The following is a 60,948-nucleotide window of genomic DNA, read 5'->3' on the forward strand; positions in this document are numbered from 1 at the left end:
ATACTTCCTAAGGCAGCCATGTGACTTAGGTTATTCAATATATGTAAAGCTTTTTCTAGACAATTGCAAACACGTAACCATGTTTGCCTTTCTTGTCTAACAGATACATCATGTGCAACACTGAGTAGCCAAATGAAGGAGGTCATGTGCGCAGGGTGAGAATGCCTTTTTCCACCACATGGTTGAGAAGAAGATGACAGATATAAGGTTGTCAAGCTTTCAAGTGTTATTGAGCTGAGAAGGAATTCCTTCAGAAAATGTCATTTCCTTCTCAAACAGAAAACTAATATATCTAAGCCAGCCAAGAACAGGGGCTGGAGACCAGAAACTCAATTTTAGAATTTTTTACTGTCCCAAGAACTAGGACAATTAACAATATCTGCAACAAAGGAACAAATCCCTTCATAGGAAGAGGTTGCAGAATAGGTTAAAACACACCTACATGAGCAAGATGTGTGGCTCATGGCTGTGACACAATATTCTTTGATGTGTTTCAAGAAGATGTCTGAGTCAGAACTGGGAGCTGTGAGGAGTAACAATGCAACAGCTAGAAAAGGTCATGAGAAAGGGTAATAAATACATTCCTGGCCCTGGTAAAGTATTAATTCACTTTCCCACTACAGACAGACTCTACCTGCCTGTTCCTGGGGGTCTTTCACCCCAGCACAAACCTCTTTAAGTCAACTAGTCAGTTACATCCTGAGTATCATTTTCTTCTAATAGCACTGGTATATACTGAGAAGATGGGGTGAGCTGCTCATAACACCCAAACCTCTGTTTCTTTCTGCAGTAAAATTGAGCACTGCTGTGGATGGTTTTCCTGGTGTGGCAGTTGCACCAACCCCTGATGAGATCGAGCCTTCAGTGGGGCAGTTGATGGCTCTTTAGCACCTTTTGCGCCCCACGGTGCTTGTCCCCACATACACACCTAGGGTGCTGCTGACAGTCACATCCTCTCCACACTGGGGGCAGGGTGACTTCACCTCCACCCAGCTCTGGGGCAGGAAGTGTGGGACCCTCGGTGAATTGACAGGGTTCTCAACAAAGGAGTTGCCCAGAGAAGCTGAGAATCTTCTGGACCCTGTTGTAATGACCACAGGCAGATCTGACCAGGCTATAAAAGGGGTCCCCGCCAAAGGCCCCCTTTGAGTGGTCCTTCTCGGAGCAGTGGGTCTTTGAACTGGAGCTCTCCCCTTAGACTGGGACGCCATCTAAGGAGACTTCCTGGGATTCAGTGTGCCTCACCTCCTCATCTGGTGAGTGGTTATCTTTCTCTACTGGATATATCCTCGAGTGAGCCCTTGCCTAACCCAGGCAAATGATTATTTCTTCTGGGTACCCTTCAATGAGAGGACTGTAGTTTTGTTTCTTGTGAGAGAATGCATGAACATTGTGGATCATCATTCTTCTTATGCCGTCGTACCCCAATAATGTCCTCAACTGATATTCAAATCCATATTTTATGTTGTCACAGTGCTAAATAATTGGATAAACCCTGTTTCTAGTCCATTTATTGGCTACAATTTTCCAGCTATAACAAAGTCTGTTTTGGAACTTGTCCACCCAAAGTTGACTTTTGAGGTGCCTCCATGACACCTGGATATAAATGTCAATGAAGTGTATCTCGCAGCATGAGTTACAAAAATAGTCTCATGGACAAGACTCTGGGTTGTCTGCTTTTTCAGTGAATTAGTACAGTAAAGAGGGGTGGAGAGGAAAAGGAATATAAGAGGGAAGAAATGCTCTCATTAAAAAAAAAAAAATAAAAAGCATGAGACTATTCGTTGGTAAATCAGACAGAGAAAGCAAAGAGGGCTATTTCCTGCAGAGCAGCAGGGCAACGATATTTTCCTTTATTATGTGCTTGAGGAGATCACAGCCAACAGCATGTTCCAGATTGATGGATTGTCCACATACAAGTTAAGTGCTTCTGTTAACACGGTGCAGCAGAATAACTGGTGTATTATGTGTTCATCACAGAGTTTAAAAAAAGAAAAGAAATCAGAGAGGTTGAATGGAAAATCACAGTTTACTCTTTTTAAAAGTGTTATATGAAATGTTAAAGCTTTTTTGTTTTGTTTTGCTTAAGAAAAAAAACAATCTTGCTCAGTTCCATGGTAATGTACCTTATCTTTAAACCAGGGCAAAATCAGAGACTGATGGATCAATAAAAATCAGATGTTCTTACAAATCATTTCTGTTTCTGGAGAAAAATCAGTCATAACACACCTTTTGAAGACAGTATTGCTTCTTTGCAAAAGCAGAATACAAATGCAGACACAGTTTTACATCTTATCAGCTTCCTGAGATCTACTTTCTTCTACCTACAGCTTATTTATGGAGATGTCCAAGAGTGCAGATAGGGTATTTGTATGAAAATGCAATAGTTTAGTCCCAGATTATGATGCAGCTCAGAGATGATTCCCCTGAAACAGTTTGTTCACAATAACCATTTTGCTTCTTTAGGCAAAATCATTCTGACAAAGTTACCAGTGGTAACTTACTATCCCGTCATTTGACTCAGCAACTATCACCAGGAACTTGTTAGGGTTATTTATACGCATATCTTCTCCATCAGCTCCAGAAAAGGAATGGAAGAGTGGCAGGGTGAGGGAGATGGTTTTGCAAACCTAGACAAACTTATGGAATACCACAAGGACTCCTATTTAAGCTGGCTGAAATTCTGGTCTGATGATATTCAAGCATAATCACCTGCAGCCATGAAGAATTTCAGGTGTTTTACAGAAAAACTGAACAGATGCTATTAAAATTTCTGTAGCCCATGCACTGAAGTTTCTAGATTATGAGCTAGATTTTCTTGTCTGTAGGCAATCAGAGCCTTTTATCTTCCTCTGCCTCTATCAATCAATCATTCCTCTTCTCCTTGCTCATTTTGGTTAAGCGCTGTTCTACCATTACTTCCTAGTCAGTTCTCATTCCTCTCTCTTCTCCTTCTGTGGATCAATTAACCTTCCTAGTATTTCCTCAGATGAAACACAGCGTCTCAACAGATTTGGGAGACCCAGGGCCACCTGCTACAATGACACTTAATATTTTGTAGCACCTCTGTTAGGGAAACTCATAAATCACCTGACCACAGGAGCCACAAGCAAACCAACTGAGACTTTACCACTAGGATTGAAGTCCCTTTGTGGAGGGTGGACCCAGTGATTCAACGGGCACCTCACGTAGGCTCCTTTCTCACCACACACACACATTTCCCTTTAGTTCAGCTCTAGGATTCTCAAAGCAATGAGTTTGGCATGCTGTTTCTCTAAGTAGCGCTTTTTATTAATTGGTACAGCAATCAATTACAGCTCGAGCTACATACTTCTGGAGATGGACCCTGAAAAAAGAGATCTCTGGGCAATTACACCCTTACAATCTAAGTTCCCCACCCTTTGTGTGCCAACTCGAGCCAATTGTAATATGGTCTGGAATCTCCCCGTTCCTCATTGTGTTCCTCCATTGAAATGGCAGACTGTTTCTTGTCTCTGGATGTGCTGTTCCTTTTCTTACCTCTAAGGATGCATCTTCTGATTGTAGTTCCCTTATCTTCTGACTTGAACCACCTCTGGGGGCCCTCTTTTTCTTCACCAGGCAAAAGTTCCACATATCTGGGTGAAAGTTCACAGCTTGTGGCCTAAGGCTACAACAAATTTAGTTCCTAATGCTAAGAGAGTTATGCTAAGCAAGTTCTGTGTAAGTTTCTAAGCAAGTTCTCTATAAGCAGTATACCAACTCACAAAATACTGCTGCTCTGCCATGCTTATACAAGCCTCTTCATTGTACAAGCACAACAGTTGAATAAGATAAGGCCTGGACATGGGCTTAGTCAGTCAATATTTCCTAACATCTTTCACGCTTCACAACTCAAATTAAGGTGCAAATTGTACATGTGCATATATGAATGGGAATATGTACCTCTATCTATATAGGTGGATAAATTATATATAATAATGATGCATGATATGTGGGGTTGGAATACAGGGAATGTGGTAGCTAACTGAAGCATTGCACAGAAATAAGGCAAAATTATGTTACTGTGTCATTTACTATTTGTCAGTCCCTAGTGTTCAGTATACCTGCCCAAATAAAACCTACACTATAGCTATAACTGGCCCTGAAACATACTCTGTGCCTGTGATGGTTTTGTCTAAATTTGCTGGTCCTCAGGCAACAAAACCAAATAAGTAAAACACTACCTTGTTTTCCTTATAAACCTGGGGGAGAAAATGCATCTGCAAAAAGTAAAATACCAGCTTCAGAAGCTATAGATTGGGGCTCTCTGGTTTATGATATTGGCAATGAGCAGAAGTGAATAGGAATTCTGATCCTATCAGTGCAAGACTGTGCCCAGTGTGACAAATCATGATGCAGCACAGCAGATGTTCTTCACTGGATTTGAATGCTACCTTTGATCAAGCAGTGTGGGTATCATCAGAAAGAGAATAAGCCTTCTAGGAGGAACAATTTCATGTGTAACATCAGAGCCAGAAGTTAAAAGAACAATTTTATTCTTGCCTCTACTCTACAGCAAACTTATTTCTCTTAATGGTTATCACTGTTGTGATGAATCTTAATTACAGGGTAAGCAGATCGCGACATTGCTAAAGGAACACATATGGCTGATTAATTTCTCCATATCAAAGTTAATAGCTTACTCACTGCACAATTTATTTTAGGGTAGCTGAATACATCGATTCAAATATTTGCAGGAACGAGGGCCAGGCTGCTACCACCCATGGGATGATTTTGATTTGCAATCATTGTGAAAACAGCTATTTGAGGGACAGTTTGTGAATCCTCAGCAACTTCAGACAATCTGCATAAATGCTCTGAACTACAAATAGGTCTCTGCTCTTATGTTCAAATACCAGGAACTACTGATAGCAGAATATTTGTAGTCTCGCCCTCTGCTTGGAGATAGAGCGGGGAGTGCTCCCTTGCCTCTTGCCAGTACCGCCAGGCCTTGGGAGCAAAACGAGACCCCCATTGCAATGCCAAATTGAGAGAGGGAGAAAGGGACTGAGATATATGTGATACATGTGATACACACATGTATCAATCAGTGAACACACACATTGGATTTATTTGCCTCTAAAACAGTCTTAAATGACTTAGTATTTCCTAGTTACATACACTTATCCTGGACTTGTGTAACTGAAACTGACTCCTGCCAGAAGGACAGAATCAGGCCAGCATGAAAGCGTGTTCCTAGTGCTGTTATGCTTATTGACACACACAGTGTCTACTATTGTTCCCATGGCGTGTTGGGACCTGTTTTGTATTAGAGTGCATGTTGCTATGTATGGGCAAAGTGTCTGTGTACTTGGTCATAGCTACAGCACCCTGGTCCTGGCTTGGAGCTTAATTGTTTGTAAGTAATGTGTGATAAAATTAGTCACATAACCCAAGAGAACAAATATCACTAGGCAGTTTCTAAACAACCTGGGGGTGGGAATTCATACAAATGATTCAGTATGAAATATTTGACAAAAGTAAAAAGTCCTTATGTGTTACTAACTATAGGCAAAGCTGTCCATGCTAAACTTAAACAAAACTCTGTTTTGTGTGAAAAGGCTTTATTTCTAATTGCTTGAAACTTTTCTAAATGTTAGCAGTTTTAAATGAAAGTTTTCTATTCTACCTATTAACTGGATTGTACTTCCCACACGCCCCAGCATTTCTGTCTGAATCACAGAATCATAGAATGTTGGGGACCGGAAGGGACCATTTTTGAGAAAAAAAAAACAAACTGCAGTTCACTCTCAAATGAAAATATATCAATACTATTCAGATTTTTTCAGTTTGAAAGGGAACATCATGCTCTTTTCCATTATCAAAAACACAAATCAAGACAGTTCTACTAAGAAATAGAAATACTTTGATGAAACCTATGTGCAGCATGAATATTCTTTGAATGTGTTTGTTCAAGATGTATTATTACTGTTAGAGAATTTAACCAGGAAAAATAAGTAATTTATCTCCTGGTTATTGACAAAACAAGTACATATACCTTGCAGACTATCAAAAATTAGAAGGATCCAAAGCATGTTGTTAGAGCTGGTATGTTAGTGATTTGTATGTTAGTGACTACAGTGTATGTTAACACAGTCTTGTAATATACAAAGAATGATCCTTCTTTTTGCCTTTTCCACAGAAGTAATTTCATATTCACAAACTGTTGGAAAATGTGGGCAAATCGATTTGTCTAAAGAAAAGAGTAGTCAAGCTCTATCCTGGTGAAGCTAGCATAACTGCTTACCTAAAAGTATAGTACAATTATGAAAAAAGATCAATATACTAATCTTCAGGTCTCGTGTTCAAAATTAAAGGCATTTCCATTCCTGAGGAAGGCTTTGCTGTATATTTCCTTAGAAACTAAGAAACTAGCAGCAATCAATGGATTTTACAAATTGCTATTGATGAACCTCGATATTTTGTTTCTTGTAGCTCCTTCCCAATCAAATCTATGATTAAAAGACATCATATTGTCAGCCCCTCATCATATCTGACTCCTCAGTAGCACACAATACTCAGAGGGCTGAATGTAAAGTCTGAGGCCATACCTGTACCAGTAAATAAAATAAAGTGCAAGCACACCATGGCTTGCATCCAAATGGCTGAATTATTTTTTCCTTCCCATACCCTGTGCTGTTGCTTTCCATGCCTGAGCAGAGAGCATTTTGTCATGGATATGGATTAAAGCTGTCCCTTAGAGAATGCTAACAATTTATGAGAATACACATTTCTGGGTAGTACATAGCCCAAGCATGGTTCATGCTGAGTGTGCTGATGGACAGGTTGTCCCAAAGTTTAAATTCAGTTCCCTTTCCTGTCCTGAGCACAAGCATAGCCCAAACCAGAGATCACGTTGTGCTGGCTTCACTGGAAACAAGTTAATTTTCATTCAAACAGTTAGAAACCTTTATTTTTTGTAGCTAGCATGGTCATTGTTTGGACTTAGTTTGAGAGCAAGAATACAACACCCTAGAATAGAATTAATGGTTTTAATTGTTCTGGTCTGAGAGCCAAGGCCTCTGCCCACAGGTGTGAGACATCAAGGAAGAGGGGCATAGGTGGGGAGACCTTGGCTGACATCCAGACTGATCAATAAGAATATTCCATCCCATTAGCGTCATGCTTCATATTTAAGGAGAGCTGGGATCTTCCGGTTTGGTTTTCTCAGAGCCAGCATGGAGACCTGTTCAGGAGAGTTCTGTTCGGGACTTTCTTTAGTTTGATCTTTTGCGATCCTGCTGTTTTGCAGGGGCCTCTGGGCCTTTCTGCTTTTTTCCTCTTTTCTCTTTCCAGGATCAGCTACTTGGGACCAGGTGCTGCTTCCTGGGACTGGCTGCTCTGTGTGGATGGAGTTCATAAAGAATTGCATTGCGTGTCTTTTATTTTACATTCTATTTCCATTTTATATATATTATTAGTGGTAGTATATTAGTGTTATTGTGTTATTTTATAAAACAGTGTTTACTTCAATCCACAAGTTTCTCCCTTCCGTTTTGATTCTCTCCCCTATTTGGGGTGGGAGGGGGTGGGGTAAGCAAGTAGATCTCTAAACCATGACAGCCTCTGGTGAACAGTTTCTGACCTGCACCACATTTCTCTGCAGGGTTGTGTACAACATTTCTTCCACACATTTTCAGTGACTTGTCTTGCATCCAACATTTTAGTTTATTTACAAGTCTCAACCTAGCAAAGATTATTACCTTTATTAGAGTAAGATGTGTCTTCACTCCTAACATTTGTACAATTATGATAAAGTTGTCACAGAAACTGACTTTCTTCCTGAAGACAACTGAACCTGGAAGTAAGAAGCCTTTATGATTTAAACAGGACTGGCAAAAGAAAGATACTAGAGTAGGATATATACACTACTGCAGTGTATATATATATATATCTATATATAGTGTATATATATATGCTTATATATCTTTTATGTCTTAAGGTTATTTGCAATAAGATTCTAATTGCTTCTGAAAAAAAAATCCTGATTCTGATCTTACTGAACATACAGGTTCACGCATTGCAATGACATAAATACAAAGATTATAATTTCTAAAGTTTCTGTAAGATAATTTCTAGAAATGCTAATGAAAACGGTAAGTGTAAGAGAATTGTAGAACTTAAGTTAGCATTCCAAGAAGAACTGCAGAATATACACAAAGAAAACTGAATTCTGTATTACATTTTTCACATGAATGAGGAATGATAATAATCAGCAGAGTTCCAGATAATAGGTTTCTAGACACATTATTCTTCATGCAAAATACCATGAACAATTCAACTTATATCCTCTGTCATTCTGGAGAGATGAAACAGTAGAGTTTGTTTGTTTTTATGTATGTTTGTTGTTGTACAATTTACTGTTGAAAGTTTGAGAGAGATACATCAAGTCTGTTTTCAAGGTACAACAGAGCTGGATCAACATCTAACAGTACGTTAAAGTCAAACTGCAGCATAGAAGGTCATCAGGGGTTGCATAGCCCCAAAGGGGACTTCACGTGAAATCTCAGTGCCTCACATCCTCTCTAAATCTAGACCCAGGAACAATTCTATCAATCTTCTACAGTCTGCATTTTTATGGGCATGAGTCATCAGTGTTTGGAGGACTAAGTAGAAGTGTCATAACTGAACTAAATGCTAGCAAAAAAGATACAAAACATAAATGGCACAGAACTGACAGAAAAGTAATTCTTCAGAGAAGACAGGCCACAGGAAAAACAGAATATACTCTTTATTTCTTAACCTAGTAATTCCTGATCAACAGGTTGTATCACAGAAAACAATTACAAAGGCAGTGAGGCTTCACAGATTTTACTACATTTCCTTCAGTAAAGACAGATTCCTTCCTTCTCTAGTTGCCAAATCACTGTAGACTTTGTAGTTAAAGTATTAGCTGGCAAACATTCAGAATACACACATACAAATACATATCTCCGTAAAACTATCTTTCTATTTTATATTCTGATATTGGTAGAAAAAAAAAATTAGGCCATTTTCAGATTATCTTTTTAGGGCTTTTTTGCTGTCTTTTCTTCTACTACTAAGAAGTTCCGAAGAAAAGCAAAAAAAAAAAAAAACAACAAACTCTGTATGCAACAGATAGGTGTTTGGGTTTAAAAAATACCAGGGAATTTTTAATGTTTTATGCTGTTAATACTAAATTATAATATTATGAACTTCCCACATAATACTCAGTGCTATGATAGAAAAGATACTGTGTCATTGGAGAGGTCTATTATTATCATAAAAAAGAGCACATACTATGATATGCAGCAGTTCTGAACACCACAATTTATTGGCCTTGATTCAGGATAAGACTGAAGCACATACTCACCAGGATGAAGCTTGAATGCTTTGCTGATTGACATTTCATTAAAGTTGTGGAAAAAAGTAGCCTGTTCTTTTTTTTTTTTTTTTTTTTTTTAATTCAAGAACTGTGCTGTGAAAATTATTTTGTTTTCCTTTAGCTGAAGGGAGAAAAAAAAAACAGGTAGAAGCTTGGATTTTCCTAGCTCATATAAACCATACATAAAAATATAGGTGTAATTTACACTACATAATGTATTCTCAAACATACAAAGAAAAACATCTATGAGCATGTTCTCCCTTGTTTTCCACTCCCTTTTGCTTCCAAACACAAAGATTCAGTTAGAAGTTCTTTAAAAAATACCAGAAGAAATCCTTTAGAGCTGGTGATGGTTTGGCAATGCCCTTAGTTCCCCACTTGGTGCAATCTTTTTTCCCTATCTCACAGCAGAATCACTAAGGTAATTTTCAATGCCAGACCAATGCTCCCTGAGTGCATATGTGACTAAATGATACATCTTGCAGTGCAAATTCCAAACTGTGAGAACTAAGGGGATTTAATAGAATTTATTGCCTATTTAGAGTCCTCCTCTTCTGTTTGTTCCCTCTCTCTAACTTTCCTTTCAATCCATAAACCTATGTAGAATTGATGGATTGCACAATTTTGCTCAGGAGTACATCCATTGTTTTAGGAAAGGGTTATTTTTCAAAGCACTTGTCCACAAACTTGGCTGAGAGAGGCCTGATCACAATGCTACTCTATTTCCCTTAGGACACTTCCCTTTTGTTCTAGAAAAGACACTGGGAAATATTTAATTAAAAAAAAAAAAAAAACCACGCAAAAAACAACCAATCAACCAACCCAAAAAAAAACCCCACCCTACATATGGCAAAGTAAAACAAATAGCCATCAGAATATTTTGCTTTTGTGAATAATTATGTTCCTGAATTGGGTACGAGAAGTATGTTAAAGAGAGGAATTGGATGCTTGACTAGCTCTGGATGTCCTGAATTCATGTCTTATTTCCATTCAGGAGTGTAGTTCTGAGATGAATGATCTGATCATCGCCGCTTACTAGTTAGATTCACATGAGGAGGAGGAGGCTCTGAATGCTCAGCCTCAATTCCTTTCAGATTAAAACAAACCAGAAGCTGTGCTCCCAAAGCATGCATCTACAACCTCTAAAATATTTAGTCCACAACCTGTAAATCTGTAAAGTTCCCCTAAAATGTATATGGTCTGAGGTCTATAAATAGGTTTCTGCCATGACAGAACAGTGAAGTGTTGATCACTGTTCGAGAGCCAGAGCTGCAAAACAGAACAGAGAGTATGGTGTTGACTATAACCAGGGGGCTACTTTACAATGGGAGAAATATGGCTTAATATGACTGGCTTCTCAGTTCTTTTGCAGAAGCATACATTGAAATTATTTCAGACAACCTATAAAAAATTAAGAAAGATCGGAACTGTGAAGTATACTGTTAAGTATTCTTTAATTATCTTGCTTCAGACATTTCAAACTCTTGACAAAGACTACTCTGAGAAAAGTCCTACATTAATGTATTGTTCTGACAAGCACTATAGGCTGAAGTGAGAGATTAAGTTAAATTAATCTATGTTAGTGTCCTTGGAATATTGTTGCCTTTGTCCCCGGTGACACCACTGTATAGAAGCTGATCAAAGTAAAGAATAAACACAGGATGAATAATCAAACGCTTGTGATTTCAGTGTCAGATTGGAACATGCTTCTAGTGGCAGACACAATATAAGAAACACTGTTATATGCAATTATTTTATCAAGATGGAGAAGATTCCAAAGACTCCAAAGGAGTCCTCAAAGTTCTTCAAATAAGAAAAAAAAAATTATCTTTTCAGACATATCATTGTATGTTCAGATTTGTCTTTTTTATTACACTCTAAGGTTCATTTGTTGTAGGTAGGTCCTATATTTAGCCCAGTTGTCTGTAAAATCAATTATACCAGAATCCTGTCAGAACCTTAGGCATCAGAAAGCAGATCAAGTCTGCTCTCTTAGGCGCCTTTGTCCTTCATCCTTTCAATTTATTTTGGCATTATTTACAGGGAAGTCTGTGATACGGAGTATGGCATTTTATTGAAATGGTATTTAATAGATTAAAATTACTAAATGACATTTTGGGGAAGATGGCTTGGGCTGGAATTCATATTTGGTGACTGATCAGGATCAGGGTTTGGGAACAGAACTGGTGAAATGACACCATCAAAACTGCTCCAAGGTGACTGGGATTATTAATTAAGGACTCACATTAAATTCAGATTTCTCTGATACTGAAAGGCATCAATCTTAATGGAGCTTTTTGTTTGTTTGTTTGTTTGTTTACTGAGCTTGCAGCTTTTTCTTTGCAACACTGTTTTGGTTTTAGATTAAATACTTGCACTACAAAACCTTAGGTTTATAATGGCATTCTAGAAGGAGAGCTGACAGAAAAGCTAGGGACACTTGTTGGTTCAGTGACATTTCCTGTTGAAAAGTCTTTTAGGAGTCTGTGGAAAACAATATCCCTTGTACCTGTTCTGCTAAGACCACAACTGTCTGTGTCCCAGAACATGGTGCTTGGTCCTTCAAGGTTCCAGCATGGTAAGTCCTGGTGATGCATTGCCTCTTAAAACATGGCAATAATCCAACGGTGGAGAAAAAAACCCACCACTTTTTCAAAGTCATACTTAGAGATAAGTAGGATTTTTCAGAAATGCTGTGGAAGACCTAAGTATTAAATCAAATTAATGATAATACTACATATTACTGATTAGCTCAGAAGAAAAAGTATAGACTACTTCAATGTTTTAGCAATGCTTGCTTAGTACCATGTTTCACTGTGTGATGTTTCACATTAACAAAACGTTTATCACAGATTCGCCAGTATTGATTCCATATTGGTGATACATGCTTTTACGTGAGACTAATTGTTGCCATCACACTTTTCATAAATACATGTAGATTTAACACTTCATGAGAGAATTTTTCAGGTGATGTTTCAATTGGCCATGCAATTATACTATTGCCATAATGTCTTTGCAAAGGCAGTCATTCTAAATGCTCTCTTCTGGAATGTCACTCTGAGCAGGGTCCACAGTTTGGATTATTTAGTTCAAGTAATAATAATAATAATAATTTAAAAAAAAAATCATCACTTTGGATTTGTTCCATGTAGAACAATTTTTGCTCATAAGGTCAGAGTGGAAGGACAACTGTGGTGGATCGTAGGGGGATGGCTCTGTGCACTGTGATACGGCAGCCCTGCCGGTGGGGTGCAGAGGCAGGGTGGACACCCCTGCTAAAATGGTGCACACAGCTGAAGAACCAGCATCAGAGGCTTTGCAGATGGAGTATCAGAGATTGCGGCATTGGCCACAGGAGTACTGCAAGAGGTGACTACAAAACAGCTCCTCTACAATGACCTCCACAAGGCTATTTTATCCTACTTGGGGGAAAAAAAAAATCAGTTTATATTGAATAAGATGGAGCCTTTTCATTTCTGATTTTCCAGATTTTCTATGTTAATTGTTTAACATTGGTCACCCAGCACCAGCATATTTATAAAAACTGATTAATCACAGCAATCTAGCAGTTGGCTTGTTCGTGAGGTTTGTTTGTGATTTACAAGACAGGAAATTAAACTTGGCATAGTGAGTAAAATTTGATTGTCACTATTCCAATCATTAATTGTACTTCACTTGTAATTTTCATACTGCCAACAATATATTCCAGTTTGTAATTAGTTGAATGGCTTTTATTTATTCCATCATATCAAGTTTCCTCTTAATTTTAAATAATGTTAAGGTTTCCTAATCTGAAGACTATCATTTCATGATAGAATTCTGATTACAATGATGATAATTCTTTCCAATAAAGTGTTTAATTAGATAGGGTGGATTGAACTAAGTGTTCTAGAAGAAAAACTGAGAACAGATAATACGGTATCACATACTTGTTATTTTGGCATCAATCTGGACTTCAGTTACTTATTCTGACCTGTATTCTCAAAGTCATACAGATGCAAAACATGGCTGATCACGTACAGCCTGAATATTCTATGCACAGAAAGAGGAATTTAAATGTATAACCAGTTCCACACACGTACACTTCCTAGGTACATCTGCAGTTACTTATCTCTAAACACATCGGTCTAAATCTACTTAGAAAATTACTTACCTTCTCACATTGCCTGCACAAGCATAGGAAAATGAAACTATAAATGTACCTTACCCCAGTAATCTGGACACAAGATATGCACTTCCTGTCTATTATTCCATAATTTTTTTCCACAATTTTTTTCCACCTCAATTTGAAGTACAACTCTGTTATTATACTTTAAGAGACAATATATTTTTCATACAAATACAATGCAAAAGCAAAATCTTGAGGATATTTTATGAAGTCACATCTTAAAAATGCAAGTGAAATTGGACACATTATAAAAAACATAAGTGAAATTACTGAAAAACATTTCAGTCTGTACAATATTAAAATTAACGCAGCGTAGCAGAATAAATTAGGATAATTTTGGGTCTCTCAGCTTGGGTCTATTTATCTATAGCTCACTCAACTCATGAGCAAAATGTGTTTTCTGCAGCAGCACAAAACAGCCATAAGGACTAGTTAATGTTTTGGTTTTTTTTACAGAGTGCTTGAGATATTGAGAAGCAGGGAAAAGCTATTTAGGTAGTTGCTATTGCTCATTGTATGTAAACACCTAGAAACTTGGCAAAAGGTATTAAATACGACTTTTGAAATTATAATCTGAAACTGTTAGCAAACAGTTTTGCAGGAAAGAAACATTACAGAGAGAAGAAAATGTAGCTATTACTGATATTTTAGCAGCTATTCCTTGTTTTGCTGTGACTGCACAAAGTGGCTAATTGCAGCCATCAAAGCAAAATTGCTGAAAGCATTATACTTTATAAACATTATATGATAGGCTTGTTCAAAGTCTCAATAAGAGCTGAGCATTGCAACTGGATTGAGATAGGACATCACAGAATGCACTTGTACAAGTAATTTAAAACAACTGGGTGTTTATAACTGCCCATCCCAAGCTATAGCTACTGAAGAAACACTGGACAGATTCTCCAAAGCCTTTTACGTCCTATTTTTGTTACTGACTTCGCATACAATGTTTGTCAAGTTTTCTCTGCTTTGCATCCTCCCTCTGCAAAGCAGAGCTAATCATACCTGTAACACGCTGCAAAGCACGCAAGCAAATGATGGAACTGCTCACATTCTTCGTGCCAGATGTGGACAAACTGGCTTTCCTGAGGAGAGAAATGATACAGAGATGCAACCTGGAATTCTAGGGGTCAGCACATGGTAAGTCACTTCCATGCCCTCATCTTGTGAGAGAACTCTTTCCTAAGCCCAAATGGCACAATTGCCTCAAAGTTTCATGCAAATATGTGGACTTACTATTTTTGTGTAATGTATTAGTCAAAAAGCATTATGTTAAAGATGTCCTTTGCTTCTGTGCTAGCCTTGGTGCATTGGAGTTCTGGTCTGGTTTTCCAACAAAGACTTAAATCACATCAGTGTTCTTGGTGGTTGTAGGGATTGTTTGTGTATCTTTCTAGTTTAGGCTGGTACACAGTTGTTGGCTACAGAAGCAGAATGAACACAAGCACGTGAAGAGGTAGTCTCTTCTGGTCCTGTCAGCACATGAGGAAAAGTATGTAATTCCTATATGAAAGGTAAACCTGTCTTCCTAAAACTGAGAGCTACAAAATTAAATTGAGATGTTTCTGTAGATCTTAAGGCTGACTTGGAGGAAAAAAAAAAAAATAAGGCATTTCAAAAGCTAATCAGAACATCAGAAAATTCTAAAATACTTCTAATATCCACAGAATTAATGTTACCATCAATTAACTTTTGCAGTATACAGTGATAAATTATTCAGTCACATAATGGCATTTAAACTTAAGTGCAATCGTATAGGTCCCTAGATTGTAGTTAGAGTTGTTTTAGAATGAAGAGTCTGAAATGCAATCAAGTGGAGTACTGAATGGCAATGAAATCTGAAAGACTAAAACCATGCAAGGTGACCTGTGGGTAGGCTGGGAGCATGTGAGTAAAACAATGCTCTACTTCCACACTTCCAGGCAAGATGCTAGCTGTTTACAGAATGGCTTCCCAGCTCCTTTTAACTCTAGGAAGAGTAATGAACTCTTCTACAAACAGAATTCATACCCAAGAGTAGACACAGAGCTATGGAAGGACTATACTATTTTGGCTACCTCTAAAAAAATCTAGTGCTTCAACAGTACAAATTAAAAAAATGGTGTGGCCTGAAGATAAAAAACATATTATATATATGTATAGTGCAAAAGTGTGTTGAAATCATTTATTTCACGTGAGTGAACACACTGCCTTGGAATTCAATGTCCTGATCATGCTACCCCTCACACCCTGGAAGGGTACGGCCACAACATAACAGAGTGGAGCTCAGTCATCCTTTTCCTGTATATTTTCTCTGATACAAACACTCTACAAATTGAAGTCTCTATTTGCTTTGCAGTTTAATGCTAGAATAGCAGATCCCAACTGAGACTCCTATATTTATATACTATAATTATATTTGATTCAGCCACTTTTGTCTGTTTTTACAAATAATTTGTAAAATCTAATGTTAGTCATGCTACTCAAGATGGAATGGTTCAGATACATAATTTGGCAAACCAAACTATGACACTTGTGAATGGAAAGCTAGTCTCTTAGGAATGTGTTGTTTGTCATTTGGCTAAATGAGACCCAGACAATGTAAGTATCACCAGCTGGCAAGTATTACTATAATAAAAATAAATAAATAAATAAATGTAAATAACTCCAGAGAAATATATTTGAGTATGTACTGGCCTATATCACAACTTATACTCAAATGAAACCTGTGGAACTTAATATCTATACAGGGTCATCCTGAAATTTGCAAGAGCATGGAGAAGCCTTCACTGAAGGAGCTCAGTTTCTTTTGAAAGACAGCGTGGAAAACTCCAGCCAAGTTTATAATGGCTGGGTGAAACAGTCACAGTAATTGAATCTTTCTCCAGCATAAAAACTAGATGGCTTGTAATTCAGTATTACTGCATCAGGCCATATGTGCTGGACCATTAAAGGTGGTTAAATTAAACAGATAAGCAGGAAATCCAGACTGGCTTTAGAAATCTAAAGTGCAATCAGCTGCTTCCACAAAGATCATGTAAGTGACCCAGAGCTCAGCAATCTGAACTATGAAAAATGTTTATGCATTTTACTCATAAGTTGTCCTTCACAGAATGCTTGGAACATGGGAATAAAATGTTTTGCTTGTAGGTTTGTGACTTTGCGAGAATAAATATTCTTACTCTATAATAAAGATATATTTTCAAGTCTGTCCTTTAAAAAGTCAAATACATTAACAAGGAAACAGTGGTCATTACTGAAACAAATAGGGCAGTATGGACATGCAACACTAAAAACAATGGCAAAAGTATTGACTTGGGTGAGGTGAAAACTGAACTCCCACTTGTATGGATCTAAAATTCTTGTAAGGAGATAATGCAAAGAGAGTGGTCTACAGTTTGAACCTGCTACAGCTGGGAAGAGCCAGAGTTTCGACAGCAGAGGAAGAAGGTCCTCACCACATCTGAGTCCTCAGGCAGTCAGGAGATCTCTAAGGCGTCAAATGCTGATCCTGAAAATGTTCCTTAAAAGAGTTGATGCACAGAACAGCCTTTACAGGATGATCCTGGGAACCAGCCACAGAGATCAACCTGAAAAGCTGAAGTTAGAGCTCAGTGAAAAAAAATGAAAAGTTTACAAAAAAAAAACCAAAACAAAACCCAATTGTTTGTATCAACTTTAAATTTTGAAGCTACTTCTTGGTGGAATAATCTCCTCTCAAATTCATGTCATGCCTCCTTCTCTTTCTCCATACAACTCTGGAAGGAATTTCCTGCTTTTTTCCTCTGCAACCACCAAAAAAATCCTCTGAACCTGTAATACCATTCTTATTTTGGGTCATATCTGCAGTGACAGCCCATAAAGATCTTTTACCAAATGGCTAAGCAGAGGCTTTTATTACAGCATAGGGTATTAATGGAAATAAAGGAATATCAGTACTCTATTTTTCAGTTATATTTTTAAGGATATTAATGGAAGAAAAATATTTTTCCTATTATTACCTAATTTAAGGTGCCTTCAGCCATCTAACATATCAAGGTGACAGTTGTCCAGAATGCACAGTCTCATTCAAATGAATATGGTCTTCTGGAAGCAGAACAAAACCTCTAAATATGAGCCAAAAATACACATTCTGACGAAGAAACAGAAACAAAGCTGATTATTTAAAAGGCAAATGTTATATGTTGGTATTTTTAACTGATCATTATTTATTTTGCCTGGAAGCAAGCTTGCCATTTTCATACAGGTTGTGGGGTTTTTAACAGTTTTGTGCCACCAGGTAGTATCTACTGATGAACTGCAGTCAGAAGAGCTGTTTGTGTAATTGCACTTTCAGTGAAGCAGTTAAATCCTCTCCTTCAGCACTCACTTGCTCTCACACCCACATACTCTTATTCGTATGCAGTGTCTTATCTCTTGCTGTCTGGCCTGTGAATTATGTGTCTGCTTTTACATTTTCTGCAAGTGTTTGCTCATCACTGGTTGGTCATTTTTCACCTCCTGAGATACACAGTCATCACAGTTACCAGTTGTACTTCTATGGCAGAAAATAAAAAGTATGTCCCTTCACTGCAATAGTTAACCCTGTTTGTGCTAAAAGAGGCTGAGGACTACTCTGGTCACAACGTGCTTTTTTATTCTAATTGAGATCTGAACCTGGAAATTTAGTTAATGTTTCTATCCTGTTTTTTATGAGAGTCAGCAGCAGTCTTGGCCACTGTCCACAAAATACTGGGTCATAACAGATCACTGTGGGGTTAAATCTGCTCTCCATATCATGGTATAATACATAGCTGGCTGAGTGGGGGAGATAGAAATTAAAGGAGATGCACACAAGTGTGTGTGAATCAGAGAACACTGCAGGGCAGCAAATGGTTTCCTAAAAGGAGCAAGAGGCACTTAATCAGAGGGACCATGTGAGCAGCAGGAATTACTTACTCCTTAAGCCGGAAGATGCTGGAGTGTCTGGCTTCAGCACTGTCATTAAGTCACCGTAACTCCCTTTGCATGCAGTGCAAAGGATCGGATACTGGTGGAGTGACTGTCTTCCTGGTATTGCTGCCTAAAATACTTCAAGGGCATGTGCAAATGAAGGAAAAAAGCCAACAGGTTGCTTTTCAGACTGAATTACTGGCACAAAGATAACATGCATTTTAATGCAAATTCCGTTCACAGAACAGAGTGTTCCAGAAATTTAAATGCCTATGAGATTTTCAGTATCATATCTTAAGGGGATTCCCCTTTTTTATCATGACTTTTATTAAGAAATTTATTGCTGACAAATTTATCACACGTCCTGTGTACAGATCTTCAATCATCTTTGTCTCTGTGGTTCTTCATAGCGCTTTGTTCTTGACAATATCAAAAAAGTCTCTAGGGGTGCCAATAATAGTAATGCTTATGCAAATTGCTTGGCCCCAACTAGATGTCAACAGAAGAAGGACAAGTTAACACTTTGCTAGTAAAATGCCAGTATTACTCACAAAGGAAAAAACAGACTTAAATAATTATTCATCTATGAGATGCTGAATCATGACCCTAGATATGCCAGAAACCTTGCCAGGATATGTTTCCCATCTTGTTTGGGTTTTTTTCAGCAGGCTTTAAGGGACTGATAGAAATGAGTACTTTCTCCAAATCACTGACTCTTTGACAGCAGTAATTAGAAAAAGATTTATCACACAATAACAAACCCATCTCCACTTAGGAAATTACAGTTTGCCAGCCTTCTCCCCGCAGAAAACCCCCCGTCCCTCTGCGGTCTGACACAGGTAGGACTCCAGCTTCAGAAGCACAAGGATGTCTGACCCAGACTGTGTCCGGACTAAAATGAGAGGGGGTGGGTATCTGAGCGGAGAGGGGATGCTCACCAACACCAACAGTACTGGTCATGGCTTCAGCACAGTATCAGTAATGCTGCAACACAGCCAGATCCCAGGAGCAGCAACCCCGGCAGAAGGTAGTCTTGGGGAAAGACCCCCTCCCTGCCCAGCCAGGGCACGAGCAGCCTGCTAGCACAGGCATAGCTGAGCTGATCAGAGGCACTGTTACATGGTCAAGTAGCACGATGAAGCTGCCCACTCCTCAGAGAGCTACAGGTTTTAGTAGAGCATAGCCTGGACATTGTTGCTCCTTGTTTCTAGCAGGCACTGAAGGAAGAACAGCACCTGCAGCAAAGATGGGGGAATGCCGGACAGGACACCACTTCTGAAACACCTCCAGTTAAAGTTTACTTTTACGGCACAAAAGGAAAGAAGTAAAAAGTTGCTTTTCTGCGAAATCACAAATAACTAGGCAGTTGTTTTCCCAGGAGGGCTCCAGGAACAATCAGTGCATTTGCTGCTGAAAAGTATAAAAGGCAACATTTCCCAACTGTGGTTACAGTGCCTGAAATGGCTGTGCTGTCAGCAGTGGTCTATGACCTCTGTATATTCAGTGTTTAAAGTGCCCTTTCTTTCATTAGAGCCAGAATTAGTGTGAGAATGTTAAGGCAAAGGCTGTCTGGTATGAATTAAAGTCATATGCAAACAACATTGTACAAAAGAATATGCAAAAATTCATGTTCTTGTCTTCTGCGGTCTGCAGCAGTTTAAGTGTACATCTCCGAGGTATAAGCCTGACATTTTACTGGAAGCTCAATTGAGTAAAACAACTGTTGTAGAGCATGTGACAGTACCTTGTACCACTTCAAAATATATTTGTGCGGCTAAACAGTGCTGCCAGTGACAGTCTGTTTTACTAGAACCAGAACAAAAGTCTGGGAGCAACCTCTGGACAAGACACCTCAGGTTTTGCCCAGCTGACCTCTGCTGCCAACACTCTTCTGGCCAGAGACTAATTTTTAACTGTACAGAGAGAAGAGCGTGCTAAACAAGGCATGCTCACAGCAAGCAGACCTACCTTAAAACCTAGCAATCTTGGGGCCTACAAAGCAAAAGTCTAGAAAAAGCTGGGAATTTTAATATGGTTTGAAAATCTCAGAGGAGACACATATATGCTTTCTCTACTATTCAGGACTTAAGGGCATCTCCCATAGTCACAGCAAAAGGCCTTATTTTTTCACCTTATAGCTTTTTGGAATAGGCCAGTTTTTTAAACTATTTCTATTTTGTGATGCTCTGATAAAACAATACATTCCATTCTGGTCATCTTTCTCAAATACTTGAGAAGAGCATCCTAAAATTTGAAAAGATCTCCTCATATGACATGTGACAGGGCTGAAAGATTTTTAGCATGTCTTTTAAAAGAGTACTCCATAGCCAACTATTGTCTTCTGCCATGTGCAATTTTGGAGGATGTGATTGAGCTCCACTGACCCTGAAGAAAATAAAAAGAAAACAAAACAAAACAAACAAACAAAAAAACCCAAACCAAACCAAAACACACACACAAAAATAAAAATAAAACCAAACCAACCAACCAAACGCCCAACTAAACAAAAACAAACCAACCAACTTGGTTTTTCTCTGGCTCTGGAGACTAGAACTACTGAAATTACATGATTCTCTAATGCAAGAGCCATTTCCTATAATGAACATCTGAAAAAAGAAAAAAAAAAAGAGCAAAAAAACAAGCAAAACCCCACATTTCATCACTTCGAATATATTCTAGAATAAGCAGGCCTGGCTTATTTCACACTAGTTATTTTGACTTCACAAACATCATGGGTTCAAACAGTGGAGCAGCTGGGGGGAAAAAAAAAAAAAAGGGAAAAAATTTAAAAAGAAACCACAGAAAAACAGCTTGGGAGGCAGCAGGGCTGCTTTGGCCAGGGTGAAGTCCTCATCTTCTCCCCAGGGATCCCTTTCCCAGCTGGAACCCCTCTGCAGGGTCCTGCTGTGCCTCCACATCAGTTCCCACCACTGCTGGAAGAATCTCCAGTGCTTTGCTGGGGTATCACCTCCAGGAGGTGAACAAAGGGCAGAAGCTATTCCACCTGAATAAGGCACAATTTCACGTAAATCTCTCTATGTGCTGCTGAGTAAACAGTCTGGCTTAGGCTCTGCAGTTGCTTCCTATCTCCCTGCATGATAAGGGCTGTGACAGTCCATTCAGAGAGTGACCCAAGGTCTTTTCCAGTGCACAGCAGATAAGACAAACAAGAAACTGAAAGAGATTACATTTCCTTTCCTAGCTGCTGCCAGAAATTGTGATCCAATGTAAAAAACTAGCCGTGTATGCATAGATATGCGCATACATACCCTCCAAGCTATATGGAGCAGTCAGTATCTAGTGTCACCAGTAATTGCCATTTCTGTTGCCTTTCAGGACAAAAGCACCAGAAAGGAGAAGGCACTGAAGCATAATATTGGTCTGAGGGATGTAATTACATGCTTCCGCATTTTTTTTTTTCAAGTCAGTAGCTTTCTAACAAGTTGTAGAAGTGCTATAAGTTACGTCAAATCAGCAGCACGCAGTTGTGGACACACGCCTCTGAAAAGGGGAAGACCTTATTCCTGATCTGCTTGATGTGACAACAATACGAAACATCATTCTGAAAAAGGAATTATGCAAACTGTGCTAAACCAGACGCGTTGCTTTAGAGAACCTTTAAATGGTCTATTACTTTTCATTACCCCAAATTATAAGGTTAAATCACAGATTTAATAGTTTTTTTTTCAGTAATCAGGCAAGTCCTTTCTCAGGCAACCACAGTAGTTTTTGAAGAACTTATGACTGCAAATACTGTGTGTATGCTGTTCTGCGTTTTTATTTCAATCTTTTTCATATAAATTGATTTTTATCGTTTCCTTTTCTTAGAAAAAGTACATCAGGAGCCATGAATACTCTGAAATAACACGAAACTGTCTTCCATTTTTCAATTTTCATTTTTCAACTACTCTTAAAAAGAGGAAAAAAATCTCTTGCACAACATTTGATTAAAATGTCACGTTAATATTTAAAAACACAAACAGGAAAATACCCATATTAGATGAAAATCCCACAGGCTATTATAACATTTCCGGATTCAACAGATATAAAATATTGTAATATAAAATTGGGTTCATACTGCCAGATAAATCAGCATGTGTCATGCTCACACGTTACTACATATTCTGTTACTACAGTTAAGCAAATGTTCACCTGCGACAAAGTATATGCTACATTTAAAAAATCTGTATGTACAAATGCATGTACATACATTATGATGGCGTTAGTCATAGGTCTATTATTAAAACTGAGATGAATTTTGCATGAAAAGCAGGAATTCACCTAATATTCGACAAAAGTCTACAAAAGTAACTTCAGCATGTAAACGTCAGGCCCACAATCAAGAACTCATAGGAGAATTGTATATCACAGATTCAGGTGGCTCATAATTTATTTTCACCCTTTTAGAATATTTTTCTTAATTTACAGTAAGCCTTCAAAACAGAGATCTATTTTTACACAAACAGATGAAATAATTTTATGTCTTTACCAGTTATCTCGTGTTGTTATATGCATCAGTAAAGATGTCTTCCTAGCTTAAGATTGTTTTCACTAATCATTAACAAATATCATCCTACCTAAGATGTTATTCACTAAATATGTGCTTTGGAGTTTTCTAGGGAATGTTTTTTGGCTAATTTATTTAAAATCATGCTTTTCAATGACACTTATGGATGTGTACATCAATGGATTCAAGACTAACAAAAATATTCACCTTCAGTTTTCATGATCTTTTAAACTTTTGCCTATTAATTCTCTTTTATTGCTGAATATATTAAAGCAATCTAAGAAATCTATTGAGTCATTGTTTATACAGCCCAGAATAGCTTGTATTGCCTTATCATTTTTTGGATGAAAGCTTGTTTTCCTTACCTTTTTCATATTCAGTGATCTGTGTTTTGTTTATTTTGTTTGGTTGTTTTTTTTGGTGGTTTGGTTTGCTTTTTTAATTATTTAATTACTCATTTCAAGTGTACAGATGAGCTGTATTCAGTTTTATTGCCTGTATTCAGTTTTCATATACTTTTATGGCATGCAGTTGAACACCAATAATTTTAGAAAGTTTCTGATTATAGCAACACCATTAGCAGGTATTGAAGTCCCATTCATTATCACAATGATCATTAGCAGTTTGTACTATTCCTGTGAAAATTCCTGGAAAGATCCTGGTTTCTTTTGTTCCTACTCACAGAGAAAAGAGAAGGACTTTTCTGCTGTAGATCAAGGGCAGTTTTTGAAGAGTTCACCAGACAAGAAATCTTTTCAACTCCTCTTCAGCCTTACTTTCTGTGGTTCTGTGAGTTAGCACCTTATTTTATGTATGTATCAACATGTTCATAAATAATATATACAGACATTCCTTGGTATTTACTTATTACTCTCATAGAAACAAGGCAGATTATTTTACTTCATGCCTTAAATTTCTCTTATTTCGTATAACCATACAACTCTGTACTGCAATGAAATTGTTAGTAGGTTTGTTTCCCTCGAAGGTATACTGAGATAAATACTTTGTAATTAATCTGTTTTTATGCAGTAATGATGTTTTCTTGGCCAAATAATTTGCTTGTGGTAAACTAACCATATGGGGTCTGCACAGTCAGTTCCTAAAATCTAATTGTTAAAAGGCATTGAATTAACACCTTTCTCAGGTTCCACCATGAAATCTGTTTGAAATAGCATATATTTATTTTCTTTAGGAAATATATACTTTCAGGTAAGTATGCTCTTTGTAAGTCTGTATCACTACAGGATTATGGTGGCTATGACACAAGGCTCCATACATTAATATCATTAAGAGTTTGCTTAAAATTTATATTGTGGTTACACTGGACTTCCACTAGATGCTATTATATTACAGCAGATATTATAATAAATGTCAAATCATACTAATTCAACAATAAGGAGGATAATACATACATTTTCATATATAGTATAACAATTTTTGTACATACGCTTGGTCTGATCTGGATTAAAACTTGTACTCCGTCAGATTTGTATTAGCTGCCAGTCCTTACCATAGTGTTAGCTGGAACAAATTATGTCCAAGTGTAATTAGAAAGATTCTTTAAATTAAGTATAGTTCTGTAAATTTAGGAGATATCTAAGCAGATAATGCTCCAGAGCCTTCTCAAACTGGGTCTGTTCATCCTGAAGAAGGCTGAGTGGGGATCTCATCAGTGTTTATAAATATCTCAAGGGTGGATGTCAAGAGGATGGGACCAGACTCCATTCAGTGTTGGCCAATGACAGGATGAGAGGCAACGGGCACAGACTGAAGCACAGGAGGTTCCATCTGAATATGAGAAACTTCTTTGAGGGTGCCAGAGCACTGGAACAGGCTGCCCAGAGAGGTTGCGGAGTCTCCTCCTCTGGAGATGTTCAAGACCCTCCTGGACGCATTCCTGTGTGATCTATTCTAGGTGAACCCGCTTTAGCAGGTGGGTTTGACTAGATGATCTCCAGAGGTCCCTTCCAACTCCAAACATTCTGTGATTTTGTGATACACACCAGCTTGTTCAGCGAGCCTGGGCAGAGCTGGCACAGGCAATCATGTTTCCATCCAGTCCCACCTTTAGGTACCCTTTGATCTGGTATGATCACCAGTGTGCTATGCAAATCACAATAATAGAATCGCAGAATATCTCAAGCTGGAACAGACCCAAAAGGATCATGGGGCCCAACTCTCTGGTCCTTGCAGGACTCCTTCAACAGGGGTGATGAACTGTATCCATAATGATAACCAGCAAATGGATGGTTGCCCAACACTACCAACATGTGCCACCATGGGAACTTAAGACACTTGATGCTCAACATGATATATATTTTGGCAGTGATTATAGGATTTGGTTCCAAAATATCTTGTTGTATTGGAAAATAGAAATTTAAGAACACCTCATAACTTATGCTGAGAATCCTACACACAAAAAGACAGACAATACCCCTTAGTAACTTGAAGCTTCCCATATGTTTTACAAGACTATGGAGTTATCCCTTAGTGTTTGTTCATTCTACAAACTGGATTTTATTTCTGCTACATGGCTGGTGATAATCAGGTTGTGAACTAAGCTTTTGTTACAGAACAACCTTTGAAAATGATGATGCAGGCTTTACATAAGTATGCCTTTAGCCTTAGAAAAGCAACAGCCCTGAGGTCGCATTTCCCTTAGTGGGATAAGAGATAACTTAAACATCTTCCTTCGCTACCCTGAACTGCTGAGTAGGATAGCTTCCTGCCTGGCATAAAAAAACCCAACTTATTTGTCCCATGGATCTGTTCTTTCCTAAAGGTCAACACAGCCTCAGCTTTGCCTTTGTCACTTAAAAAAGTGAGTACCCATAATGCTGTATTTCCTAACCCTTGACTTGCTAGGGGATTTCTGCCCTTCTTTAAAAAAGACTTATGCTGAATATAGTGCATTTTTTTTTTTAAGAACAAACGAGAAAAAGATATTTCTCATTTAAAATGTTTGCTTTATGATTTTGTAATATTTATGTAAAAGTAATCTTCAAAAACCCCTAGATCAGTATTTGGCAAGTATTTCTTCCCTTGCCAGACAGAAAATTATTTTTACTTAACAATTAAGGCACTTGCTATGATGCTTCCTCAAAGATATTTCTTCCCACACAACTGTTCTGTGATACGACTGCTAATATTGAAAACTGGATAATTGTACTGACTCTTTAAGTTATGTTTTCAATAAAACAGGCTTCCTGAAGAAAAATTTGAGTACAGTTTCAGTTGTTGGGCACTAGATATTTTAAATGCATTTTGGCACTATACAATGTTCTATTTGTTTGCATTAGCTGTTAATATTAGCCTTGATTATAAGTTTTAGCCACACATTATTTCTGAGCTTTTTGGTGATGCACTTTGTAATTTTAAAATTTATACAGCATGCAAAGCTAACAAAGAAGCCTGAATTATAACCTTGCCCAGCATAATATGAAGTGACACTGAGAGCCACATGCAAACGTCAATATTATTCTCTATATGCAAATATTGCCTTTGTTTGCATAATCCTCAAGAGTATCATGTTTCACTGTTTGGCTACTCCTTGTAGACCAAAGAGCAAAGCGGTAGAGCAAGCAGCAGTAACATGTATTACAAGAAGCCTTTGAACAAAAAAAGCTTTTTGGCCTTGGTAAAACCAAAGTTACCAAATTCAGTCTCTGGTTGCAGGTAGGTCAGTTGTAGATATGTCAAGTGAAGTTTTCAGGAGCTGAACAAACGAAATACTGCCTAGTGCTTCACCTTCCTCCCACAGCCGCCATTATTCTCAGCACAAGTAAGAGAAAGACACATCATCAATTCCACCCCAGAGCGTGGTACAGCAAGTGTTTGTACGTCCACACACATACATACACCCCTTCCCAAAGAAATAAAAATAATTTACAATCCAGAACATATTCCCTGCCTTAAGTCAACTTTTTTCATTAATTCTTTTAACCAGACTTCAGTGCCCCTCAATGCTGGCCATCGGGTCCACAAAACATCAGGCTCAGGCCAAGAAAATTACTTTACACATAGGCAAACCCACCGCAGATCCTACTGGCAAGGCAGCTTTCTTCACACAATAGTCTAAGTAGCCACTGACCAGTTATCATCGCCTTCAGTAATCCAGGTGTTTTGCCTCTTGAGTGAACTGTGTTTTAATTTCTCTCACTCTTTCACATGCACATAAAGCCTGATCCTGAAATCCTTCTACCTCATGCCTGCAGAAGAGTGTTTTTTGGTTTGTAACATCTAATGATGAAATAAACAATAGTTTTCACTGCAAAAATTAGACTGTTCTTGCTTAATACTGTTCACTTGAAAACAAAGGTATTGCTATACTTTGCCCATTTAAAAGTTTTCCGTAATTTCTCATCTTCTCTATGTACCCACAGGTTTTCATGCATGCAGACCTCTGCCTTTGATGTTGGACACTTCTCTGACCCAGGAATCTCCGTGGAAAAGCTTATTCGCAGGCCTGTCTCAGCACACACCCTTGCTCAGTTAGATCCATACTTCATGTGTTCAACCAGCAGATCCAGCTGACCTTCTTAAGGGACATTTACTTGCCAGAGGAAGTTTTTTTAGTGGTAGCATTTTTTAGTATCCCTGACTCTTCTTTCAGACCAGTTATTCTTTACTGAAGTTGATTTCAAAACTCTGAGTCATTCTGAAATCCATTATCACCCACTAACTGGTCTTATGTCTGTTTTTTCCCATGTAGCACATGTATTCCTAGAAGGTGGTTCCAATTAGCGGCTTTGTTGATTTTTTTGTGTTTAAGTCATAAGGAAGTGCAGTTTTACACATACAGCTCAATGATCCAAAAACTATTCTTACTTTTTTATTGCATAGTGAGGCACTGCATATTTTATTTCCAGTTTCACCCTCCCACTTTGCTTCCTGCGGTTACTGCCTCAGATACGCAGCACAATAGACTACACTTGCAGATAAGGATCAGCATTTTTCGCTAGTTATCCCAACAGGGCTAATAGCAGTGAGACACTTGCAGTTTTGCACCGTCACAGCAGAGTTTCTTTGCAGTGCTAATAAATCCTTGGCACAGTATACCTCAGATACATAGAAAAACCAGGAGTAGGCAGCAGCGATTGCAGCTCTGTTCCCAGCTGCTGTGCTGTGCCTAGCACAGGGACGCTCGGATGCCCTGACACGACAGTGGGCAAAGCCTATACAGGACCAGCTCGTTGCGTGTGGTGTTTGAGCCAAAACGTGGGCTTTGGCAGAAGATAATGTAAGCGCTTCAGGTCGAGCTTAGGCGGTGTTATTTTTCAGGCTTTATTGCTAACATTTTAAGGACAGTTCTAGCTCCCTCTCGTGGAGGATTAGCCGCAAGCAACGTTTTTCCAATGAACATGACATACTGGTTGCACATTTATAGATATTCCTGGCCCCAAAATGTATATACTAATAAGATAACCTCCTTTATTAAACAGATTAAAATGATCTCACACTATAAGTTCAGAAAAAAAAATATGTTACTTTATCTGCACTATCTTCCTGCACTAAACCACCCCGTTCATCAGCACAATACTCCACTTCTTCATCAGACTTCAGCAAAGCTTCTAAGTCTCCTCGGTGCTTCCCCGGCTCTGTCTGTGTGACACCCACCTCTAGCTCCCACTTGCTCCTCACCTGGAGATAGAAGATGCTCTTCTTGCCAGAGCTGTCCTTGGCACTCAGCATCACACCCAATAGCGACTAACTCTAGGATAAACTGAGCCAACTGAGCTCTTTTTGAAGACAATATTCACATTTTTTTCTTGTGGCTGTTTTCTGAGCTGTTTCAATTTTTTTTTTTAATGGTATTTCTTTCATAGCGGTGATATAAAAAGTGACACTGCAAGCCAGCAGGAGAATAGCTGATGCCACATACAGAATATCATTTTCCCTGTTCTTCTTTCATGCCCCCATGCATAAAGTACAAAGATGACATCATCTTTATAAGTGCTCATGTTTATTTGATGGTCCTTCATGATCTGAAGTCCCTTCTTTCCTTCTTTAAACAGAAGAGAAAGCAAAGTGAAACAGGAACCAGGGGAAAAAACCCTGCATCTTCTGCACTTAATCCTTACAAGATATTCCAACATTGTGTCTGACTGTTGAGAAAGTACCCTGCTGTTTCATTTTTATGTGAAGTTTTCTATGTGCTATTTATATAAGGTAATAATTGATATGGCATATCAAAATAAGCAATCTTTCATTAAGGTCAGAATTCCACCATGTGTCATGTTCATCACTGCACTTAAAGTACACATCACGTGAAAGAAGCCAATTTTTTAAATGAAAACTATTTTTTAAAAAAGTACAGCCTTATAAATACAAAAAGAAAAGTTAATGCATAACAGCAGTGTTCTGTAGCACTTAAAATGCCATCCACTACTCCTGATGTTCATTAACAAAGTAGAACAAGTAATTTTTATATTATGTGTTTTATTTTTGCCTATATAGCGGTAATAGATATTGGAACTGATAAGTAAAAAAAAATAAATAAAAAATTCACCCACAGACTGTCATAAGAAAGATGAATGATTTTACACAGAAGTATCCCTTAGAAAAGTGTTACTAGCATTTTTCCCAGCCTCCACTGAAGCAGTGAAATGGTTCCAGCACAGTGAAATGTTGAGTTTCACCTCCATGGCTGCAAATAGAACAAATAAAACAACTGATTCCTAGGAAAGCGCAGCCAAAAAATGTAATATGGGCGCTCCAGGAAAAACAGTGGACACATCCATCACCTGCCACACGTACTCCAGGCTTGAAAATGGCTATGTAGTTCCAATCCAGCCCACAGCAGGCTATTTGACTATTCCAGGTTGAACTGTTCGAGTAGCCTAATCTTTGTTACTGTGTGAACACTCATGCTAGCAATTAAGTAAATAGTAATAATGCTGAATACAATCTCCCTTGTGAGAATTTAATAATTTTGATTTTAAACTTTTGTACTAGTGAAATCTGAAATAAACAATAAAGATCTTTTCAAAATTCATTCTCCTTATAAATTGAGAATGAAGTGGTGGTAATGTGTCTCTTCTTACATTTGTTATGTGTCTTATGTTCTTTTTGATTTTCACAAAAACAATTACCCTTTGTAAAGAATCTAATTTGTAATAACACGAATCCACAGAAGCACAAATTAAGTTTAGTAAATAAGAACAACACACTTTCATTATGGTTCTTGTGACTGGTCTTTGCAGTGTCTTATTTCAGTATTTTGAGGCCACGCACAATCAGCACAATCTACTGGGAATTTACCCTCCTACTCAGACAAACTGGAAGAATTAAGTGGCAAACACTGATTCTGCCAGTGTCAGGGTGCTCAGCCAGAACTCCCAGCAAAAAAGACTTGCACAGATTCTTTTTTTTTTTCCTGGCAAAAATTTATTTTTAAATATGATAATATAAGATAAAAAAACAAAACAAAACCCACATGTGCCTCCTTATTCTGCCCTTGAACATAAACACAAAGTACATCATGCAAATTAGAGGCTTACAGGAATGCCAAAAACAATGTACATATCTTGTTAAAACCTCCAAAACTCTGACAAAATTGTAACTTTAGGCTTGTTACCACCGTTATAGGCCAAGACAATATTTTACCTGTACACAAGCAATCAAATTATATCTTAATTGCTTTTAACTAGGCAACCATTGATTTAAAGATGAGTGATCAATTCTTTGGGACAAATAATAAGCTAAACATAACCCAGAGTTAGCAGTTAGCCCATTAAATAATCATTAAAACCAGATAATGAATCTTTTCTCTCTGCAGAAAATTACTCTTTTTAACTCACAGCTTCAAAGAATCACAGTATGGACTTTTGTGTGGTTTTGCTAAATCAGTCCCTGCTTTTAATTATGTAGGGTATATAAGAATGTTTTCCATCAAAAGAGAAAATTAAAATGAATCTGAGACAGACTTTTGTAGACCTTTTCTAAGGCTCATGACTGGAAGGCCATTTTACTGTGTCTCCTGCAACCTCCCAGCAAGAGTCTTTTCATACTGTAACTACACTTCTTTTTTGTTTTGGTTTGGGTGGTTTTTTTTCCTCTTTTTACCCCTGCCATAACATATCCTAAAGGCTTCTTCTAGTGGAAACTGCTCCATAAATGTGTTTTCTCCCTTAGTTCACATTCACCTTCCAGTCTCTAGTTTGAAGTTGTTTGTAACCTATTTACATGCATTTGTTCTGCCTTCAATCCTCCATTAGTTTATGCAGCTCTTTCCCATTTTGCTCAGTCTCTAGAGTTACCTGTGAGTAATAATCCTATTCTCTGTCTTTAGTAGCCAAAAGAGATCAGCCTGGTAGCTTCCTTTCACACTACAGGATTTCTGCTCCTTTCATATTAAGCATCTGCATCAATTCTTGTCAACTTTTCTTTTTTTCCTTGAAGATGCTCCTGCACCTTCTTCCAAATCTGTATTTCAGCAGTGCTTTACCACTAATATTTCCTCTCTTCATGGGAAATGTCTTTCCTGACGACCTGCCAACTATATTGTCCAAGAAATGAGAGAGAAATCTGGCATGGTTATTACTTAAAATAAGCCATCCAAAGTGGCCAGGAAACAAAACCAAACAGTCCTTCTGCAGAACACTTCAGACATCTGTACCAATGAAAGAAATGTTGGAAACTGAACAGAAGATGCTGAACATGATAAATATTAAGTGTGGTTACCTATGCCAGTTAGCATAATTAAGAATTTATTGGTAATTGGTAATTGGTACAGGCTGGATGTGCAGTGTCAGAGGACAGCTGGGTTGGGGGAGAGGCGTGTTGTTCCCTTGTGCCGGGGAGCAGCCCCTTGGCATATGTGTAGTAGAAGATATTCCACTGGAAGTGAGCAGGTAAAGCTGAGGAGACTCAGCACTCTGTCAGAAGAGTGACAGTGTGGTTGACCAAATATCTGCCTCCTAGTGGTGGGAAAGAAAAGCAAATTCTACTAATGACTTCGGGGGCAGTGGGCAGTTTAACAGAGAAGGCGAAGAAAGGACTGACAGAAGTAGGCTTCCAATGGTCAGCAGCACTTCTAGGAGAATCAGCTTTTCATATACAGGCAGGTCAAGTAGCAGAATCATCTCATGCCGGTTTAGCATTTCTAGGAAAAAAAAGAGGAAGAACATTGGACACCAAGATAGGAGACACCCATTTCAAGGAACTGATTATACTTCACTGGCAGAAAAGCAGTACACTTCGTCAGAGAAAAATTAAAGAAATTGCACCATCTAAAAATAAGAATGAGGAAACTTAAAAAGAAATCAGCTTGACAGAGTTGTGGGTCCTCAATAATCTGAACTCAGGAAGAAAGTATAAAACAGGACATGAATGAGGAGCAAAAAAGTTTTTGAAGGATGAAGGACAGAATGAAGCTGTCCAAGGCACAAAGGCAGACCATATCAAAGAAGGAAATCACACTGGCTCAACACAACTTGTTGATTATAACTCATCTCATATTGATCTTCCAAGTACTTACATCTATTTGGAATTTTTATTCCAGAATTTGTCTGGGAATTGGAGTTTGTTGACCGGTCCACAACCACCCACCCAGCCCTTCTCTTCCTCCTTCCCTTCTCCATTTTTCCTACTAAAAAGAAGTACCACATCTGTTTTCTCAGTACTTGCCCTGTTTTCCAAGTTTGCGGACAGTGCAAGCAGCTCTGATTTTCAAACTATTTCAAACAATTTTAATTTGGGGGTACCTAAAGTTTTGGCTAATGCAACATCCTGCCTCTTCATTGCTGCCATGAATTCTATTACTGGAGAAGGACAATACCTCTTAACAGTATAAATTACAGACACAACTCCCTACAAAGATTATTTCCAAATGACTCAGAATCGGAGGCAGACAAACAACACTCTATTGAAATTAAGATCGTTGGTATAAAGCCTAGAAGTTTGCACTTCACATACAGGTTAAAATAATCAGCAAAAATTCTGATTATCTTTTATGTAAGGGTGTATCAGATATTCTAGTCTAAAATATGGAAAGAAGACTGAGAACAGAAGGTGAAAAAGATTAATATATTACAATATTATGTTTATGTTAATGAAGGTCATTGAAAAAGGCATACTGTATAATTTATTTCATAGCATACGTTTGTTTTCTCTCCTCATTTCTGAATGAAATTGCTTGAATAGGCAGATACTTCTAATCACTACATTCCCAAAAGGAGACCACAGAGTAGCCTGAGAAAGGAGTCTTGTCTGAAATTGAAGACAAGAAAGAAATTCATATTTCATAACAGATGTCTAGTCTTTGATATTTTAAATATTCTTTCTTCATGCTTGCTGATTCATTTGTCAGCTTTCTCTTTCCTGGAAGTCTTAGCTACTCAGTGTCACACCATCACTTGTATATCTTTTGAACAAGAACATAATTTTTACTCATTTCTGACAGCTTGTCATCCTTCTCTCAAGAATTCATACAGAGAGATGGTGATCCTGTGGTATATCCAAGATTGAAATAATCTGCTTTTGTTTTTTAATTAGTAAGTTAAAATCTATAAACAACTCTGGTACATGAGGTTGCACTGAAGCAATGAAATCCATTTTTGTTTATACCTCTTTCTTCTCAATGCAATTCTCTATTCTTTAATCCTTCATTTAAAGGAAGCTTGTCAGAGAAATCCTCTTCTGCTTGAGAACAAATTGGAGAATTAGAGCTCAGGATCAGAAGGACAAGGACCCATCCTCACCCAGCCTAAGCATCCCTACTTGGAGCCCTGTTTTGCAAAGCAGGTGCAATACACAGATGTCAAGCAGGGTTGCACTACTTCTTCTAATTACTTGTAACAGCAGTGTTTGACCTCCTCTCAGGAGAAAGTCTCCTCGAATAATTTTGCTGTTCTCCCTTCCTCATTCTTTCTTCAGTGACAGGTTCAGAAACAAAGCACTAGCCTACAGAAACTCTTGGTTTATATTGTCAACAGTTTTCAAGACTGAAAAGTTGTTATAAAATTCTACACCATTCAGACATGGCTGTACTCAAAATCATGACAACAGATGGGAAGACTCAGCATCTTGGAGTTTTACTCATATAAAATAAACCTCACTAATTAGGCTGGGGAGAAATCTATTTAAAATATATATCATGTATTAGAGCACCATGATGCCATGTCATACCTCTGAAGAAGATCAAATCTAACAAATAAAAAAAAAAAAAATGATATTAGAGTGGATATGTAAAACAGCAAATAAAATAATACAAAATTAATGGTTTGTTCAAGTTTGTTTAGTTGTTTTTTTTCATTGAGAAGAGGGCCTTGGGTGGCTGTACTTTTATTGCAGGGGGTTTTACCTTTATCTAATATTAGAATGGAAGTTCTGAAATGCTTTTATCAAAGGACTGTATCTCAAGAGACATAGCTCACCACTGCCATTTGCAGTCACACAAGATCCATATCTCCCCTGCAGAACCGCATGAGATACCATCCTGTAAGCACTCAGTGTCTGGAGGAGCGCCTGCTCAACATGATCAGCCAGCTGTCTTAAGGCCACCGACAAGTGTTTTGCAGAACAACAATTCCAAAACCCTTAAATGAACAAATATTTAGAGCATCCACATCTGCAAAAATATTTTCTTACTACATTTTTCAAACCCACAGAACAACTTCCAGAGAAATATAAAGCGCGGGAAAAGGGCTCCAGAAAACACCATTTCAACAGTAATATTCCTCTTAAGCTCTGCAAAGCTCACACATGCATGATCATACAAACTCATATATGTTCATAAATGTGATCTATCATAATTTCTCAGGGCAACACAAACCTGCGGACAAAACTATGAACAAACAATAGTGTCATTCACTTTTGAACTTCTGTGTTTAGAAAAGCGCATGCAATTTCTGGCTCTGCTTCATTAGGAAAAAACATCAAGAACAGCTGTTAGGACACTTCAGATGTACCCCTAAGTGCTGTTCCTGCACAGAGGTGTGGTAGTACAGAGCCATGTACAGAAAAAACCCACCCACAAACACACAGGGACCAAAACACATTTGTTTTTCTCTAGCTTTGCCCCTCAGGTTGGTTGCAAACTGCAAGGTTTCATAATTCTCTCTCCCACATTGATTATCTGATGTACAACAAAGTGTGAGTTTATATTAAAGCCACTCCAGTCAAGGCATTGGGTTTCTTCCACTCAGCTGCCAGTTTCCACAGAACTTGGAGGAATTGCTTATCTTCATGATTACTGACTTGCTGCTCACATCAACCGATGAAAACAGCATTTTGGGATAAGAAGGTATGAATCCAGTAAGAGCACTGCTGAAAAGGCAGCATTAGGCTAAGAAGACGACACTGCAATGGTGATGCAGTGGGTAGGAAAGGATTCCTTGCACAATGTATTTGCTTACAAGCCAGGTACTAACAGGCTTTAAATAAGCTCTCTTTTGTAAAGTACCGACAACAATTAAACATTTCCAAAATTGGCTTAAGGTTTTGAAATCCTGGTTCTAACAAGCTTATTTATTCTATTGAGCCTTTGAATTTTTTTTCTCCTGACCACAAGAACTAATATCTCATTTATTTTTGGCAGAGAAAAGGGTTGACAATGGGCTTGTCTAATTCTGATATAATTCTCTTACTAAAAAGGCAGAAGCTCTAAGAGAAGAAGTAAAGAAACTCTGAAAGAAGCTTACCAGACCAATGTCAAACAACTATTGCATTATAGCTTGACCTAGTGCTATAAGAAAGTCAATTATTTAATAAATGTTTGAATCACTGAAGTTTATAAAAGATGATTTTACATCCTTCACTGTCAGCACTTCACACCCTCATATATCAAAACATCTTAAAAAAAATCGTTAGGGCACCACTTCTCCATGTCATAGCCTGAATAGATTTGCAGACCTGAACTTTAAGATTAATTAGGAAGACAATAGGTCCTCCAGAAACCGAGCCATTTCTGTATAGGTTATTTTATTTTTCCTAATTGCATTATTTCCAAGAATGCACAATCTAAATCCAGAAGGAGACACCTGTAAAATATAGCACATTAGGAAATTTTGGTGTATTCAGAAGCAACTAGTATGAAACTACTATGAAAATCACCTAATCCATTCGTGAAGCACATACAATTTCAGATGACTATATGCAACAGGAGGTTGGAGTGTTATAATCTCAAATAAACCAGCAGCTACAGGAACACTTACTAAAACTTCTGGAACTATACAGCATGTCTTACCTTATTAAACTGGCATTTGTTAAGGATATGGTCTAAGCCAGCAATGAGCTATGGGGAAAGTGTAAAACATCAGCCACTTAAATTTGCAAACTGATGAGACTACAGGTCTTGTTATCAAACCACAGTATTTGATGTAACCCCAAAACCAAGTTTTGTTGCTAACAAGAAGGTAAACATGTCTGTGCAGAATTTAACTTCACAGCCTACCTAGACTGCCAAGTTTCAGCCAGTATGTGTTGGCCAAAATCTATCAGACTAAACAAGCATTGAGTAACATGTCTCTCCCAACCCCTGAGCTGGGATCCACTCACCTATTATATTAGGAGACAGATGACAAGGACTCAGAATGACTGTCAGGCATTTGTGGCTTTGAAGATGAGATTGAAGATACATTATTTTTGTAAACTGTTGAATTTAGGCAACTTTCTTTGTTAAAGACCTACTCAGAATTCTCAAGTGTGATTTCAGGTATGATTAAAACTGCGTTCATCTCTACCACAGAATGGGGGTAGTCAAAAACAAAAAGCATATTTGTTGAATAAATTTATTTTATTCTACGCTCATACAGTTTTTGTTCTCCAAAAGCATCTGAAATAGCATGGCATCTTGAGATGTACGATTATTCACTTGGATTAAAAAATATCGGGTGCTTTATAACCATCAGCATTACTCAATACCTTAGTGGCAGAGTTCAGAAGTTTTTGGCTTACTGACCTGTTTGACTTGAAGCTCCACCAGAGGTAATATATGCATATCATAAATAATTCTCATGGTTTCCAGCATGTCTTCATATCCCGTAATTATCTTCTACTTTGTGACACTGTAGAGCATTACTTCTACCTAATGAGTAGTTTTCTTCAGGGCAAGAGGCAAATGACCTATTAGATAAAAATATTTATATCTGCATGCTTCTTTTTCTGTGTGAAAGAAAAGATCAGAAGGACACTTAGCAGTGGTAGTTCTGAGTTTGTAGCCACCATGATAATTATTGATAGCAGTTCTGGGTGAAAGTGGCATTTAGCTGAAGCAGTTAACTGTATAATAATCACTGTCGTCTATGTCATTGGGTTCAGTTAGAATTACACTTACCAGTTTGTCACTCTACAAATCAAATAAACTATCTTCTAGTCTTGGACTTCTACCAATACTACTTTTTTTTTGGCGTATCTTATTCAGAAGTATGTATCTCTGAAATCAATCTGTATTCATGCCCTTCCAAGGGCAAAAAATTGATCGTCTCACAGACAGCACAGAAAGGGGAAAGCAAACAAAATCTTCATTGGTTCTTGAAAAGGAGGAAGGGAAATCAGATTGCTCTTTGATAAAGACCAAAGCAAATAATAAATTACATCAGAAACAGCATGCAGATGTTTCCACTGTACACAACACCTTTTATTTTGGCCCTGCCTACGCGGAGCAATGGAGTGGTTTCCACGAGCCTCTGCCACATGCTTTCCACACTGCTCTGGAGCAGAGGTCCTTCTTTCCCATCCTACTGCAAGCACCCTCGAACAGCAAGGGAAGGGAACCCTTTAACATTTACACATGCAGGCAGAGCCAGCAAACACTGACATATATCTGAAATAGCCAGTGCAAACATTTGCTACAGCTGACAGATCATACCAAGTTTTAACTGGAACATTAAAAATGCTTTGTGTGAGCCATGCCAATTTTTCTCCTGCTTGTGGGCAGCTGGAGTGAACAAGTTACATGCATCTTAACAAGTATTTTTCTTCAGCGCTAGTCCTCCTTTCAAAAGTCAACCAGCCTCTTTTTACTTAACTTTTCCTAAAATAATCTATCAATAATATTGTTAGGCTGGGAACATACATGCCTTTGTTAAGTTTAAAAGTAAAGGGACACAAGAAGAAAGTAGCAGCCAAGAAGCTGTTCAATCATCAGTTTTACATATTTAAAACTAAGCATTACAGTCATCCTGGGGGATTTTTCCAGCTTAAAAACTCCAACCCAGCTCACCTTCTCCCCTCCAAGTAGCCTTAGAAGGGAAACAAAGACCTTCAACCCTTTTTGGTGAAGATATTTTAAATAAAGAATGATTTGCGAGATATCCTGATAATAACAGAAGTTAGAGATGCCCTAGTGAAGCACGCTTTATTCATTTTTCCCATACCTATATTGTGCAAATTTGTTTCATCTCCTAACTCTTCAGCATTTATTACAGAAAAATAAAAGCTATATGTGAATCCCAGTCCTTACTTCCAGTAGTACTTCTGAATTGTAAGAAATGAACAATTTCATTTTAAAAAGCATGAATACTGCAGGGAACACCAGCAGCCAGATCTTCCCTAGTGAGCAAAGCATCATATAAGCAATTTCATTCTCTTGGGGCCAAAGCATCCTGTATTCCTGATTGCACCTTCAGCTTTTCCAGACTGTCTAGCTTATAGCATCGTGCCACAAATTTCCACATGGTCCATAAAATAGTGCAGCACAAGCTGCACATTCTCATGTCATACATGCTCACAACTCCTTACCAGACCACCCCTTTTTTCGGTACATCTCACACCTGACTTATCTATCTGATTGACATGTAGCATGTGGCAGTCATTTCACATGTAGCACAACCAGAGCCTGTCTCGCCTCCAGAGCAACATGCAGAGAGCTGCCTGGGTGAAAGATGAGGGTAATTTCCAGCCTAACCATTTTTTCTCCTCCTCCTCCTCCTCCCAAGTGCCTGGTGCCCTTGTTCAAACAGGACCAGTCAAATGTGGTGATGCAATTTAACAAGCAAAAACCTCTGTGGGAGCTGGCTGTGGCTGACACCCATGGTGCCAGCTAGCACTGCATGTAAATGCATGGTCTTGTCATTTTATTATTAAACAACCACTTTCCTTGTTTACCTTGAGTGCAGTGATGCCAATACACCATAAGAGGTCAAGGTACTGAGCAGCGGCTGAGTCCATGACAGGGACACGTAGCCCAGGAGGTGAGCAGAGCTTCATCCCAGCTGCTACTCCTGCGGCTGTCAGCACAGGCAAGTAATGAATTGACCCCACCTTTGTCCCACCCCACCACCATCCCATCTCTTGCCACAATAGCCAGGCTCTCACCTGTGCCACAGGCTACCTCTGCAAAAGGAGTTTATCACCAGGCTGATTTCATTCTGGCAGGCTTCCTAAGGACAGCTAGGGAAAAAGAAGCAGGCTAGCCCCTGAGTTTGTTCCAAGAGGATCTCCAACATTTCCATAATTAGTGTTGCAATGGGAAAATCATGCCCACTTCACCTTGCTATTTGCTGGTGTATTTGTTTTTTAAACACTATTTTAAAATAAATGTCAATCTGCCCTATTTATGGTCTTCAATTCCTGTCTGTGGTGGGGCAAGATGACCGCAAAGTATTCTTACAAAGTCCTTCTGGAGGAAAAAGCAAAATGCTGTAGCCTTCTACTCCCCTGTGGCCATAGATGATGCAGACGCCCTGGGAAGAGAAAGCTGTCACACCCCAGCTTCCTGGGAACACCAGCCACCTTATCATTCATATGGAGCCAGTTTCTTCTCAGGTTGGCACACCAGGGCTGCATTACCGGTGCACACCCTGGGTGCAGGGCTGAAAAGGGAGGGAAGGAATCCTGAGTAATTAATGTTTGTTTGCCAGCTGGTCAGGCCCTGTCCTGCCTTTGCATGCTCACCCTGGCTGTTCCTAAGGCACTCATCCAAGCTGTGCTTAATAGCAGTGACTTCAACCTTAACAATACTGACCATTTCTTTACTTTACTGGACCTAGAAGCTTTTTGAAATGCTTTTAGAAAAGAAATAATAATAGATTTAATTGACACCAGAAGGACCTGGGAGGTGAGTATCCCACTGAATTCAAAGAGGCAACGGATGGAAGCAGACATCCCATGTGATTCTCTACAGATGTGCCTCCAGGAAAATGACTTGATCACTTTCTGAAGCTCACGTCCTGGGCTGGGAGCAGAAGGATGTTCTTCTGTTCCCCCTCCCTAATGAGGCTGCCCTGTCTTTTTCTGACCACAGCAATTTCTTGACTGCCTGGGTAGATCTCCATCTTGGATTTAGACAAGCTTGAAACGTCACTGTAGGATGTAAGTTTCCTTGGTGGGCTCCTAGGTAATTTGCCTACCAAAAGTTACTGACCATGGAGGCCGCCTTTGCAGGACAATGGGTGAGAAGATATCTTTTGACAGAGTCAGTGAGAGGCAGGTTTCCAGCGAGCTTAAGCCTCATTTCAGCACCTGGTTAACAGTTATTCCACTATCCTTCCTCAGGTGGCATTTAGATGAGCAGAGGATACACATTAGAAGGGGAACACAGCCTGGTGCTGCACATGGACTCCAACCAGTGTGAACAGGAAGAACAGAATAGGAGGAGGCTGGTAACTTTTCAAGGAGCAAAAGTTGAAAAGCTGATAACCTTCCTATACACTAGATGCCTGTTGGTAATCTATATGCACACCAATATTCACATGCTGAATTGCAATGCCCAAGAAAGATTGGTCCTTGGGAGATGAAGTCTAAGTCGTGGTGATAATGATGATGCCCAAGCACCATTATATCTTCAGATTGTTACAGTTTCAATGGAAAATACTCCTGATATTTCAGTTCAAACTCTTTTTATAATGTTAGCTTTGCACTGCCGTATCAACTAAAATACTGCTTGTGAGACAGACTTGGCTTTTAAAAATGTTGTGACCTGCTCACATAGCACAAGCTTGTTTCTCTATTTTACTCATCTATGGTGAGGCCACAGGAGAGGCTGCTGCTGTTGAGGGGTCCATAGTCAATGGCTGCCGTGGAGCTGAATTCTCTAATGCATTGAGACCTTGACTCCAACTTTTTATGGGTACATTCTCTGTTTATCATCTCTGAGTGCTAAGAACCAAGGTACCTTGGTTTATACAACAGTAAAGATTATTTTTTTTCCTTTTACTAGAATTAGAACATTTAGTACTTTCTATCTTGTCTCCTAGACACTCAGAGAACATTTAGTACTTTCTATCTTGTCTCCTAGACACTCAGTTCCTAGAGCCTCTTTCCTAAAAACACACAAACCCAGGAAGTTCCCAAGTCTTCTGCTTGCCAAACTAAGGACAGCAGTGAGCTCTGATTATAGCCTAGAGGCTGTTCCTAGTGAGGAGGAGAGCTTTACATGCCACAGAAATGGAGGCTACAGCAGTTTTAACTCACGCCTCAGGAACTGCAGCTAGAAGATCCTGTCCAGATCCAAACCCATGTAAGCAAGTTGTTGAGGTTTTGACCCGCTAGTATATACACCAATAAGCACTGGGGAAGAGTTTTTGCCCAGGTTCACAAGCTGTGTTATGAGCATGACTGGGTAATGTTTCCATTCAAACAAGACCCTTATAAGAAGAGCACGGGACAAGGAATACTGAACTGGGGCAAGCAAGATAAGCCTGAGAAGGATGCCACATGGATTTGAGACTGGTATTTTTCCCAGGGGTACCCCAAGTATGGGTGCATCAGCAGTACCAGAAGTGCCCTAAGGGATCATAAGAGAAATGTGAAGACACCATGGCACAGGGATCACTTTCTAGGGTGCTCCTCAGAAGCAAATGAAAACAACATATATGATGCCATGATGTCTGCAAGAGTCTGCCTCCATGGAATAAGTTGTGGCAGTTCTACCACTTTATAAAACCACCCTTAATTTAGGGATCCAGGTTGCCAGTAATGGACTAGCACTCCCAAAGAGTCCCATGTCCCCCTACTGCAACCCCCATTCAGGTCCTTAAATGTCCCAGTCACACAGTCTTACCTAGAAACATCTTCAGCTGCCTTGCTCACAGTTGTTCCCTAATCTTAACCATACACAGAAAAAAGGCACTAAATTGTATCATCTGGGTCAGAAAAGATAACAGACAACATTGGGTGTGACACACACTGAAAATGCCACAGCTTCTCAGTACCCATATAAAAACACATCAAATAAAACAGGTGGCAAAATGGAACTCTGTCTGTGAAACAGCCTGTGAATTACTAATAAGTTATTTTTCCTTCCATAACAGGATGGCCCAGAAATCAAGCAAATAAGCCAGGGCTAAGAAATAAGAGATGTACAGTACATTTCTTCAATACTTCTTGAGAGGAAGAGGATACAAACTGCTGAGTCAGGAAAGTTTTTCTATTGATTTACTAACCTTCATTAGCTCCATCTGCCATTGCTGTTGATCCTTCAAAATTAGATGTCTTTTTAATAGGAATCTACCTTGAAAGAGGCTCGGATCTTCAATGCAAAGCGGGGTATTCTAGAATAAGTTCCTGAAATCACAACAGCTTATTAATGACTGATTAATTAGCCAGTAATAATTATGGTGCAAGGAAAAGAGAGTCTGGACAACTATGCCTCTCTTTGGTCCTTCACCATCATTTTTAAAAATGTGACTTGAAAATTTTGAGAACAATTTCTGAATGTAATTTAAAACAGTAAAAAAGTTACTATTGACCACTCACTCATTTCTTCCTTTTAGTTTTAGAGTTTACATTGTTATTTGATCTATTTTTGTAGGTTGGAAAAAATTTATGAGTCTTCACACATTTTCGTCTCAGGTCACTTGCCATCTTCAAGAGCCAGTATTGTTACCTCTGCTGAAGGAGGCAACATAAATCAAAGACTCCGAAAGGCTCAAACACCACAGAACAAGCACACGTATCCATTGATTGCTTCAAAGCCAGCCCTTTAAAATGGTTACGATAAAACAAAACACACAGTGCCTGTACACTGTTCCTATAAAACACATTTGCTACGTATTAATGTAATATTTAAGCATACTTTCTCTGTAAAAAAGCAAATTAAAGTCTCATAATGCATAAACTGTTTTAATTTGCCAAGTGACATTTATTGGGTAAATTGCATTAGCACACTGTATTCTATTGGTAATTTTGCTTTCTTCTAAACCCTCTCTCCTTCCCGGCTCTAATCAGGCACACATCTCACACTCACCGCAAACAAGAGAGAAAGGCACATTTTTCATGGGGATCTTTAAAGACAGAGATGTGTTTCAAATTATTTTAGTGTAACTCCACACAGCAGCAAAATAAATATCAGAAATAACACAAAACCTCAATGTGGAGATGCTTTATTTTCAGCAGAGCTTCAAATCTGCTGACGAATCTTTTGCTTAAAAAGAAGCCTGTAAGTTAGGAGTGCTGAAATCAAGGCTAATCAGGCACATGCTTGCAGGATTAGGCCCACGAAGTCCACATTTAAAACACATGATCTCTGTTTTAAACACTTTCTTTGTATCAATTGATTTTTTTAAAAATCAATTTTAGGAACAGTCTTCCTCTTCAAGATAGTTTGCTACCATGTAATAAGTGCCGCTCCTTAGTAGTTCGGAGTGCATTTCATAAGATTCATAAGACTTTTTAAAGTGCATAGATTTAGACACATTGCTGGACCGAAAAAGCCAAGTAAAAGTTGTCAAGACTGGGAAGACATGGTTAACAAAATTTAAAAACCCTGAAGTTCACAGAATTCATCACATTCAATTTTGTTTTCACACTTGGAGAAATTAGCCAACTCTTTTATGCATGAAAGACACAGAATATCCTTTCATAAAACAAGGATTTTTTCAGAGAAGGGATTTTACAAAAAAACAAAAACCAAATCAAACAAACAAAACCAAAAACTTTCAGATTGAAAAAGAAAGGTCTTTCAATGAATTTAGTAAGACACCTGAACCTTTAATCCACCAAAGTTGCTGTCACTTTCCAGGGTGAACCTCTGCCTGCTTTTAAAACCAGAAGGAAGAGTCCCAGTTGTCTTAAAATAAATAAATTAATAAATAAAAATTAAAAGATAAAATAGAAAAAAGAAAACAAAAAAGTGGAGTAATATTTCAGGGACAATTTGCTGTGGCTGTTATTCACCAACCACATTTTCTGAAGATAAATAATGGGCAATGAAGGAGAGGAGAGAAAATTAAAAAGAAAAGTTCAACAAACTCCTTTTTGTACTTGTATTTGTAACTTTGTAAAAAAAAAGAGCCACCACTAAAAGACACATAGGTCCACACAAATCATAAAATGTAATCGATTATAATTTTGGAAAAAAAACTCTCAAAAGCACAAGACCAAAACCAAATGACCCTCCAAGACCCTAAAATGCAATGAAATTTTCATAATTTCAATACGGGCGAATATCTGCAAAGACCATTGCTGCCACCAAATCTCCCCCCTGCTCCCTGAAACAGTACTTTTTAAAGTAGGAAAAGCAAAAATAAATAAACTGACAGACCCCCCCCCCCCCCCCAGACCTTCTTTTTTCTGTGGCTCACTAAAGCAGATGCAGGATTTTCATAATTTCTCCCGGATGAAATATTCATGTCTCCCACACACAAGAACCTCATCTGAGGCACCAAATCAGACAACAACCAGCTCAAAAGCCACCACTCGGTGCAGTGGAGAACCCTGCTGAAGCCTCTCATTGCCACGGAGCTGAGGCAAGCAGCTGATGTGACTCTCGGGCACAATAAGGGCTGGGTTGCGGGCACACCCCGGCCACCAACAAATGGAACCAGGAATAGTTGTCGTGTCCCATGGCCCTTCTACAGGCATCTGCCCAATGCCTGGCCTGCAGCATCGCTGGGAGGAAGAGGCGGAGGGCTGTATCCTGCGCTCAATGCCCAGTGATCCCCATGCCTGCCTGCTGTCTGACCCACCACTGGGTGAGTGGGGACCAAAGCTCTTGGAGAAATTGTGGAGGCTGCTCTGCCTCATTTAAAGATAGATGTGCATTTCTGAAATTGAGCCTTCTCCTCTGTGTGCTGAACTAACACCCCACTTCCTATCTGCAATCAACCCTCAAATACAATAATTCATCATCAAGAAGAAGAGCTGTAACAGGAGGGGCAGTGAGAGCCCAGAAGGTGCTGGCAGGGGGATGTTTCTTGCTCCTTGGGTTGAGCATCATAACCCGCAGGCTGGAAGCCCGAAGAGGTACCGGCCTCCTCATACTGTCAGACCAGCACGGGCAAAGCTGGACTTAGAGACCAAGCTCTGGGATGGATGGATGGCTGGGAATGTGGGCAGTGCTCCTGGCAGCCAGGAGTGAGGATCCTGATTCCCACTACTACCGCCTTACACCATCTCCTCAACAGCGGTAGTGCTGCTCTTCGGAAACTCTCCCTTCCCAGGGATCGTTTATCAAAATCCCTTTATGGGGCATGTTACTGTGATAAAATCTTTATTGGCATCTTCCTGTAGTACAAGACAGGAAGGTAAAAGAATTACCACTTTCTATTGAAGGAATAAGTTTTTCCACAGCTTGACAACAAAAATTTCCTGTGAGCTTCCCATGCTCCCACAGTTCTTATCTTAATGGTTTTCCAAAACCATCTTTTTTCTTCCCGAACCTCAGTTGGGAAAATTAGCTTGAATTCTCTCTCTCTCACACACACACACACACACACGAGATACATACTTAACATTTGAGTGAATGTAAGATATAATTCTGTAATTCTGCATTAAAAACCACTTCATCAGTCTGTTCATGTTTTTTTCAGCACACGCCCCAATGACAGGGCAAATGTGTGTAGAAAAAGTAGCAGCAACAAAACGGGTGGTCTGGTGCAATGACAAAATTAGGTCTTTTGGCCTTGCTTAAATACAACAGAAGATTAGAACTTCCCAGACCTGAGTATCGAGTTTTGGGTGCACAATAAACTTAACTCCAAATCCCAGTTAAACAGGGATCCTCTTATGGTTTTGGATTTTTTTGGAGGGTGGGTAGGAGGGAATATGTTTCTCCTTGTCCCCACCCACCATAGTTAGATAAGAGTAATTTAAGTACCCAACGCATTTATTCTTAAAAATAACAACATTAATAACAGTGGCCACACTTTTCTGAGTTACATCAGTTTGTGACGACTGCAACACATACATTTTACTCCAAAAATAAAATAAAAAATTTATAACTTTTCAACTAATTTTATCCAATAATACGATCATTCACTACTGGTACTGTATATTTGCAAGCAATTGATGGTAAAATCTAAAGCCATAAGCAAAATGTCTTTTCAAGCTGACAAGTAACAGCTGCAGAAAGACGGCGACATTCCCAGAAGTACTTAGTCTTTTGAGAACTGAATCTTAACAAGAAATCATGTGCTTTGCAATCAAGTAGCTACCCAGGAATACTGGTATCCTGGCAGAGATTAATATGTAATGCCAAAATAGCTACTTTCCTAGGAATAAATTTGACGAAGTCAGGAGACAATGGATCTTTAAATTTGAACTAATTTAGATAAACTGTCCTCGGAAAATGTACTGAACGGGATCATTGAATATGTTCATCCATGAGCAGATAAAATTACTGGTGCCTTTCAGCTGTTAGCTATGCAATTTGCAATACCTTCTTTTACAGTTTTAAAAATCATTTTTGAAAGCAACGTGAAAGAGAAAACTGCATATATTTGCACTAATGCTCAGCATTAGACAACTTCTTTCAAGAGGCTGCTTGTTTTTAATTTTACCTACTCAAATTATTTACATAGCAAAGCTAACATATCTCTTGTAAAAACAGACAACCCTATAAATTGTCAAGGTATTAAAAAGAAGTGGGACACTTAATGCCTGAGAAATTCTGCAGAAATGTTTCAGTTTTGTTCCTTCCGTGAAGCTTTTACCCACAGCCACAGTCAAACCACGGCTTAATTCAACTCCAGAGGGAGAGCTTGCTATTTACAGTTCGGCACCAACTGCATTTCTCAAAATGGGCAAACCCGTGTCAGTCCTTTAGATTAGCTAAGTCTCAGACTAAACATTTATACCTTCAAGACTCCTTTCATCAGTTCTTGATTAAAATGGGCTATTAAGGTGATATTCATAGAATCAGTCTTAAATTATTTATTTTAAAATTTCAACTGGTTGGTTTCTGTTCTTTCTTTAAAAAATAGGCAATTGTGTCTGCTGAACATAGTCCTCTGAAGACTTGCACTTGATCTTTCTGCAGGTAAGCTTTTCAGAAAAAAAATCATTATTAAATCACTAAAGGACATACTTCAAAAATGAAGGGCATCTAATGATCCAGAATATAAAAGTTACTGTCAAACTTTGCATATTTAAACACCCTCCACACATGAATACATTAAATGACATCTATATTGTATGTGTATGCCACGGTCCAAGGTTAGGTCACATAATACAAATTGATTGAGATCTAAATACATGATTAAGGCCAACGTACAGATCACAGCATCTATTTGTCGCTTTGACTAAAGCAAAAGTTTCACATACATTCAACAGACAGACTCTTCCTCTTCTTAAAAACAGCCGACAAGACCCTGCCACTACAAAGAAAAGAGCAAAACTATTGACACTCAAGCACCACCTTTCAGAATCACATTCCCATTAATGAGTAAGGCTACTACCCTGACTTCCGCCATGAACCCTACTATTTTTTAAAACTGAAATTGAAACGATAATCTGTCTTTATGATGGTTCAGATGGACAGAAAACTACCATAATCAAAGCAGCTAGAGGCATCTTGCCTTATATTTTACACCCTGACAATTTACTAGCATCTGTATAAAATACCTGATTTTGTGAGTGCACATGTATTATCACAAGAAATCAGAACCAGTACTTGCCTAGAAGGAAAATTGATCTCGTGGATATGTTTTTGCATGACTGGCAATTTATAATGCAGCTTTTTCTAAGCCTCCGAGTTTTGAAAGCGCTAGTTTCTAAGTGCCGGACGCTAGAAACAGCTGGTCATAAATTTGCTTGCATTACACTAGGTACACTTCCCCTAAAAAAGAAGAGTTCCATGGCATTCTCTGACCTGCACACACCAGAAAATTCAAATATTCACAGAGGGGTGTTTTCAGACAATGTTTGGAGGAAGAGTGAAGAGAAGACAACAAATGAAAATACGGGTGACAACTCAAGAAACATTTAAGAACCAGATGATGTAGCTATTTGTGAGGCAAAATCCTTGTCCAAGTTCAAGATCTGAGCCATCCCTCACATCCAGCCCAGCACACATTAAGAGAACAAGCAAAGGCAGGTGCCTGCTCTTTGTATAAAGCTGTGTTGATATTGATCACTGTCCCTTGCCCAAACAGTATAGTAGTGATGTGAAATTGTTAGAAAAGTCAACCTTCTCAAAGCTGAACGGGTGGAAAACACCCTCACTCTTGAATCTTATCAGATTACTTCTGAAGAGGATTGATTCAATTTTTTTCCAAATAAAAACTCCTGAGAAATATATACCAAATCCAAAGCACAGTGTAGTCCAGAGGCAAGTAAAGAGGGCTAAGTACCTCCTCCCGTGTGAATGAAGTGGCACAATTCCAGGATGAGAGAACAGGAGGAAAACATCCTGAGCAGTTTACTCCTTTGCCAAGTCTGTGTATTTGCTCCTTGATATTCACATTCCAGTATTCATCCCTTACAAGAAGGGAGAGGGGCTAGGGAATCAGCTCTCTGTGCTGCTGCAGAGCAGAAAAAGTGATGTAGAACTCATCATTCAAAAAGTACATTAGGCAGGAGGGGATGTCAAGGGGCTGCTTCAAAGACATTTCATACCTTATTTTATTCCAAGCCTTTTCACCAAAGCATAAACTTTCGCATTCTCAATTTACCAAAAAAAAAAATAAAAATAAAAATAAAAAAATAAAAATCTGGCTACAGTTATGTCTTTTAGAACTTGAACTTCCTCTACACTTAAACACCCTCCTGAGCCATCCATCTTCTCTTGTTAACCCTCTCAGATTTCTCAAGATGAGCTACTGGGGGAGGGGTGGATGGGCGAGGTCTGCAGTAAGCTATCCACCTTGCTCCTTTGGTCTGGTGCCAGCATCCTGGGGTAACCCTCGACCAGAAACGGAGCCCTCTTGGCAGTCCCGCCTCCCGGGACGCACTCAGGGACAACTGAGCGAGCGATAGGGCACTGCGGAGCAGCTCACAAACCAAGTCTCTTTCCTCCAAAAGAGCGACTCCAGAACACGTGTGTCTTTTTTTTTTTTTTAATTCCACCCTTTTTTAATTTTTTTAAGGACTTCGTCCCCGCGGATGAGCGGCTCTTTCCACGCGCGCTGCCAAGGTCCATCCTTCCCTCCCTGGCCGCGCACACGGTACTGGGCGTGTAGCCGGGGCTCTATGTAACCCCCGCCGGCACAGCACGGCCCCGCCACAGCCGCTCCGGGCCGCCCGCGGGGATCCCGACGGCGCTCGCAACTCTCGCCCTCCCCTGAGTGCGCCCCGGTCCCAGCCGCTGCCCGCCGCCGCTCTTCTCCGCTCGGCCCGGGACGCCCGCCGAGCCTCTCCCGCGGCGGAGGGGGGCGCCCGGCCGGCCGCCCGCGCTCGCTTCGCCTCACTGAGGCCGCGGAGCCCGGCGCCGCTGCGGGGAGCACCGCGGCCGTCGGCGGAGCAGAAAGTGAAACTACCTGCCGGCGGCGGAAGCCCCATGGGAAAAGCCAAGCCCTGCCGTCCCGCAGCCGCCTCTGACAGCGCCGCGCCCCCCCAGGGCAGGCGGGCGGCGGGGTGCTGCTGAATCCCGCCCGGCCGCCCCAGCTCCTCTCGCCCCCATGCGCGGCGCTCCGCCGCCTGCGGACACCATGGGCGAGAGGGCGCCACCACCATGACCGCGGAGCCGCCGGCGCAGCTCCCTGCCAACCCCCCCCGCGGACCATGTTCCATGGTAAGGAGCACGCACTGCGCACCGCGCCGCTCCGCAGGGTCGGCGTCCAGAGCCGCGCGGGACGCCCCGCGCCACCTGCGCCCGGGCTGGGCTGGGCTCCGGCTCCGCCGCGGCTCTCCGCACCCCCAGCCGCGCTGGTTCCTTACCGGCTCCGCTGTCTCCGCGTTCCCGGCCCCGCCGCTTCTCCTGCTGTGGCGGCGGGGTGCCGCCCGGTGCCCTTTTAAACCCGCGGTGACGGTCGGGGAAATTCCCAGTTTCTCTTTTTTTTTTTCCTTTTGCCCTTAGAATGAAAGCAAAAGCGCCCGATTCCCATCCCTCCCGCTGCCGGGAACCAGGCCCCGGGAGTGGCGAGGGCAGCGGGGCGGTGCGAGGCGGGGGAGCTGCGGGAAAGCATTACTCTGCATTGCTCGGCGCTGCCCCGCGTTGCACCGCGGGCACCTGCCGCCCCGCAGGGCGCGTCCGGAGCAGGTGCCGCTCTGCAGCTCCGGGGATGCTTCGCCCTCGGGCCGGCGCAGCCTCGTCTCCTCGCTCGGCGGGCGGCAGGAGTGACCCGCGGAGCGCCTGGCCGCACCTTTGCAGAGCGGGAAAATCCTGCTATTAACCGCTCCCCTTGGGGACTGCGGGCTGCGGAGACGGGCTGGGCGGCCGGGACAGCGAGGCAGAGGGTGCCGTCCGCGGAGATGCAGTGATTTGGGGTAGGCGGGGGGTCCCGCAGGCAGCCAGCTGCTGCAGGGGAGCCGCGGGGTCCGGCCGGGAATCCGCCTCACGCAGGGGCGCGCCTGGAGTGCCACTTGCAGGCTGCATGCACAAGAGGGGTTTTTTAATTAGAAAAACAAGAGGGGCTTCTTTGTGTTTGGAAATAGTGGAATACTACCTCTTCCTGGCTTTTTTTGGGAGATTTTTTTGGGGCTTTCCAGATATGAGGTTTTTGGGAGTTTACCAAAAGGATGGGGTATTACCAGTAATACACACTCCCATTCTTTTGAAGCGCTGGTCATATTTAGCGTAGTCAATTCCATTTCTTTTGAAGTTACCCAACTTTAAGAAAAGTTCTTTCAATTTTTTGTCAAAAGCTCCAGGACCTCATTTTGTGACACTCATCTAATGTGTTCCAAAGGACTCATTTAGGAACATCTGAACAGGTTTCATCATGATCCTGCAACGGGTCATGAGTATGCAACATCTCTTTCAGAATCATCTGCTCTGCTTCTGTAATTTCCTCATTAAAAAAAAAACAAAAAACAAAAAACAAAAAACACAATAATAATCTGTATAATACAGAGAACATCAAAATAAAATAAGTGACTTTGCAGTTTTCACCTATTATCTCCACTTGTTGCTGGACAAGCCAAGTTTTAAGTAATGGAATCTGTCAGATTGTTTTGAATATAGAAGGTCGTTATTTGTGTCTTTTGAAGCATAACTTGGAAGCAGCATATACAAGTCACTTGTATCACTGTTACTTGGAAACAAGCATTGCAGTTCTTTTTCTTTTTTTTTCTTTTTTCTTTTTCCACTGGAACCAAGAGGTGCAATGGTATATTAGAAAAATGTGTTGTAATTGACTTCTTGCATTTTTTGTACACTTCTTTTAAAATATTAAATCTCAGTCCTACAAATTGATAATTCGCTTGGCATAGATATAGTTAGCATAGAGGTCTACAAAAATAAAGCTCTGTGGAGTTCAGTTATCCTTTTGGAGCTTGAAAATCATTATATATTTGTCTTAGCTAGTTTTTATATTTATTACACGTAGGATCCATTTAAGATCCATGTAGCTTTCCAGGCTAGATTTTTTTGACATATGAATAGACCTCTGTTGGTCAGTATAAGAAGAGGTTAGAAAATTTGGTTTCCAGGCCATCGAATTTCCCATTATAGTTTATCAGGCAGTTTGCCACAGGGATAATTTTGGAATTCAGCTTGTACAGGTAAAAAAGTCCAGTCCTGTTTCTAGGACAGAGGTGTGCATAACAGTGTGTTCACAAGGAATCTATCAGAAAGAAAGGCTTTAATAGTCAGAAAAAGTGTTTTGCATTCTGCTTTGAAGCAGCAGTGTGTGGTGGGAGTCAGCTGGGAAGGGCTGCGAGGGACTGTGTTTCTATGAAGGGCAGATGTGTGTGACAGCAGTTCTTGCATCATGGAGGTTGGGTGGTGTAGTAAAGATTATGGTCAAGTTCCATGGCTTTCTTCTTAGTTATTCAAGATTTCTCTCTGCAGCTGGGATTTACTAGTGATTCCAAGTCCAGAGACACCCACGTCCAAGTGTTGGATTGGCTGTAGGCAATGCTCTCATCCTCAATGGAGAAGATGGAAAATAGCAGCTGGGGTCAGGGCATCCCTTCTGCCCTTCCCGCTGCAACCCCAATTACTCTGTATGCAGTTGTTGTTCTTACTGAGTAACAGAGATGGGTAGAAACAGCTTATACCAGTCTGGGAACCTGCTGTGATCTTTGTTAATCTTCCAAACTAAATTTCTAGCTCTGTTTTTGTTGTTGTTGTTGTTTTAGAAAACTTTCAATTTAAGCATCATCCTAGCCAGTCTAGCTGTAGGCCAGAGTCCGGTTATGAGCTTTCTAATCCTGATATCGTTCTGTACCCAGTCTCCCTTGTTCCCAGTATCAGGCCAGTCACCTGCAGCCTCTAGTTATCCTGTCAGTCCCTTCAGGCTCCTCTGTCCATCCTCACAGAACTCATATTTTCCTGGAAGTCATACAAGGACAGCAGATCAGGGGGCTGAGCAAAGCAAGATGGTCCACTAAAGGGAAAAATAAAGTGAGGGGCAGTGAGATTTCCTCCAAAAGACTGCTGAAATCTTGCAGATAGGGTGTATTGCCGCCTTAACTGATGTTACGGCCACTGGTATGGATTTGTCTATTTGGTCAGCCCAAAAATATGTTTAAACACGCTTTTGATGTAAAGATGTATTCATGGGCATTTGTAGATTTTTTTCTGTCATAAGAAAAATTGGTAATTAGGATGGGATTCAGCTGCAGATTAAGACACTTCAGTGTCTACAGATACCTGACTAAGACACTTAATTGTCTGCACGTGTATTAGATGATTATGAACCAATTATGGTCAATAGAGAGACCTCGTCAGTGCTTGCGGTGAAGCCTGGAGATGAATTCAGCCCAAGTAGACACCAAATACCTGGTCAGCTCAATAGCTGTAGGCTATTAACCATGCTGGCTAAATCATCCTTGAGTATGAGGGAGTTTAGACACCCAAATAGTGTCTTAATCTGGATCTGAATCCTTCCCTCAAGGCGCAAGTCATTTGGTTGTATAAAGATCTCTTTTAAAATATGTAAACACATTGCAGAATACATTGGTTAACACTCTATGGCATTTAATATGTACTTAACCGCTTTTGTTGTAATCCAGCTTTTTTCAGATCTATCTTTTGGGTTGTGCCACTGCTCCTTGTTCTGTCTCCAGTGAATTCATCTAGTTGTGCAATGGGAAATAAAACAACTGAAATCCGTGTGAAGTATGAGAATATACTAAGCTACGACATCAATGAGCTGGTAGGTAATAGCTCTTGGGCTTTCTAAAAATGTTGATCATTTTTAGATTATAGGAAATAGTAATTAAAAAAAAAAAAGCTCCAATGTTAACACACAATAAAAGACCAGTTTTAAATCAGACATTATCCTGGAATGGTGGCTTTATTTGAGGGCTTGCAACAATTCAGTCTCTTTAAAATCTCTGAAATCTGTGGATGCTGCCTATTTGCATGTACGAATACTGTGATACAGTTATTTTTGCCTGCACACCATGTAGTTAGACACATGAACCATTAGGCCCTAAATAGTATAATATTACATTAAAGAGTACTCTTTCCTGAAGTAATTTAATGACTACTTCTGTTACATTTCCTTAACAAGAGAAGAAAGCATTATACAACCTGTAATTTTTTTTACTGATTGTAAACTTCTTGACTAAAGTTTTATGTTGTCCATTGAATATAAATGCAGAGGCACAAAATTCATACAATAAGTGTCTTTGTGTATTACTTGTTAATTTATCTTGTTTAGCCCACACAGAATCAACTTTTCTAGATGTCGGTGTAGAAAAACATAACTTTGACCATTGTAAATCTCCTCTATTATGGCTTTATCATCCAGATTTATTACAGCTTTGCAAAGAAGTATCTTAACAGTTTACAAATCCATGCTCAAAACCTACCTTCCAACTCTTCATCATGAATTATTAATAATTAAATTCATCTGCCAAGAACACTTCCATGGCAGAGAGCGCTTTCTAAAATTGTGTTACCAGAGGCATTTCTACGAAAACGGGATTTTTGTGACCATTTGTCACTAAACAAGAGCTCACCATTCTGTTGCAGTCTTAAATCAAGACCTATTTGCATGAAATGCGAGTGATATACAGTGCTTTTCCAAAGGTGAAATCAGGAGCCACTGTATTTCTTCACACTTATAATCCACCAACATCCTTCAGATCATTATGCCAGTGTTTTACAACTTTTCCCTACAAAGACACATCAGCCCTCATCTGTAAACTAAATACTTTATGGTCAGAAAATGATCATTTGATCTTCAAAAACATTCTGATTATGTTGTGTTTCCTGAGATCATGAAGTGAGAAAGGCACTTATCCATAGATAAATGACCTTATTCTGAACAAGGCACCAAAGCTGGAGAAAATATTAGTGGCCATATTAGAATGGACAAGCAGCCCCTTTACTTTGTCATCTTATTTCTGACAAAGACAAGTGTTTCGTAGAGAACAAAACAAAACAAAACGTGTTGGTGAACAGGTATTATAAGATAGCTGACCTACAAGAGAAAACAGTATGAATCATAGAATAGTTTGGTTTGGAAGGGACCTTCAGAGGTCATCTAGTCCACCCCCTCTGCGATGACCAGTTGGGGAATGACCTATTAGAGAGCAGCACAGGGGAAAGGGACCTGGGGTCCTGGTGAACAGCAGGATGACCATAAGCCAGCACTGTGCCCTTGTAGCCAGGAAGGCCAATGGCATCCTGGGGTGTATTAGAAGGGGGGTGGTTACTAGGTCAAGACAGGTTCTCCTTCTCCTCTACTCTGCCCTGGTGAGATCGCATCTAGAATATTGTGTCCAGTTCTGTGCCCCTCAGTTCAAGAAGGACAGGGAACTGCTGGAGACGGTCCAGCGTAGGGCAACAAAGATGGTTAAAGGAGTGGAGCACCTCCCTTATGAAGAAGGGCTGAGGGAGCTGAGTCTCTTTAGTTTGGAGAAGACTGAGGGGTGACCTTATTAATGCTTATAAATATATAAAGGGTGAGTGTCATGAGGATGGAGCCAGGCTCTTCTCGGTGGCAAACAATGATAGGACAAGGGGTAATGGGATCAAGCTGGAACACAAGAGGTTCCACTTAAATTTGAGAAAAAACTTTTCTCAGTGAGGGTGACAGAGCACTGGAACAGGCTGCCCAGAGGGGTTGTGGAGTCTCCTTCTCTGGAGACATTCAAGACCCACCTGGACATGTTCCTGTGCGACCTCACCTAGGTGTTCCTGCTCCAGCAGGGGGATTGGACTAGATGATCTTTTGAGGTCCCTTCCAATCCCAAACATACTGTGATACTATGATCTTCAACTAGATCAGGTTGCTCAGAGCCCCATCCAGCCTGGCCTTGAAGGTCTCCAGGGATGGGGCATCTACCACCTCTCCAGGCAACCTGTTCTAGGGTTTCACTACCTGAAATTACAGGAGTAACTGCCTCTGGGCAGCAGATCCTGCCATCTTCCTGTGGTGGGGAGCCACGAGGCACATCCCAGCTCTGCTGGAGCTGCAGGGCCAGGGAAGCCAGATGGATGTCCTGGGCTGGAGGTGGCAATGCCTCTCCTCTCCCTGACTGCAGGCTGCAGCTTGATGCTCTTGGTGCCCCAGGGTGCCCTCAAGGATTTCAGCAGAGCAATGCCAGTCATCCAGATGCATTTGAAAAGTCTTTATCTTTTTTTATTGTAATAAATATTATCACTGATAGAGTCTCTTAGGAGACTGTATGAGGACTAAAACTATTACCTAAATAAATAAATAAGCAAACCTTAATCAACTAATCTTTGTGAAAGTAATGGCAATCTAGTGAACTCTGAAGCTGTTCCTTCCTAGAATAGGTATGCACAAGCGACTACTCTGCAATTTTCTTTATTTTCCTGTATTTATTTTTCTCAGTTTCAGAGAGATTAATTTATGCTCTTTGTAAAAATAGTGTATATTCTTGTCACTATAACTTAACACCAAATACTACGGACAATGCCATTTGGATTATATCAACTGTCCACTAGGAACTTTCCTCCAATTACAGAGCCAGAGTAAATAACTTTCAGTTCTTCATCCTGATATTTGGAGGCAGTTATGGAGATGACTAGTGGGTTATATACTAGACCTCCATAAGTTAATTTGAATTTTCACTAATGCCTTTTCTGAAGCTGGGACTTCCCTTAGTCACAGCCAATAAACTATCTTCAGAAACTGTTACTATATGTTATACTAATGATGATCTGAGAAAGTCAGTGAGAATGGGTAAATCCCTTAGGAGTTAGCAAATTAAGCCACAGGTATACAGGTTTTAGAGTGACTAATGATTTATTTATTTATAAGTCTTGGTGCTGTGTGACTGCAGCAAAACTTTATTCTCTTATGGTACAAGCAGAAAAACTTTAAGAATTACATTGCCTGATGTGTTCACATGCATCTCTAAGTGAGGAGAGCTAATATAGTATTGTCAAGAGCTGCCTTTTTAGAAGCCCTTATGGTTGTATTAGGTTATCTGGATACAGGCTGAAGAAGAAATGGAAGGAATTTTGTTGAGTTGAGTTCAGTTGTCATCTTAATGATAAGCATGAAAGTAGAATGATAGAATGATAGAATGATGAAGATGATAAAGGCCCTGGAGCATCCATCCAAACAAGGAAGACTGAGAGAGCTGGGACTGTTCAGCCTGAAGAAGAAAAGTCTCAGGGGAATCTCATCAATGTCTATAAACACCTGAAGGGAGGTTACAAAGAGGGCAGAGCTAGGATCTCCTCAGTGGTGCCCGGTGACAGGACTGGAGGCAATGGGCACAAACTGAAACGCAAGAGTTTCCCTCTGAACATCGGGAAACAGTTTTTCACTGTGAGGATGACTGAGCACTGACACAGGTTGGCCAGTGACGTTGTGGAGTGTCCATCCTTGGAGATATTTAAAAGCCATCTGAACTTCTGAACTGGCCCTGCTTGATTGAGCAGAGGTTTAGACCAGATGACCTCCAGAGGTCCCTTTCAACCTTAACCATTCTGTGATTCTGTGTGATCCTGTGAATACCTTTAGAAATCATATCTGGACATTCAGGTGCTGGGGTGTGTCCAAAGAAGAGCAACAAACCTGGTGAAGGGTCTGGAGTGCAAGTCTTATGAGGAGTCACTGAGGGAACTGAGGCTGTTGAGCTTGAAGGAGAGGAGGCCAGGGAGACCTTATCACTGTCTGCAACTACCTGAAAGGAGGTTGTAGCATGGAGGGTGTTGGTCTCTTCTCCCAAGTAACAAGCAATAGGATGAGAGAAAATGGCCTCGAGTTGTCCCAGGGGAGGTTTAGATTGGATATTGGGAAAAATGTCTTCCCGGAAAGGGTTGTCAAGCATTGGAACAAGCCCAGGAAAGTGGTTGAGTCACCATCCCTGGAGGTGTTTAAAAGATGTGTAGACACGGTGCTTAGGGACATAGTTTAGTAGTGGACTTGGCAGTGTTGGGCTCAATGATCTTAAATGTCCTTTCCAACCAAAATGATTCTCAGAATTTTACACCAACCCTGCTATACCTCAGGAGATCCTACAGAACAATTTATTGTTGACATAATCAGCTGTTAGTGAGAAACTTGGCTCACTTGATTAAAAGTACTTCCATGATTAAACATATTATATTTTACAGGTAAATATGTCTGCAGAGTATCGTGACAGGTGCTGCAAGAATAAAAAACATGAAAATACCAAAATGTTTTTCTGCAATGATACTCAGGTAAAATCTAACTTCTCAATATTTACTTTAGAGAAAACAAACTCAACTGGGTTCTTTGTACAGTCCAATCTATTGTGATAGAGAATAAAATTGTCTTTTAATAGTCAAATCATGATATTCAGGGTTGTTACTATTTTGAATTTGGAATAATACAATTTGTCAAATATGTTGATATTTTTAAAATTAAAATATTAAGCAATTCCATATCTAAGAAGTGCTTAAGTGCTTTATTCTTCCCTACTATAAAGATTATTTTATATTTTTACCCAAAATAGTACATAAAACTTATTTGATTTTGCCAATGGAAATAAACATAAGTATTTCCCAACATCTGTTTTAATTTTTCAACAGAAAACATATTAGCTAAGCTTTTCACTTCAGAACTGAATGCTTTAGAAGTAATAGTTTGGGCAGATCTCAAATGATGGAAAGCACAATTTTCAGCTGCTGCTGCAAATTTTGTCACCACTTGATAAAAGGACCAACTCCAAACATCATTCGCTGTTCTCCTAACTACATCAGGCGATTTTGTTTTGGCTACAATTTCTCCTTAACACCCCTACATTATTATTATTATTATTATTATTATTATTATTATTATTATTACTACTACTACTACTACTACCACTACTACTACTACTACAAACGGATACTTTAAACATTTTGAATAGATGGCAGGTAGGTCAGATTGGTCATGTTTTATTGGAAAAGACTGACACTATGAAAGGAAAATAAACTAATGTTAACTGATGGAGCTTTTTCTTAAAAACAAACCAACATTATAATGTATGAATGGTACATAGACTTTTCAGGACATATTTTTCCTGCTCTCTTTACAGGAAATAGAATCACTACAGAGTATGGCATGCAACATGCTCAGATTCTTTCATAAGCAAAAAATCAGCAAAGACTTCAGATGGAAAGCAGCACTAGTCTCATGTGGGACATTACAGGTCCTACAGTGCAAATGTGAAAGACATAAAAAAGAAAAGGTGAGTAGCAATGATGGTTTACAGTTTATTGGAAGTAGGTGGCTCATTCCTTAGGGCCTTTCAGTGCAGACATTTATATTTACCTCTCAAAGGTGCAACTATCGTGCACACATTAAATGCATGATGAATTTTGCTCTGCATAGCGTATGTTTTGTTAAAAGACTTTAAGCCCATTGCAAAGACTAAGTCAATGATTATGAAGTCTATAATAAAAATGTATGCCCTGTTTCAATACTGAGATACTTTAATTCATTCTCCTGTGAGAGACAAAGACCACACTTGTGCAAAGAAGGCCTTGAACTTCTCTAGTGTATCAAAGCATATCTTTTACTTCCTACTGGAATTCTACCCTAGCATCAATGTTTAAATTTGTTTCAACAAATAATTAGTTGTTCCTCTTTTTTCCTTAACCCTTTGATCCTTGATCTTTATTTTAACTACCATATCTCAAACTCAACAAGAACAGTTAAATATGAAAATATTTGCATTTGTAGTCATCGGCAAAATCTGCTCTTTGATATGTCACTCAAATCTAGTGCAATGATTTAGAGACTACCATAGCAAAGGAAGAACATTCTTTTAAGTGTGGATCATAGTTACGTACTGAACACAAAAATATTGACCAACATCAAAAAGCCTCCCCACAGGCACCACAGGATATAATTCTTTATGATTGGCTTACATAGTTAGATTGAAGGCTGCATTTAACTCATCATTTTTTTCCTTGAAATGGAGAAACTCTTATAATCTAGGACCAGATCTTCACAGTAATGTTGGTGTCTGTATTTTGCTTAGCCACCTGTGGTGAATCCAACGTTTGCCTTACCATGAACAGTGTCCCAGTTATGTCATAGAACTCAAAGTGTGTCACCCTTGAAACGCCTAACCTCCTGGATGCCTGGTTTTATTTAAAGACCAATTAAAGTAATTTGGTAAAAACCATGAACAGTCATTGAATATGGACAAGAACTACAATCATCTTGTCTCCGAGTGGGATCGGGAACACCAGGCCACAGCACCAACCTCTGGGAACAGGACTGTTCTGTTCCACCAGCCTCAAGGTACCACACATGTATTCGTATCTTTTGAGGTTTGGCTCATGATTTAATTGACTTTACTTTTCCAGTCCTTCAAACAATGGAGGATAAATTTTAAACCACTGACAGAGGATGTACATGTTCACTGGTTTCGGCCACCCACATTTGCTCTGTGTTAAAGCCACATTCTCCCAGTTCCGTGGGCAGGGGGCAGTCAGGGCTGTACTTAGAGTGAGGGCATCAGAATGACACAGGCTGTGTTCTGCCACAGCACATTTCATGAGTAGCCCAGCTTTCTGGCTTAATTACCATGTAAGATATCTCTATTATTTATTGAGATGTAATGGAATCAGTTTGTTTTAAAAGATGTCTATATGATAAGAATAAGCACTTCTCAATTAACAATACAAACGGTTCTTTTTCAGGTTTGCACACAGCTAAATACACATAATAAAGAAGATACAGAAACAGGTGAACAGTCCAAAAAGAAATGTAACCAAGAATTTTGTGAACTGAAAGAAAATACATCTAGCCTTCGATCCTGCTGGAATAAATTTGAAAAAATAATTTCCAGGTGATTCCAGGCAAATCCTGCTTTTTTTCCTAAGTGGCATTACTTAGTATCTTTGCATTCTATGTGCATTCTTCGAGTAACTCTGCTCGCTTATATTGAACACTTTATGCCAGAATTCTGATGGAAAGCTACCATGTCTTCTTCCTGGAGATGGAATGAGCAGAAACGGCTAAACCAAGCTGCTGAAGTCCAAGAAGTGGAAACAAAGGACCAGTGTTTGAAACAAAGGACTTTGCAGAAGGCTGTGTTCCACCTTCGTGCTCTGGAAACGGCTTTGAATTTTCTGATCTTCTGAGTAACTACATTATAACATCATACAAAAGCAATCTATTTACACACCTACTGCAATTTATAAAACCTCCTTAGAAGCTGCAGGTGAACAGAACAGTATGGAAAAAGTAGCTGGTTTCCTTACGTCTATATAAAATGCATCAAGGACCAAAAGGAACAATTTACCAAACAAGCAGCACATCTTGGTCTGTTCTGCTGATGCAATAATGTTGTCAGCATGGGTATCTAATGGGTCTGCAAACTGATTAACGTTTGGAAAAACAG

General features: G+C 39.6%; 1 protein-coding gene across 1 annotated transcript; it reads left to right on the forward strand.

Moving 5' to 3' along the window:
- Positions 1 to 50,951: 50,951 nt before the first annotated feature.
- IL7 (interleukin 7) lies at positions 50,952 to 60,397 on the forward strand (the record flags this gene model as incomplete). Its single annotated transcript, XM_080364123.1, has 5 exons — positions 50,952 to 50,955; positions 53,170 to 53,312; positions 57,704 to 57,790; positions 58,630 to 58,782; positions 60,245 to 60,397. 5 exons carry the CDS (start codon positions 50,952 to 50,954, stop codon positions 60,395 to 60,397), a joined length of 540 nt encoding a protein of 179 aa, XP_080220249.1.
- Between the last annotated feature and the right edge of the window lie 551 nt (positions 60,398 to 60,948).

Source organism: Nesoenas mayeri (genome assembly GCF_963082525.1).
Source record: "Nesoenas mayeri genome assembly, chromosome: 2".
Classification (NCBI taxonomy): Eukaryota; Metazoa; Chordata; class Aves; order Columbiformes; family Columbidae; genus Nesoenas; species Nesoenas mayeri.